Raw genomic sequence first — 70,585 nt, 5'->3', positions numbered from 1 at the left:
TTATCTCGAACTTCAAAAGACACCAACTGTGTCCAGTCTGTCCACTGTACAAAAAAGAAATCAAACTCTCCCGGATACGGCCGCCGCCATCTTGTGCTGGTGACGTCATTTTGGAGCCAGGGCCGAGGTCCCGCCCATACACCCATCCAACCCAATCATGAGCACACCACAATCAATCACAGCTGTCAATCATGACGTTCCACGCCCTTTTTTAGAAAGAAAAACAAACACTTGAACAAACATCAGCGTGATAAGAACTACCTAAAATGACAGAAACCATCTTTGGGAAAAATTTATTTGAAGCATCCGCTAACACGGAGGGGGCGGGGCTTATGGCCTACACTACAGCCAGCCAACCTTCATTACGATACTGCCATTTATTTAATGGCAATAATAAATTACAGGATTTCCTTAAAGTCAGACAGATATATGTGTGTGTGTGTCTGTGTGTGAGATACACTTGACAGTCCACTGACACACATCATCATTGACACGACCTAGGATCAGTCCAGCTAAGGTTGATCAGACCCCAATTTGTGTCCAAACAGCACTACCCTACAGCTCACTCCCTCTGGTCCACTGCCATCTGGAAGCTCTTTGAGCCGCCTTCCATGTGGTTCCGGTGGGTCTGCTCTGATGGATCTGCAGCGTGAATGCTCTGTAGAGAGAACGGCCAGCATACAGGTATGATCCGGTCTTCCCAGGACACAGTCACCTGCTTTTGGTCTTCTGAAAGTAGGACCATGTCGCCTCAGAGATGTTGGTGTAATGGTGTCACGGAGCCTGCTTGCATGAACACCTTATGCTTCCTGGGTGGGCGGAGGTGCTCGCTGTGGTTGATGGCTGATACGATGTGCTCTGCCACTTCCTTCAGCACCTGGGCGGCATGGTGGCGCAGTGGTTAGCACTGTCGCACGGGATGTAAAGCTAGTTAGAGCGGGTTGGGAGTTCGATCCCTGTCATGTCGAAGTGTCCTTGAGCAAGACACTGAGCGCTAAGTTGCTCCCAGCACCTTGCCATCGGTGTGTGAATGGGTGAATGACACTTAGCTGTAAAGCGCTTTGGGAACCGTGAAGGTTGAAAAGCGCTATATAAGTGAGATCATTTACCATTTACCTGGTCATGGTGCCACCAGCGGCTTTTTCCCAAGGCCTTTGGGCAGCTGCTAAGGATGCCGTCCAAGGTTCCTCAACCAGGGCAAAGAGGACTCACCGATGCCTAAATGTTGCCCCAGGCATGGAGGCCTGGTACAATGAAGTAATCACTGTACCACCTAGTCCATGCCCCCCTGCTTCCCCTGCTTTCTTTAATCCTCTTAGATTGAAGAAATACACCTGACACTGCACCTGAGAGCTGGTGCAAAGGGGAAAAAGACAAATATCAAAAAGGCTGTCAGGAACCTTTCGGGGTTATGGCTGAGGAAGTGCTTACCTGTGGCTATATTTCACAGGAACATGCAGGGTAATCCATCCAATGTGTGGACTTAGAAACATTTGTTGGATTTGGAGAAATGAAGCAATTCCGTGGCAGCCCCGGTCCTAGATGGCATTTGACGTGACTAAAGGAACCATTTCTTTTGTTGCTGTTGCATCGCCGGCGCGAGGGGGGCAATGAGCCGGGCCGGGCTACGGAAAATGTTCCATTATGATTCAATTACCTTGAGAGGCCAACAGTGAGTGAGCCACAGTATGTGAGTCCTTCCTGCCAATCAGGTGTGGAGGTCATCAGACAAGGAAAAGGACGTTACGTCCATCAGCTCTCCATCTCCAAGGACGTTCATGTCCCTACACGCTGTAAGACCTTGAAGGAAAAGCGAAGAGAGGGGCAGAATTACTCCGTTATAGTGAAGCTGCCAGCAAAGTAGAGGGCTTAGACTCTTGGTTAGAATATTGAGTAAATGTTAGTTGACCAGACACAGAGCCTATTTTCACAATGGTACATTATGAAAAGAAAACTCCAGGAACTTAATATAGCACGACAAAGTTGGGTGACTCACAAGAGACAGATTTTTATAGGATGGTCAAAATAACTGTACTTCCACAGTGCTCTTCATTTCTCGTTTTAGGCTGATCTACTCGGGCAATGTGTCGCCGCAGGCTCTCTTTGCAATTAGTGAGTGAAATTCTCCTCTGTGGTACTGGCAATCGAGTTTGGCAGCTAGCTGGGTAAAATAAGCGTAGCCATAGCAATGGCGGACAGCGAGAGTCAACCAAAGAACTGCAATACAATTACTGACGTCACAGATTGCACGCTACCACCAGTGTGCAGAGTTGATGCGAAACCAAACGTAGATTTTTACTCGCATTTGGCGAGAGGCGGGTGCCAATTCCGGACCCTGCTTCCCACAATGCAATGCAAACCTTTTATTGTACACTGACTGGCTGATAAACATCCACTTCTTTCAAACTCCGGGCCTCCAGCTTGTAACGTGGGCTGTCTGTGAGCCACGATGACATTAAATACATTTTAGAGAGCAGTCTCACCACAAAGGTCCATTTAGTAGCTGTTCTGGGACAGCTACCATTCTGGCTTACATTCTGCTGAGGAGCTTGGCGCTATATGATAGTTGTTTCCAAGGTCAAGAAGGAACTCTGAACTTCAGGTATGCACACGAATAAATAAACAATAAACAATATTCTATAATATAATGTAGCAGGACTCCCCTCTACAAGTGCATTGACTCTCACATGTGCCCATTGAAATGCAAATCCACGCCATTGATGTGCACTGTATTGCATTCAACAATAGACGCAGTTCTGTTCCACTTTGGTCCAGACCTGAAATTATCTCGACAACACCCACGTCCCCCACAGGATCCCAGTCATTTTGGTGATGTCCTGACTTTTTTTATTAATTTTTTTTAATCTAGCACCATCACTAGGTCAAAACCAAACCAAACTAACGACATACGCACTTTGTGTTTATTGCTAAGTAGCCCACGTTAGCGTGCTAAGACGCTAAGCTGAGATGGCGACAATGATACCATCGAATCATGTTACCGTTGCCTCTGTCACTTACAGGACGCCAGTAACGGTCAGAAACGAAGGTAAAGGAGCATCTCACGTACGCGAACAGCCCTGGAACTGTCGGGGAAAGTCGTCCACCCTGAGGTTAAAAGTCTCACAGGGGCACGCCAAATGATTTCACACGTCAGGATGAGTCGACTAGTCATTGGTAGCCTCTGGAAAAACAGTTGTATAACATCTTCTCTGAGACTCTGGGGGAGCTTGGTGAAGTCTGAGAAAATAGCCCTGATGGTTGTTGTACCAGACATGGTATAAAATCATTTATCCCATTGCATTACGGGAAGTGTTGGATGCAATCTTTTAGTCCTTGGCCCACGCCAGGGACTAAAAGTCAGGATACTCCTGCTTCACTTTTGGCCATTCTTTTTTTTGTTGTTGATTATTTTTAATCTATCGCTCTAAATATATAACATAAAAAATATGCTCTCTTCTACCACTGAAACCAGGGATGAGAGAGAGAGAGAGACAAAAAAGTAAAAGAGTGAGTGTAAAACAGTGATAAGGCGTCAGGGGAAGAGTGCAGATGATGCTCAGTGTTCCTGCAAGAATCCAATTGCACAGCAGGCTTTTTCACATTTGCTGTTTAGTTCAGCTTGGTGTATTTGTCTGTGTGGGGTTCTGTCAGCTTTGTCCCTCAAAGAGCTTTTTTTTTTTTCTTTTTTTTTTTTCCCCTCTCGCTTTTCTTTTCCTAGAGAGACAGAGAGAGAGAGAGAGAGAGAGAGAGAGAGGCTGGAGCCAGCAGTCTGGAACAAGCATGACAGAATTTGAATTATAGAAGCAGCACAGCAAAGAGAAGAGGGGGTGGGGGAGGGAGGGGGGGGGGTGGGTTGTGTTTCAGTGTGTGTGTGTGTGTGTGTGTGTGTGTGTGAGAGAGAGAGCCTGTTTCTGTGTGGCAGGGAAACAGAGAAAGAGAAAGCGAGAGAGGATTGTTTCAGCAGTGGAGGCTGTAATTTTTGAAGGCATTGTTGAAAAGCAGGCTTGGAACAACGTTTCATAGCTAATTTGTCGTTTAGATGCGTCCTCTCCTCGCTGTGAATACATGAGGAGTGCAATGTGCAGGACCTGAATCGCGTGACGCTGCGAAACGAACCTACATGTCGTCCAAACGTCAAAAAACGCGAGTTATTATTTAACTCAAAGTGGATCTGTGAGCTAACTAGCTTACCCGTAGCGTGCTAACATTCGCTAACTAGCGCTAAACACGTTGTGCAGCTGAGGCTGATGGGAATGTCATTAGTTTTGCAGGTATTTGGTCATCAACCAAATTACTGGACAAAAAGACCTGATGATGATTTTTACCTGATGATGGCGCTAGATGCTGCAAGTATTCTATAGCGCATATGTGCCATCGATAGCCGCGGGGGGGGGGGGGGGGGGGGGCTATGTAATGATTGGTCAGATTGGCATCAAAGGGCCCATACTGTAGAAAGTAAGATTTCCATGTCTTTTTGAAATGACGCATAATGTGGGACCTTTAAGTTATTCAACCGCTCTGCTCAGGATTACTCTTAAGGTTTTTGGAGGTGGTTCAGTATGTCTCACAGAAAGTGCGTTTTCGGTTGCGGCAAGTTAGTCAGTTTCTCAGTTAGCGGTCCTATTAGCTAGCTGACTCTGCCCGGACTAGGAGCTTGGAGCTCCTGTGCTAGCGGTGTAAACACCAACACTCCCCCGGTGCTCCGAGCTCCCAGTCCGGCCAGAGTCAGCGAAGCCAATAGGACCACTAGCTGCACGGCTAAATAGCTAACAGTTAGCAGCAGTTAGCGGTTACTTTAAAGCTATCTGTCGATCAGGAAATAACGATCTAGTTTCACCAAAATCAGTGAATAAAGTTGTAAAAGTTGTGTGCTTTTGTACAGTAATCAGTGAGGCCTGGCCTCCAGAAACACTCTGGCGGCATTTCTTGTCTCATTTGTGGTCTGATGAACAGTAAGTTCATCAAATGGCTAAGTTAAGCTAAGTTACTGTAGCTCTACATGTGCCATCGAGCACAATGGCAAGAGGATGAGGCGGTGCGGGCTGTGCTCAGGGCTCAGAGGCTTTATTCCTGCTCTTCTCTTCCGGAAGTTGGCCAATCAGAAGAAAGTGGGCTTTTAGGGAGGGAGGGGGCCTTAAAGAGACAGGAGCTAAAACGGCTTGTTTCAGACAGAGGGTGAACTAAGGGGCTGCATGAAGGGCCAGTATAAATTGAATAAAAACTTTTTAAACTGTGAATCATCCTAAACTACTCCAGTGGTGTCCCAGAAGAAAAACATAGACCTGGAAATGGACATTATATGGGACCTTTAAATGAAACAGCACGGTGCTGACATCCTCATTAGTGTTCTACAAAGACTTTCACTTTATTTCATTCAATTTGGTTGTTATTTTTGTAGTTCCAGCCCTGGAATAAGAGGGGTGTCTGACAATTTCTATAACATGACCATTGGCCAGGTGTGCGGAGGTGAGAGAGTAGGCAGGGTTTTCACACAGCTGTTTGTTTGGACTCACTTTTTGTGTGTACAAGTGCAACACTTCGAATGCCGTCCAAGAGAGACTTGTCTTCTTTTCTAGCACAACCTGGCCCTTACTGTAAGACAACTAGATACCGCGTTCCAAGATTTGCTGCAGATTTATTCCAATGTGAGCTGCTCACCACGCACAAGTTGGAAGTTGGAGCGACGAGACGAGGCAACCCTTCTGATGTCGGGCCCCATTGTTCTGTTGTGGCAATCCCGAGGCACTGGCCAAGATGTGCATTGGACAGTCCGTTTCTTTCCTGGTTCTTAATGGGGTTCATTGAAGAAAATGACGACTCCCACATGTGCGTGGAGGGGAACACTGTGGGCGTTGCAATAGCTTTCGTGTTTCTGAATAGAGCTTGGGGGACCACACTGATCCAAAAGACACTCACCCTAACGTCCTTGCGAAAATCAGATGTGTCCAAGACCTCCATTTGCCATCCAGTAGCCTCATCTATGGAAGGCACCGGCCTTTTTCATCAGACATGGAAAATGCCACTTTCTTCTGTGAATGTCTCGCTACAAAAGGTTCAGCTTTGACCGGAAAGCTTCGACCGATTCGTACATATCTGCAACAGTGTGGTTTATTAAGGTGAATTAGAACAAAGAACATATGCCTTCACCTTGTTGTCACTTCAAAACCTCTGAAATTCTTGGGCCTTTCGGCTCTGCAGAGGCTGCAAGAAACGAACGAAATTTACCAGTCTCATCCCAGCGTCCGTTGCCTCTTTCATTTCCCCAGACAGTTTAGCACACAACACTGATTTGTGAATAATGCAATGACATGTCAGGAGTGCTGGGTCTGCTCACCAAGTCCTCGGGTTGTCCCACTATTGATGGAGCCCCATCGGTGACAACGGACACAACTTTGCTCACATCCAAGCTTTTTCGTCTTGAAGAATTGTGTCAATTTGTTAAACAAAAAAAAACAGAGCCTTCGGCACGGCGCGATGAGCTCTCTACAGGGGAAGGTCAAGTGTAGGTACGTTCATGCAAGTGCCAATGGGTCAGCGTGGGCCCAACATCTGGCTCTCGCGGGCCGGACCTGGTCTTGCCGCCCGCCTATTGTAGGTTCGGTACTACCCATGATGATGTTTTTGCTGGTGTAATGTTTACCCCTGTTCCCCGTCTTAGTTTAGTGTGTTAGCATGCTAACACGCACTAACTGGCACACACAATTAGAAAACACAAAGCACAGCCGAAGGCGACGTGAACGCCATTAGCTCTGGAGGTATTTGGTCGTGAAAAAGCCGGAAAGTTACGGGATCACCAAATCCATCCGTCCTGGACCGAAGCGGCGGACAGACCTGACCTGGCTAGAAATTGTCTGATAATGACGATACAGATAGAGGGGGAAGCACCCCCCGGGAAGAAGACGACGAGATGGACGGAACCTCTTCACCACTTTACAGCTAAGTCTCATTCACCCATTCACTCACACATTCACACGAGCGACCGAGCTGCCATGCAAGGTGCTGGTCTCCATCGGGAGCAACTTAGGGTTCAGTGTCTTGCTCAAGGACACTTCGACATGACGGGGGCAGCCGGGGATCGAACCCTGAGCCGGAGAATCGGAGTGCTTCTGTAAACTGGGGGGGCGATGGTCCAGATGACTGCTTGTGCTTCATGCACCCCCCCCCCCCCCCCCCGAACTACTTCTTTTTAGTGATGTCCCCAGCACCCTAAGGTCTCAGAACCAACTTGGGTGAGTACAATGTTATAATTACCGTTAGGGAAGACGGTCAAAACTATGACAACACGCCTCAACCTGTGAATGTTATTTGGTTTTACCAAGTCAAGATTCCTCCGGCACTCCTGTATGTCTACGTTGTCGACCCTTTCTCCTTGGCTTGCTCCATGGAGACGGATGTGGATGGAGAAGTGGAGTGTAGAGGTAAACAGCTGAATTTTTCTTCCCCCCCCCCACCTTCACTGTTTAACCCTCCCTCTGTCTCACACTGTCTACCCGCATTCAGTCAATGCGGACAGCACAGCAGGACAGAGCACACAGTTGTTCCGTGGTGGATATTTGTTGGTATATAATCACACACACACACACACACACACACAGAAACCCGTCAAACGGTGATGATTCGACCGGCTCCCCCATCCCGAAGCTATCGCCTCAAAGAACGCTTTCACACAGACAGAGGGAAGGTGAGGTAGGTGTGTGTGTTGGAGGGGAGGGAACATTCCAGAGAAGGGAGACAAAAAGAGAAACAGAGAGGGACAGACATCATTGTAGTGACTGCATGCAACTCGATACTCTTGCATACTGAATATTCCCCCAGAGGGCTTTTTCCATTACCCCACGTCGTTTAGCTGATCCAGCCCAGCTTTTCCACTCTTTCTTTCTGTCTTTCCTTTTTTTCTTTTTTTTCTTTTCATAGACACATTGTGCAAATGTAACCTTTCGCAAGCCCCCACCCCGCCCCGCCCCTTCTCTCCCCATCCCCAGGAAGTTGGCTAGCCACTTTGCTGCCAAGAAATATGAAAAACTGGCAGGCTGCCCGTTTCATCTGCAAACACACAGCGGAGGGGAGGGAGGGGGAGGGGGGGGGGGGGATGGAAGCAGCGGGAGATGGAGGGAGGGAGGGGAGGTGACACAGAGGAGAAGGAAACGCTGCTGCTGCTGCTGCTGCTGTGCCACGAGGAAGACGAAGAGAAAAAAAAAAAAAAAAAAAAAAGAGAATCAAAAGCAGAGCAGAGAGAAAGAGCGCTGCGGAGAGATAAGGGTGGATTCTGCTTGCACGAAAAAGGGGCCCACATTACTGACTGAAGGCAAATCACGTGGAACGCTTCCTCGGCTGCGGCGGCGGCACACGCTACTGATGAGCAGTGGCGTGTGCTGGGTTAACACGTTAGCATGCACACACACACACACACACAAGCGCACGCGACCGAATCCTGCTCTACATGCCATGTGTATATAACGGCAGATACATAATAATAATAATAATCATAATAAAACTTTTCTTGAGCAACTTCTCCGGGAGTGCAGCTTTTTGTGCTGAACACGTCATACTCTATACACATTGTGTCCAAAAAAAAGTTTTGGCTCCTCAAAACTAGCTTGTTTTCAGGGGTCGAAGGGTCAGTAAAAGGGGACCTATTGTGCTTTTTTTTATGTAACAATAGCAAAATAGTTATATTAAACGTTGCATAAATAATGAGGTAATCCAATTTAAAAGGCTCAGGGGATCTGTGTCTATCTGATGTCAGATAGGTACGGATTTCCTTATATGGTCACCTGCCCCTGGCACAGCAGTGACAGCGAGCCCACGAAGTAGAGGGGACGCCACCGCCCTCGGGCTCAGTCCGTTATTCGAGTTATTAGAGTTATTCGAGCGCTCTGCTCAGGACCACTCTTCAGGTTTTTAAAAACTGCTCGGTGTGTCGCGCAGAAAGTGAATTGATGGACGGGTGGCTTTAGCTTGTTTGCTAAAGTAATCGCTGACTACTGCTAACTGTAGCTGTCGTTTGCTAGTTAGCTGTGCAGCTAGCGGCCCTCTTAGCCATAGATATATATTTATGCTCTTAGCTAGCTGACTCTAACCACGTGACTGAAAACCTCCACTTCCCGGCGGTCCAAAGCTCCTGCGCTGGAGGCGGAAACACCAACACTCCCCTGGTGCTCTAAGCTAACTGAGCTAACGGCAGCCACAGCTAGTAAGCGGATACTTTATAACGCTATAGCCCAGTCCCCAGATGCATTTCCATTTTTCCAACCTACTTCTTTGTGTCTCATTTGTGGTCTGATAAAAAAGGAAGTTCATCAAAATTCGGTGCCCCGTATCTCTACTTTCCAAGCGAAGTCACTGTAGCTGCCATGTGCCGTCGAGCACAGCGGCAAGAGGACGGCACCCGCCGCCCGTGCCAAGCTGGCCAATCAGAAGAAAGTGGGCTTTTAGGGAGGGTGGGCCTTAAAGAGACAGGCGCTCAAACGGCTTGTCCAGTAGAAGATAATTAAGGACTTTTTTTGAACTGTTAATCCTGCAAAGCTGCTCTAGTGGTGTCCCAGAATAAAACTAAAGAGCTGGAAATTAGCATAATAAGTCCCCTTTAAAAGGGGACCTATAATTTTGCGGCTACTCCACAACCATGATGAAATAGCCAAGACTCTGAAAATGGCCGTAAGTGACTACTCAGTCTATCATCACCTAAGTTAAGGAGAACCACTAGCTTTGTACCATTCCCTGACATCTCCTGTTCCCTCTTGGACCTCCATGGACGCCCCCGTCCCATCTTTCTCCACCCAACACAGCACAATGCAGAGTCAAGGGGTTTGCTTAACTAGCCAGTTTCAGCAGTGACTGGCTCCGCGCAGTTACAGTACACCAAGTTGCACTTTTAAACATTGTTAGCGAGCAAGTGCGCTCGGTCAGATGGCGACACTGTCCGCCTCCACCACCGCCTCTTGGGTTTTAGGATGCACCCCTTTCTTCTTTCCTTCAGCGTAGTTTGGGCTGCGCCAGAGACTGCGTCACGGTCCCACAGGCCGGTCCCAACTTTATCCCGTTCAAACCCCGGCAGGTCATAACAGCACCCTGGAGCGTCCCATTTTCTTTACATGTCTACCGTCACCACACTTCTGTCGGGAGCTCCATGCCCGCGGGCGCCTACACGGCGCAATTACCAGCGATTGATGCGTCGTTAACAGATCAGCCGGCGCATATATATCGTAATCACTGACATAGGAGAATCTGTCTTGGAATTTTCCACAAATGCGAAACGTGCGATGAGGTACGACACAGTTTTACTCGCCAGCTTAATTGCGCAGATTAAAAGGTAGTCCCCAATTTAAAGTCTATTTACATTAGTATGTATTTTGCAGAATCGAGTAGAATTTCAGATTTTGGCAGTAATCAAGACATATGAGCGACGATTCAATAATTGGGGGGGGGGGGGGTGCTTATTTTGCACAGACACACATTTTGGGTGGACCGCTGAGGTGAAATAAGTGAACGTTTGCGTAGTGTTTATTGGCAAACCTCCGCAAGCGCTTTGCACTGTGGGACGCAGTGTGCGAGGTAGACCGGTCCGATGCACGCTGGGGGATCTCAGATTCAGATTTTCAGAATCAGTACGACATCCGGGTGTTTCTGACACACTGCATGTTTTGCTTTTGTTTGACATGCTGCACGCTACATGCTACGCTTTGGCCAAATCAGGACGTACTGCCAGTGTAGTGGGAGGCTTCCATTAAAGCCTATGGCAATAAAGGCCTGAGTATGCTTGAAACAAACCAGTTGAAGCAAAGTGTCATCCAACCATGCCTAAAGGCAAAAAAAAAAAAATATATATATATATATATATATATATATATATATATGTGTGTGGTTGTAGCTGTTACAGATGGCCCCACTTGTAGGAGCAACCAACGAGCGCGACCAATCCGCTTAAAAAGGTGACAACATGTGCCTCCAGGATGACATCAGCGCGGACGCTTCGATGGGGTTCCTTCGACTGATCGTGCTCGAAACATTTCGTTGAATGGGCCAGAATACCTCGATCCAGACCTCACAGCGCACGGTGTGTGGACATTCTCAACGTCTGATATGAAGAACTTTGGGATCATTTTGGTTGCATTTATCAAAGTTTGCCCAACTGCTCAGGCATTCCCTCCTGGACATCTTCCCCCGGACCTCGCGACGCTCCCTATCGAGGACCAGCGCAGAGACTGAGGGCTGGACTGTTCGGGACGGAACCCGGTTCCTTCCTGTGTGTGTGTTTTGGTTTTTTTGTGTGTGTGTTTTTGACGTCTCCAAGTGATGCTCTTCCTGTCTGTTGCCAGGCAACAGACGGGGGAAAAAATAGATGAGGTGATGAGTGAAGGTGAGCCTGAGGGAGATAGGAGGAGAGGAAAGAGAAAGAGATGATGGGCGGGGGGGGGGGGAGTGAAGCGCTGGTTGTTATTTTCTTCTTGGCAAGCTTTTGCAGATTGTTCCACTTCTGTTTTCGAACATTCGCTCTTACATAAAAAAACAAAAACAAAACCTAAGCGGTGATGGTGGCGTACTGCCGAGTGCATGGCGATTACGTCAGTGGTGAGTACGAGTGGCTCTCGACAATAAAAGTTTGACGGCAGATTCGCGTCGGTTTCTCGGGGGCCTTCTCACACGACTCTCCTCAGGCTCCACGCCCGTTCCCCATTGGCTCACGTGCTTTTTCAATAGAGCGGATTTCATTCAATGCAATGTTTCAAGTCGCCGCTGTTGTCGCGTGACGTTATTTTGGTTACGGCATGGGATTATTAGAACGTGAGGAGCCTCTGCTCTGAAGAGTGATGTCGCTCGGGGTGGCGAGAGGGCGTGACCAGCCCCACCCTGCCTCCGATTGGTGGCCAGCGCTCGTCGTCTGCGCTGGTCGCCGGTGTACCAAGGTAAGCCAATCAGAGGCTGAGCGGGGGCTTCGCATCGGTGATTCCGGTGGCAGGCGTTAGCGAGCGAAATATCGGACCCGTAGATGCCATTGTTGCCAAGATGGCTTATGTTCATGCATTCGGCCTCTACAGCACCAGTAACATCTGCAAACTGCCTCCCTTGACAAATAATGTTCGTTTTAAAAATGGCGGCCCGCGCTATCTGTTGCAAATCAGCTTTTCCGAGCTTTACAAAATAACCTAAGAGAGAGAACAGTTGCTGCTTAAAAACAATTTGGACCACTACCCAGCCGCCTACGAGCCCTTTGTTGATTGGCTCACTACATTCATAACTTGACAGCTGATTAGAAAGTTTGCGTGAGTCTATCAGGCATCAATAAACGATATTCTTTATCATAGTTACAATTTGTAGCCGAAGCCTCATATTAACTTCAGCAGCATTTTGACCAGTTTAGACAGCTACAGTGCCTCAATACCCTTTGTGATTTAAATGGGGGGGGGGCATATGAATTGTCCAAGCAGTGTAGACAGGGACTCATGGATAACTTTGCGAGGTTAAGCCTTTATTTGGCCAAAAATTGCAAGAAAAACATAGTTGGTAAGAAAAATGGTATCAAAAAAAAATAATACTACTACATCTGGGGCCAAGGTCAATAGAACAATAGTCCAAGAGAGAAGTCTGAACTTAACAAACCAAACCCAACAAATGACACCAAAAAGAGGGGTATATATATATATATAAACCCACAGGCTAGCCTACACAAACACAAGAGGGCGGGGGGGGGGGGGGGGGGCAAAATGAAAAAGAGCCAAAATAAACCCAACAACCACTAATGGCAAAGCACCAATAGAGCTGACAGTGATTGTAAATACTGAAAATACTAATGCTATAACAAAACCCAAAAGAAACATGCTGCCTCCCCCAGCCCCGCCCAGGCTTTATGCTAAGCTACGCTAATTGCCACCTTCGCACTCGACGCGCCGATATCGCAGGTCGGCGTCGACCGTCTCAGCGAACTCTCCCAACTTGTTGTTGTTTTTTTCTCTGTTCGGCTCAGCTCACAACATTTTTTTTTTTCCGCTTTTCGTGATTCTAAATCACCACGAGTAGAATGCTGCGGGACACAATTGTGTCAGGGTTTTTTTTTTAAAAAGGTTTTCTTAACCGGTGGGCTTGCTGCTGTAACACTCCTATCACTTCCAATTCAGACTCACTTCTCAAAATGCAGATTTTCGTTATGTAACACATTTTGTTTTCGTTATTTTGGCAAATAAAGTGAATTGTAAAATAACTGGTTTTATCGTGGTGACATAATACGTACACCACAGGCGGTGTATGGCATACTGGAACAGAGGCCTACGTTTCAAAATGAAAATTGACATTTGGACCTGCAATTACCATGAAAACTGAAAGTCGAATTTTGTATGTATTTACTTTGTTTCAGATACCTGCTCATTTCCTTTTCAGGACAGGGGGGGCGACAGGTGGAGGTCTCAGCGCGCACTGGACTGAGGGCAGAGCTTTTGGTGTCTCGGACTGTCTCTTACTTAACATCCACTGCTCCACACACACACACACACACACACACACACACACTCACCGCAGTGCTGTAGTGTCAGTGAGTCACCACAGTGACACATTCTGATGGAACAGTTGGTCGCTGCGAGCGTGTGTGTGTGTGTGTGTGTGTGTGTGTGGAGTTCCTGCATTTCCTGTTCATATGCGACCGCGTACCCCAACCCTTTTACCTGAATGACAGCCATTAACACATCAACCTAAATTAAGCTGTTGCCTCAACCAGGGGAGGGCAATAACCAAATAACGTCCTTAAAGCCGCAGTAGGCAATATTATTGAATTCTAATTTTGGTTGAAATAACTCATTTTGACCACTGCATGTCACTAACAATATCTAACTGAAGGGCTCCTTTAAATAAATGTGTGTCTGTGAGCACCCGCCCCCTTTGTATTTAGTCTTTTAAAAAAACTGGACCAGGCCTGAATCAAACAACCAATCAGGGGTTAGCTAGCAGGGGGTTCTTGTGTTTTGATGCCGCTCTGATTCACACTCCAATCCAGAAGGTGGAACCTTCCGTAGAACGCCCTAGGTTTCGTACGAGAGTCGATGTGATTGGCCAGCTCCGCCAAGCTAGCTAACCCTGATTGGTTGTTTGATTCAGACCTGGTCCAGTTTTTTTTTCCTTAAATCCAAAGGGGGGCGGGTGCTCACACACACACACACACACACATTTATTTAAAGAAGCCCTTCAATTAAATATTATTAGTGGCATGCAGCAGTCAAAATGAGTTATTTCAAGCGAAATTATAATTCAATAATATTGCCGACTGCGGCTTTAATAAAAAGCAATACGGTTTATTTTCAAGGTCAAGAAAGACATTTGACACTCAATATACGTATATATGTTTATATGTGTCATACGTTTCCCGGACATCCTGGACATGTAGGTGTTGCACCGTTACTTCCATTCTCCCGTCTCATCCTCAGACCTCCTCCCCGTGTCCTACGTGGGAGGTGGCGAGTGATGGAGGCGAGGATGCATGAATGACAAGAATCCCAAGAGTGACCGAGATAAAGAGGAAGAGAGAGAGGGAGGAAGAGAGGAGTGAATGAAAAAGAAGGAATCACCAGAAGGGAAAAATGTGCAGTCCCAAAGCTCAAGAGGGGCCAGATGAAGAGAGGGGGGGTTTGCGGAGGGCTGGAAGGATCAATATCTAATTTCAACGCTGAGTTCACTGTGGACGGTTTTCCAATAAGACTGGGATAAGAACACCAAAGTTTGAATAGACGTGGATCTCTGTCTGTCTCACGCCGCATCTTTCTCTTTGTCTGCCCCCCCCCCCCACCACCTGTCTCCCCCTCTCTGCAGCCTCGTGGAGGTGGACGGACCGGCACCTCCGCCGCCTGTCTCCGCGTCGGCCTGGACTGACTGACTTACACCAGCTATTAGGGTCCCCTCTTGAGCCGAGACGCGAAGTCCGTCCTGGAGAATGAGTCGGTGCGAGCAGCGTCCACCAGCAGAGGGCCGGAGAGACCCTTCCATTAAAAAAAAAAAAAAGGCCCGGGTTGCTAACCGCTGCTCACCCAAAGCACGCGTCAATTCAGTTTTTATTCATATGGCGCCAAATCACGACAAACGCCATCTCGTGACGCTTATAGAGCCGGTCTAGTCCGGACTCTTTGTAAACGTTATTACGGAGACCCAGCAGTTCCCACCATGAGCGAGACGGCGGCAAGGGATCCTCGAGCAGGACCCGGGACTCAATGGGCTTCCTTGGCGTGACTTTTGACACGAGTTGACAAAAAGAATGTGAATAATAATGTTAATTAATAGAGTAGAACAGATAATGAAATAAACCAATAATATATATATATGTATACAGTTAAGTATAGTCAGTATAAGTACAATAGACGAGAAAATAAAATGAGATAAGAGATGTTAAAATTGAATAAATAATCTGCTTTGACCAGTTGGGTTGGAGGGAGAGACAGACAGACAGATAGACGGGCAGCACTAGTAGTAGCCATAGCAACTACAATAATAATAATGGAAATATGACTAATAATAGTAGTTACAGCTGTAATAACAACTGAAATATGAGCAAGAATATAATTAGAATATAATAAGAAGAATAATAGCGATCCGACATGATCAGGACCTTAAAGGGGCACGAGCGCGATTCAGTGGCCTCACCGCGGCTGTCAGCGGAGCGGCCTTCAAGGCGGGGCCTGCCTTGAGGAGGGGTCCCCTGTGTCAAACACACACACACACACACACACACTGTAGTTTATTTTGACACACACACACACACACACACACACAGTCCTGCTGCCCCCAAATACCCACTAGAGCCACCAAATGTGGATCAATCCGCCGCTGAAAATAGTCCCCAACCGATGCACAATTTTCTCCTGTAACGTTTTCTTACAGTGAGCAGCTGTTTTAAAAGAAATTATATATATACATATATTCGTGAGCACTTTTTTAAAGATTCGCGTCTTCAGTAGGAACCAATGGGCCTGGAGCCGCGTGCCACAGACAGGGTGGGGTTACAATGAGAAAACAAGTAGAATAACGCGCCCAGTTGCGTAGCCTGAACGTAGAGTCGTCAAGCGCCATGGATCAGTCCGCCGTGCCGCGAGAAGTGGAAAAACTTTTTCCTTTCCACTCGCTGCTCCACAGAAGCAGTGGTTCAAATCATGCCAGAGCCGAGGTAATGTTAAGGTCAATTTGTTCTCTCTGTCTCTCTCTGCAGTGAGTGCAGGACGGAGGTGTTGAGGGGGACTCTACCTCCCTGAAATATTTATGAGAAAATGCACCAATGCAACTGTGCAGCAAGCCACAGCTGAGGGGGAGGGGGGGGGGGGCCTTTAGTCCTCTCCCTCTGTCCCTCTTCCCTCCGTGAATCGTGACTCTCAAATCTCCCCATCCTTTTGTCTTATCGTTTCCGCTTAAAAAAACGCGGATCACCTTGGTAAACAACGACAGGATACCCCCCCCCCCCACTGCTTCTCTTTACCCTTTGTCTCACACTCTCACACCCCATCGGAGAGAGGCAGTGTAGAGAGTCCTGAAACCCGGGAAATGGGTTCGTGTTTTTACACTTCCGGATCCCTCGTCTGGAAGTCAGTGGGTTTTTGGTTGGATGCCTGAATTAAGGTCTGCGGTTACACACAAGAGGTTTTCACGCTTTGTTCTCACGACATGAAATACATCAGCAGATACCCCCCCCCCCACTCGTGAATTTTGAAGCTTTCACGTGTCTTAAAAAAGGCGGTTGCTAACAAGCGGCTAAATGAGACGATTACATTAAACGTCTTCACGCCGAACTCAGAAAGTCATCTACTCACTAGTTGTGTTTATACTCTACATCTATCTGTCTATATATCTATATCTATCTATAGTCTCTTAAAAGTGAAGCTTGGCGGTGGTGACGCTGAAGTCATGCGACCATGCTATAGCCTAACGTTAGCTTTTTTTTTTCTTTTTTTTTTACTTCTGGCGATTCCGTTTTACGCTCGGTGGCGTCCATTTGTGAGGATTGTCTTGCTGAACAAAATCAGGACTGTAAGTATCTTTCTCAAAAGTTGCTTTTGTTTTTTCTTCTTCTGCAATAATCCCCCCCCAAAAAAAACCCATTGGCCTTTTCGTTGAGGGATCCGGGGGCGACGCTAACTTCCGGGTTGGCCTGCACTAATGCGTCATCACCAACTGCAGCGGTGAAACAGCATTTGTCAGAAAGGACTTACTTATTACGCGTAACGTCACATCGCTAACGGAGAACTTTGGCTCCTCTCGTAGGCTTCACAAATACAACCTGCCATGAAAAGGGTTCGGCTCCTGGAACACCCCGCCCTTTCCTGGGACACCATTGAAGCCCCCTGTTTCTACAGCTAAAAGGTGGCTAGCGTACCGGGACATAACCGGACATTCAGCTTCACGCAAGGTGGGATCAAATTAGGTTCGGGCCACGTGACATCACCAGACCATGTTCATACATAAGGAAGGATTTGCAGTCAGCGTCACGATTGTGAAAGCTACGAATCCCCCCTCTTTAAGAAGATCTTTCTTGTAAGATGTTCCTACATGAGAGACTAAATGCTGTTTCAAAATCTCCTCTGGACTGCCAGGGTGTAAGCTACTACAGTCAGTGTGTTTACATTAACAATGGATCGCGTGACGTCTTGAATGTGAAAGGGTTTGCTCATGGTGACGAACCCTAGAGGTGTATCACCGGACTCTGCAGCCCCCCCCCCCCCCCACAGAGTTTCGTAGCGTCTTCCAGTTCGTTGTTTCGACGTTCCGGCCCACAACTTCAATGTTTTTGGTTCACTCTCAGCGCTTCCGTGGCGTCGTTTTTTTTCTCCTGGCGGTCTATTCCAAAGCCAGATCTTGTATCTTGTATCTTGTTCCGGCATCCAGCGTGACGCGTCCCACCTCGATAGTGCACGATCACGGCAGCTCACGGTGCGTCACTGCGCTCGAACCAAACCAGAGGCGGTGTCGAGAGAGGACTCTGGAGTCATTTCCCGTGTCGGTGTCACGTGGGTTCCCGCAGCTGCCCCGCCCCTCTCAGGAGGCGGGACCTGAGTCTATTCCCTGAACGTGAGCACCGAGCGTGACCGAAGCAAACATTGGACCAATTTTTCACAAGCCACATATATCGTCCGAACATTCTGACACTCAGATGGCATTTTTCAGATGGACAAATCGGGAGAAAATGAACTTCTCTCCGCAACACACTCTTGTGTAAAAAGGTTCTGGTTCAGGTTTAGACAGTTTTGGTTTGATTTCACGGGGGGCGGGGTTCCATATTTGTATTTTTGTCTGATTCTCGCAACTTTGAAGTGGCCGGGGGCAATGGTGAAGTTGCGTACATCTGTACACCAATGGACAGCTGGTGGGTTGTCTGGTCACTGTCAATCAAGCTAATCAAACCACACCCACACAGTCCTGATAAGGCAGATTAGTTTTTGAGTGATATAAATGATAACTAAGGGTTTTTTCCCCCCCTAAACTTTACCTTTAATTACTGATATTTAGTCATTAATATGACTTTTCTTTTTACACAAATACAAAGATTTAGTTCTAGGGGGCTTTAACTGTTTTTGGCAAAATAAGGCGGCAGAGGAGGCGACCACGCCCCACTTAGGAGGCAGGAAGTGTGCACCATTTCATACCAGCGCTTCAGCTTTGTAATGCGTCACCTTCTGTTACAGAGCATCTTTGCTCAAAACCAAGCCTACTCGCCAAAACAAAGTACAAGGCGTCCATTTTTTTGTTGTTGCTACAGCTACCCAAGCATATGCGTTCACGCTGGGAAAGCGAGAAACCCCAAGATGTCCCTGTTTGCATGCTAACTCCAGTATATCTTGGAGTGTTTCGCCGTTGACGTCCCACAGCGCAAGGCGCAAAGGACGGGGGGGAATCAGCAGCTACGTCTTTGGCAAGCAATGCTGCCGCCCCTTCGTGAGGTGAAACTGACGGTGGCATTTCGCAGTCTCTGCGCGACGTCCGTTGGGGGGAGCGTGTGTTGCATCACCACCGGCAAAATACAGGGAGAGTTCGACTCCTGTGTACTAACTGCAAAAACACTCTTCTTTGTTATCTACAGTATACCTCTACTCCTACCTTCTTTCACAAGGACCCTACAAATGCATCTTCATTCATTACTGCACATGCCAACGTGAACAGTATTCTCATTTAGCCAGTATACACCAGGGTTGTTGAGTTCATACTGTGTGTGTGTGTGTGTGTGTGTGTGTTCGGTACAGGAATGGACAAATCCTCAACACCAGATCCTCGAGCTTTACTGAGTGTACTAGATCACTAGTGACACCAGCAAAAAAAAAAACTGTAGCTTTTTTTTTTTGCACTAGAGCTCCCCTCAGTGGTGACTGAAGGCAATGACATTCAGACAGCTCAGCCCTGATAAGTGTGCGTTCCCCCCCTGGTTTCGAAGCTTAATGATAGATAGCAACAACAACAAAAAAATCTACAGACAACAATTATGTCTGTTGCTGAGTTCTGAACTTTGGAAAGGAGGGGGGGGGGGCTTGTGCAGACTTACAGACCAAACGTAGTCAGAATCCAAGACTTGAACTGAGGACTTAGCAGAGGCAGCACCTTAAGGCCCCCGGTATGTTTTTCAACAAAGGGCTCGGGCTTGGATCGTCTTAACAGCATCTTGAACCCCCCCCCCCCCCCCCCCCCCCTGGACTGGCGGAATCAGGAGGGACTGCAAACCGACGGTTTTTCAAAGTTGTCGTTGACGTGCAAGACTCACAGTGAGCACCTAGACTAGACAAATTCAGACATCCCTTATGGAAGACGGATGAGGACTGATTGCTGCTGACCGAAGAGTTCAACACAGTTAATCCAACGCAGTTTGGGGTCTTTCTATGAGATCCACGTCAGCTGCTCTGGAAAACGTGTGAAACCAATGGCAAGAACAAGGTCATGATGACGATGGTCGAGCGGATCCCAGTTTCATTAGTCAATCGAGAACAACTGTAGCGCGATCAACTACTGTAATGACTTAAATAGTTGTACAGATGGGTCAAAACAAGCAAATAATGAGCATGTAGGAGTGGGCACATACTTTCCAGAGTTTGACGAAGGAATCAGGACAAACAGTTCAAGAGGATCCTTTTAACTGAGGCACGTATGGTCCTATTGAATGTACAGCAGTTAGGAATAGGTGTTCATTTCTGTTGGATACCAGCACATGTTGCTAAAAATGCATTAAACAAACCAAAAAAAAAAAAAAAAAAAAAGATCATGAGATTTTAGGAATTTGTTTCAGGAGATGAGAGGCAAAATCAGTCATTCGTCAAATCTGGAATAATAAGAATTTAAGAATTTATTATAAAATGTTAAAGTCAGTCAGAGTAACAAAGGTAAATGCAGGAAAGGAGGTGTTATTTTTTTTCTTCTAGGTTAAGATTAGGACAAACATTACAGTATTTTAATTTATTTAATATTAATATTTAAATTACTTTTTTTCCCCTTTTTTTTTTAAGTGTGTTTGAAAGTTTAGTTTAAAGTTTTTAAGTCGTGACGTTACACACTCCGCTACGGTAGGCGGCGGGCGTGCACCTTGTCGTTGGTTTGTAAGTCCGCCATTAAAATCGAAGCAGAAGAAGAAGAAGCGCTGAAGTGAAGTCAGTAGCCGGCAGGGGGCGCTGTTGTCACTCCGCCTCCCGGGAACCAAATAAGGAAATGACGTGGGTGCATGTGCAGAGATGGTCCCAAATAGAAAACGGAGACACTGACACCACCGGGACCGGGCTTGCGAGAGCTAGAGGAAGGGTCGTGGGACCTGGCGCGGACACGACACGAGGTTAGTGTTATTGTGAAGAATCGACTTTTTAAATGACGTTTTAGAAATACCAGAGACTGCCGGCTAACTACCTAGCTGGTTGGCTAAACTTGGCACGTTATAGCGAACAGCGTTTGTTGACGGCGTCGTAAATCAAGTCAGTACTCAAAACAGTGCGGTGGGAAACGGCACCATGTGTGAGGTTTCGTGTTGAAAATAAAATGGACTGCTAGCCGCTAAGTCTGTCGGTATTAGCTTGTATCGTCCACACGTCAGTTAAATGCCGCACACCGCACGAGTCCCGGCCCTCCTGACGGCCGTCCGCGTCCACCTCCCACGCGCAAGTGGTCGTGACGTCGCTACTATCAGTGTGCAGTCAACTTGCCTCTTAACGGCGAACGTATTTAACGGAACGGCCACGTTGACGTTCTGCGGCGTAACTTTTTAAAACACAACAAGCATGACTTTTAACGAAGTGCGTACCCTCCGGCCCCCAGTCTCATTCAGTCCTGGTCAGAGCCCTCTTGTCCTGGTCACAAGATGGGGGCTGACAGCTGAACCGCTGCCAAGTGTAGCCAGATTTGGCTGCTGTGTGTGTGTGTGTGTGTGTGTGTGTGTGTGTGTGTGTGTGTGTGTGTGTGTGTGTGTGTGTTACATGCTGAACAGGTGATAGACCCCCGTGCACTTCAAACATTGCTGGACCACCTCCACAGAGCTGTATGAGTATGGATGAATGCCCCTCTCTTAACAGCATGTAATGAATGGAGCTTGCAATAAGTAGCCCAGAAACTACAGAGACAACGCTGAATACTATACAACCTGACAGGCCGTACATTTGAAATGGTACTTTTGGTAATAAGGAAAGACACAAAGCGCGCACTCTCCCGACTGGAATATAGGTATGTCCCAGTCAAAACTAACAGTTATGAGGAGAGACCAGACGGAAAGAGACAGACGAGTCAGTCTGTATAAATATGTCATGATGCGTTGTAACATGTAACTCACCAGCTTCTTCCGGTAATCACTTATTCCGGTCCTTGTTAACAATTTCTTCTCACAATGAACACACGTGCCATCTCCGTGGTGTCGAATGGACGACTGAATATAGAATACAGATTTTTTTATTTAAAAGGAGCCGCGCATACTGAACTGTTTGTAATTCGCGTTACATGTCAGAGCTCCATAAATCGCGACGCACAAACGTTGCCAACGACACGGTAGAAATGTTTTATTCTCGGCCAACATCTGGCGGGAGGGTATTTCCCAGCAGCCCGTGTGCATTTTACCTGTGAGTGAACCGTGTTTATCTGTGGCCTGACGACAGGATGGGTGACAAAGCGGTAGTTGAGGCGAGCTTCTACTCCAACGCAGAGGACTACTGGAAGGAGGTCCCCCCCACGGTGGACGGCATGCTGGGAGGCTACGGCAGCATCTCCAGCATCGATATCAACGGATCCAAGGCGTTCCTGCAGAAGTTCCTCGGTGTAAGAAGCTCTCTTAGCACATTTGTTTTACATATTCAAATGTGAATGGCCCACAAACTGACTTCAGACGATGTCTTGTGACTTCACTCGGACTTGAGCCTGGAGTGACATGATACCCCCCAGGTTTAAAATAAAGGTGTGCAGCAAGTGAACTCTTCATGTTCCAAACAAAACAAAAATGGACAACATGCAAAACATTCAACTGAGAAATGGCATTAAATTTGGTGAAGGGCTTATAACGACTTGTTTTAGGACTTGCAAAACAAGTTTAGGACTTGGGTCTTGACTTGGAACTTATTGGACTTGATTTGGGACTTGTTGATCTTGACTTGGGACTTGTTGGACTTGGCTTGGAACTTGTGGGAGTTATCTTTGATCAGGACATGTTCTTTTAACTCCCGCGTAAGACGAACTTCAAGGGCCGCCTTTTTTCACCCACGTAACATTGCAAAAATCAGGAAGATCCTGTCTCAAACAGAAAAACTAGTCCGTGCATTTGTTACGTCTCGGCTGGATTATTATAGTTCCTTATTATCAGGCTGCCCCAATAAGTCCCTGAGGACTCTCCAGCTGATCTAGAATGCTGCGGCACGTGTACTGACAGGAACCAGGAAAAGAGATCATATTTCTCCTGTGTTAGCTTCGCTGCACTGGCTCCCTGTAAAATCTAGAATAGAGTTTAAAATCCTTCTCCTGACTTACAAAGCTCTTACTGGTCAGGCACCATCATATCTTAAAGAGCTCATAGTACCCTATCACCCCACTAGAGCACTCCGCTCCCAGAATGCAGGGTTGCTTGTGGTTCCTAGAGTCTCCAAAAGCCGAACAGGAGCCAGAGCCTTCAGCTATCAAGCTCCTCTCCTGTGGAATCGGCTCCCAGTTTGGGTCCGGGAGGCAGACACACACTCTACTTTTGAGAGTAGGCTTAAAACTTTGCTCTTTCATAACGCTCATAGTTAGGGGCTGGCTCAGGTCCTGCCTGGACATCTCTGATGGTGTCACAGCTTTTATTCACTAGTGGCCCCTTGTTTTTTTTTTTTCTCAATCCATTGAAGGACGGGGAGGGGAAGACGGGCACGGGCTGCGCTCTGGACTGCGGAGCGGGCATCGGGAGGATCACCAAGCGCTTACTGCTGCCCCTGTTCAACACTGTGGACCTGGTGGACGTGACGCAGGAGTTCCTGGACAAAGCCAAGTCGTACCTGGGAGAGGAGGGCAAGAGAGTGGGGAACTACCTCTGCAGCGGCCTGCAGGACTTCGTGCCAGAGAGCGGACGCTACGATGTCATCTGGATCCAATGGGTCATCGGTGAGTCTGCATCAATAGTTCAGTGGTTGTTGTACAGCTCCTTCTGTCCTCTTGCAAATAAAATGTCCCCCTCTGTCTTCCCCCCCCGTCAGGCCACCTGACAGACGATCACCTGGTGGAGTTCCTGCGACGCTGCCAGAAAGCCCTGCGGCCCAATGGCCTCATCGTCATCAAGGACAATGTGTCGTACGAGGGCGTGGTTCCCGACGAGGTGGACAGCAGCGTCTGCCGCGACCTGGAAATAGTCCGCAGTCTGGTGGGCAGAGCGGGCCTCCGCATCATCCACGAGGAGCAGCAAATTAACTTCCCAAAGGAGATCTACCAAGTCCACACGCTGGCTCTCAGATAGAGGACTCCCAGAAGAGGGGGGGGGGGGGGGGGGGGGGGCCTTGTATACAAAGTATTTCTAATGTGGAAAATGATGGTTTTTTTTCTAGTCAGCAGTCCCTTTGTTATCTGTGCTTACTGCTTATTGGTACAGTCACATTACACTCCTGTCTCCCGTTCCAGATGGACATACCCTAGCATGCCTTTCTGTTCAACTTGCGGCTGCGCGGATATGCAGTCGACCAATAGAAACTGTGACCATCGTGTCCTTTTTTTTTCAGAGCCAAGTGCGGGGGCAGTTCGTGACCGAACTCTTACCTCAGATGTCCACTGGAAGCATCTCCAAGCGGTCTGTTCTTAAGCAGACGCGTCTCTAAGTTGTTTTATGGACATTTTTTTTGATGTTTTACAGCTTACGGAAAAACATGTTTGCGGGACATTTATGATCAATGTGGCCCCAGAGACTTTGTGGCTGTATTTTACTGGTTTTTAATTAGGGAGGTGTGTTTTGGCCCCTGATCCGTTACTTACATTTACCGAAGTGTTGATTAAATGTATCTGACACATTGGAATAACAGCTGAAAACCAACTAAACCTCATTTTTTCCACAAGCTTCTTGATCCAAATACTGGACGGTCCTGGTTCCAAACTTCAATTATTGACTGTGTTTGAATGCTTTAACGGGCGAATGCGACTCCCGCAACGGATGTGGCGCGGTCCGCCGCGGAGTTGTCGGAACTACAGACGCACTCCTCATTTTATAGCTAGAAAAGAAAATGGGCAGGCAGTGAGTGACGGAGTTGATCAGCTACAACCGAACACATCCCGCATCTCCGTCTCTTTCACATCTCCACACCGAGCATCCTGCCTCGAGAGCCGTATTCTGACTTTTTTTTTGTGTCTATACTCTATATCTATATTCTCTTATAAATTCATTTTAGTGGTGGTGACGTTGAAGTCATGCGACCGTGGTGTAGTTCCTTTATAGCTTTATATAGAACGTTAGCTTTTTACTTCTGGAGATTCCATTTACGCTTCAAACATCCTAAAAGTGGTGTCCATTAGTGAAGATTATCTTGCTTTTGTTTTGCCACGGAGCTTATTTTCTGCAATAATCCAAAACCCCGTGGAAAAATCCCATCGGCTTTTAGTCGAGGGGAACCAGGGCGACGCTAACGTCCGGGTTGGCCTCCAAAAATACGTCATCCCTGCGACAACTCCAATTCTTGGCCATTTTCAGTGAACTACAACTGAAACACAAAAAAAAAAAATCCCAAACAACAAAAAGTGAACTAAGGATTAAGATGGTTTTAATTAAGGCATACTTAATACAATCAGTAAGTGCAATACATATGGTTCTGTAATGCCCTCCTTGTCTGGTCAGGTTAACCCTTTTAAATTGTACATGAAAATGAAACAAATCCGTTTCATCATACAAACAATATACAATCCATTGCAAGTGGGTTATTTATATGGGGTTTTAAGGGTCAAAATCAATTAACCCTCACTTGCTGCATTGTATTTAAGTGAAAAAAATGTTTTATACTTTAAGTTCATAATATATTATTCATGTAAATGTTTTTCTTAGCTGGTGTTGCGGGACGTCGTGCTCCACCTCAGGAAATACCTGACGCCTCTACCAAAACGGGCTAAAGCTGCTTCATTCATAATCCACACCTTAAATGACAACAGTCTCGCTCGCTCAGCCTCTGCTGGCTTTCCGAAATGCCCCCATTTGGACACATCAACGGATCTTGAGAATCAAACGGATTTTTTTATTATTATTTTATTTTGAAACTTTAAAGTGAGACTATGTGGACTTTTGACAGAAGACGTAACACATAACGTCCTCTTACAGGTGAAATGTGTGAATTTATGAGCAATACTCTGTTCAATACACTCAGGGGCTTTTGCTGCTACGGCCTTACTTGTTCTGGTTACGACCAGTAGCTTAAGGTGGCTAACATTAGCGACCTGCTACTGTACACTATGATTTAGCACGTCGCAGATAAATGTCCAAATGGTTTTGTGAAACACGTTGTACTTTGTCAATGTCGGCGTTGTGTGTAACAAAATAATCTCCGCTCAAAAAGGTTCGTCGACTAGCCGGTGACATAACCAGGAGGTGGATCTGTTGCCATGACAACCGCAAGTTTAAAAACAGTAGAAATACCCAGGAATGCCTTGGATGATGAGCGTGTGACGTGAGATTGCGTCATGTGGTCAACGTGGCAGCTAAAGCAGATAAATGTCACCTCGGCGAAAGCAGCGGGTCGAGGTGATGTGGTCAGGACCAGGTCTCACTCTGAAACTGGCCCGACCTCTCCATGGCCGCCAGCACCTGCTCCGCGTCCCCCGCGGACAGGCCTCCCTCCTGCTGGAACACCTCCTTCAGAGCGTCGCACACACTGGTCGGCATCTGTTTAGCATTGCTGCATAGACGAAGAAGAAAAAAAACCAGTGTATTCAGCCACTCCGTGTTTGTACTGTCCCTTTAAACACAGCTAACACGCTAACATAATCCCACATCCATGTTTAGGATTCTGGGGCCCGTGTGACTAGGTGAGTCTAACTCAACCGGGTTCTCATTGAGTTCTCCAGCTTCAGTGAGTCGGTGACGTGGTTCCTTCATCACCATGAACACACACACGCTGTAGTTTATTTCGACTCAAATCCCCCACAGACACACACATTGCCCTGCTGCCCCCAAATACTCACGAGAGCACCAAACGTGGATTCATCCGCCATGGAAAATAGTCCCCAACAAATGCACTATTTCCTCCTTTGCTAAAAACTACAGGGAGCAGCTGTTTTTAGGAAATTACTGAGCCTTTTTTCTGTTTAAATGAAACTATATTTGTGGGATGTACGTCTTCACTAGGGACCAATGGGCTCGGAGCTGAGTGCCACCGACACTGTAAATGCTCAATTAAATTAAAGGCTCCAAGAAAAGAATTGTAGTCTGAAAGGTGAAGTTCTGCATGACTGAAATTGTCACTTGGGGCGAATTTTTTATTCATACCCTGATGAGAAGTGAGCCAGCTTCATGAGGTCCTGGACCAAGCTCAACTGTTAGCGGCACTCCCCCTCACTTCTTACTGGCTATCCCAATTGCCAGCTAAACCAAATATCTCAAATAAATGCTTTCAAAAAGTCTTCCATCACGTGACGTCAAATGGGCCTTGTGTCCCTGCAGAATCAGGATCTCGGTGGGTGGTTTAGTGGATGTCTTCCTGTACGTTTGGAGGATGTCCACGGGTCAACAAAATGAAGTTTTAGTTTTGGCGGACTCCTGGGACTCACCCGGCTATGTAAAAGCAGGCCCTTTTATTGGCGATCAGGTCCCACAGGAGCTCGGCGTTCTCCCTCACGCGGTGCTGCACGTACACCTTTTCCTCCTGAAAATACAAAGAACATTGGGTTCCATCGGTCAGCCGCACACAACCGGGCCATTGGAATCATTTGACGCTACAAATCACGTCGTTCGTAGTTCCTGTCTTGCTTCTAAGTTAATGTTAAAGTACGAACGGTCGAGGGTGTCTGACCTGGTCTCGCGAGAAGGCGGTGAAGAGGGTCAGGTGTCCGGCCTTAGTCATCTCCTCCCACTCCGAGCTGAAGTAGAAGTCTTTGGATTCGGAGCGGCAGCCGAAGAACAGGACGTTGGCTGGACGGCGGGCAGATGACAAGGAGGAGGAGGTGTGTCATGTCAGTCAGTCGTGAAATGATGTCAAGTGAGAGAGACAAAGTGGAGGTGGGGTTTAAGGATCTCACCGGTTTTCCCCACGGCAATCCTCTCTTGTAAAGCCGACCTGAAGGGCGCCACTCCTGTTCCGGGTCCAACCATGATCACTGGGGTGTCCTTCTCTTTGGGGAACTTCAGACTTCCCTTCTTCACCCACAGAGGCACATACACCTCCTCTGCAAAAAACGTTCAGTACAAAACAAAGTTACTGGAGCGCTCTGCTCAGGACTACTCTTCAAAGTTTTTGGAGGTTGTTTAGTTTGTCTGTTATGGTTTTTCTTTATTTTCTGTCAAGTTGCCAAATAATGAGGTAAACGTATGTAAAAGTAATGCATGAAGGGCCAGTAGAAGATAAATCAGGACTTTTTGGAACCGGGAATCACGCAAAGCTACTACTACTAGTATAAAAACATAGAGCTGGAATGAGCATAATATGGGACCTTTAAAATGGCCTTTGCATGTAATGCAACAGATACTCTTACTATACTATTTTTTGCAACAGGAGGTACTTAAGTTATGTTATTTTTGAATGAAACTGCAGGATTAAGGAGCATCCTTTAGGACCTAAAACGTTTGATTTTGTCTGGGACTGAGGAAAATAAATTTCCCAGTTTTGTGAATATACCTGACCGTATTTCAGCAAGACGTCTCCCCGTTTTTCTGACCTTGTTGCCGCCGTTTGCCCGTTGTCTTGACTCATTCAGCATAATGTACGTTTCCACAGCACATGTTCAGCAGTACAGTACAGTACTGCTCTCGGGTTCTCTACTGAAAAGAAAACCGCTCGTACTCACTAAATGACTGCGGTTGGTTTTTACTTTGCATTTGTTTGTGCTAAGCTATCGACAATGAAACGCTTTCCTGGTTAGATTGGCCTTTATTAGTTTGCTATTAATTAAGACTCTGCAACCGTTGTTGTTTTGTAGTCATATATTTTGCTTTAGTTCATTTCAGTGCCACAGCTAAAAGCCAAATTCATTCAGACTGGGTTGTGTTCTTTCTATCTGCGACTTGCCAGAAAATTGTGAATGTCACAAATTCTCAAAGATCGCTTGGACGTGCCACTGAAGAACGTGCTTCTTCCATGAGGCATAATGTGTTGACACATCTATATCAACCACAGACTGTATATAAAGATGGGCGACATGACAGCTCCCCAAAAGTGAAGTCAAAATGTCTCGATAGCCCCCCCCCCCGGCCCGCTGCAGTATCATAAGGCCATTAGCCCCGCCCCCTTCCATGTTAGCATATGGGACATGGGCCCAAATGAAAAATCCTTGCACAGTTTCTGTAAAGTGTGAAATGGGGTGAAACATCATGATTGACAGCTGTGATTGACTCGTGATTGCATGGTGCATGGGCGGGACCTCGACGCCGCGGCTCCACCCCCCCCACAATCACCACTACACAGACTCTGGCTCCAACTGACGTCACCAGTATCCGGGAGAGTTTGGCTTCATTTTTGTACAGCAGGGAGGAAGTGGAGACGCGTCAGCCATCTTTGTACATACTATACTAACAGGAACACAACGTACATATGTCTGAAATTAACACACAACCTCCAGACAATCAGAATTCAGCGTGGCAAGAGACCTTGTGCAGGGTCCAGGGAGGCTAACCAGGTGGAGCAGAGGCCTCTTCGCATCTTATACATTTTGGTTTTGTAACCAACCACGGCGACCACGATTTGAAGCCTGTGTGGGTGAGCCTGTGGGGGGGAGAGAGAAGACTTTTCTAGAGACAATTTCACTTGTGATTTCTCCCGTCTTTGCTGCAAAGCATCCAGTCAAAAACACAGCGTCTTTCTATCCTGGCAGTTGAATAGCCATCGTGAAGGATGAGCTACCTGGAGGGAGGAGGCGATGGAGAACGAGCGAGGCTGGATCTCAGGGAATAGATCCAGCAGGTAGTCTACCTTGAGTTCTGCTGTGGTATGGGGGAAATCTGCCAGTACCTGCAGCAGCAAGAGCACAACACACTCAATAAGCAAATCAAAAGGACAGTTTTATGTATTTAAAGCCTCTAGCAAAAAGGACAGTGAGGCAGGCAGCAATAATCGGTGATTTTTCTACAAACACAAATGTATGCTGTCAAAATATTTAAAAAGATGCTACAGACCCCTTTTCTGTTAGTAAAGATTGGGAAGATTTTTTTGTGGGCGGAGCTTAGGTGGAGGCAGAATAATCCCCTGAACGCGTTAGCTAACGCCTGCTAGCAAGTTTTGTTGGCTTGTTTTTTTAACTATGGCTGAAGAAAAAAAGGAGTTCCTCTGCATATGTGCGGTCACTCGGTTAAAGTTAACATGAACCAATGGGGCCAGATTAGCTAACCTGTACACGCCAGGATTAGCGCCGGTGGAATGGCCAGACATTTAGCGTTGCACCTACCTGATAGAGAAACCAAGCGTGTAAACCTTTAGATGCCTATAACTACGTCCTGAATGGTCATGTAGACCTAGAAGACTTGAAATGCAAAAGATTTAACAGATGAGTTTTGTCTCTGGTCACACAACTAGCTAACAAAGTTGGCTAATGCGCTAACAGAGTTAGCGTAACGAGAGAAATCACCTATTCCTTAGAGTTCCCCGATTTCTGATGAGGTGGGCATGACAAACCTTTAGACACGGTAATGTTATCCATACCTACAGCAGACAAGACTTTATTTAACCTTACGTGACACGAAGTGTGAGCTACAAACACGAGCAGTTTTGTCGATCATTTCAGTCTTATCGCATTTAACCATACTTTTATGTGATAAAATTTCAATTTGGAGCCATGACTCCTTCGATTCTGGCACCCAGCGACGAAGCAAGATGATGTTTTCGGGAAGTTATGTAGCCTGCTACTCTGAGGTGATACGTGTTTGCCCTCCGGTGTTTTGCCTCCAGCTAACACGGTGACGTAATCACGACATCCCGCACTCAAAGGGTCTACAATCACTTAACCCCTATAGAGCCGTCACCTCCAGTGCGGTGCGTCGGGGCCGGTTGCAGTAGCTATGCAGCTCGTCCTGGCCCGCTGCTGAGCTGAACTCGACCAGCTTCTCCCGCTCCAGCTCGTCGGTGGCGAAGGCAGACAGCAGCTCGAAGAAGGAGCGGCGAGGCACGGCGGCGATGTCCAGGTAGCTCTCCACCAGGTGGCGCGCAGTGCAGGGCTGAGGAAGCTGGGCTGGGACTGAGGAGACAAAGAAAAAACGGTCATTTTCACCACCAAGAGTCTATTAAGAGGCCAGACAATTCTGCTTTAAAAGGTGCACTAATGAGTATTTTTAACAGTGGATCAACTGACTGTGACCAAAAAAAAACCCCACTGTGAATTAATACCCGACTCTGCGGTTCCCTCCAGCTCTGCGGCCCCTTTTAGCTCACTGTTTTGGTTTTATGAACAACTTTACTGTTTGGTCGGGTGTCACCACACTCGTCCACTGCAGCAGACAAGACAAAGCTAGCGGCTAGCCGGTGAACACCGTGGAGCTATTTAGCTGCTTAACGGCCAGATGTTTCCCCCCAGGGGTCGGTAGAGACCAAAGACGGAGCTAAAAAGAGAGTGAATATTGGGACTTCCATTCACCAGGTGGACACAAACAGAGCTAGAGAGGCTGCTAGCTACCTGACAGTTAAGTGAGCTTGCTGGGCAAACGTGTGATTGGCTAAAAGCTGGGATTGAAATAAAATGTGACCATATGAAAATGAAACGAATGAACATGAAATAAAAGTGTCATTGGAAAAAAGTGCGTTTTGAAATAAATCTAACATACTTTTACGTCTAAAGCCAATCATAGGCTTACTTGTTAACCGTTTTCAATGCACATAGTGAAACACACACACACACACACACACACACACACACACACACACACACACACACACACACACACACCTACCTGCGGCATTGTCTGTGGCCCTGAGAGTGAACCGGGCGTCTGGATCCAATCTCAGCAGTTGACAGAATTGCTGCACGTCCTCCGGCGCGTTGCGGGGACGCATCATCACCACGTCACCGGCAGCAAACCTACACAAGCGACGCCGCAACGAATGGTGGGTAAAGTTCGAGAAGGCACGCCGCTTTCATGTAGCACGCACCAATCAGGGTAATCAGGGGGTTCTGTGTCTTGATCCTCTCTTCCAACCGTTCTGATTCACACACTCAATTACAGGGTCGATGTGATTGGCCAGTTACGTGCTAGCTAACACCTGATTGGTTGTTTGAGTCAGACCTGGTCCAGTTTTATACAAAGGGGCCAAATACAAAGGGGACGGGTGCTCATAGACACACATTTTTTTTTTTTAAAGGAGCCCTTCATTTAAATATTGTCAGTGGCATGCAATGGTCAAAGTTAGTTATTTCAACCGAAATTATGATTCAATAATATTGCCTACTGTAGCTTTAACGTAAAAGACCAGGGTGCTTATTCAGACAGGAGACATGTTCAATTGTTGTCAGATGAAATGAATTACATGTCTGAAAGGGGCTAAAGATGACTTACTCAATGTTGGATCCGGCGATGTCAAACTCGATGTGCCTCACGTCCTGAAAGTGTGACACGTCCGTCACCCTCCTGTTGGACACTAATCTGGAAGGAAAGGGCCGGGACTGGGAGGGGACGGTTTTCTCCGTGGGAGTCCTCGGCCTGTCGTCCGTCGTCTCGTTCACGTCATCCAGGAAGTGGAAAGTGTACGTTGGAGGGAGTCTGCAAGCAAAAAAACCCCCAAAACAAACAAAAACGGACTAGGATTCAACACAGGACCCATAACCCATAAGGACACATAACAAACTTCCTATGAAAAATATATACGAATGGCAAATCAAGTGATCAAGCGGATACTCACGGTTCATCGTCCCTCAGTGGAACCGCGTTGGCCAAAGACGGGTAAAGAGCAAATGCTTTCTCCCAAAATGATGTGAGCCACGGATCAATCACAGCGTCTGACCTGGTTCAAGCACATACCACGCCATCGCCAACGTCCACAGTTCAGATTCTGGACAATGTACATTTCCAACAGCACTAATTCCATCAGTAAAACAACAAGTCAGAGTTTCAGGTGTTAATTCACTCACTCCCCCCCCCCCCCATATCTTCCTTTTGTACTTTGTGTTCATTCACTTTTTTTTTCCAAGACTGCCTTTAATAAAACTCAACACTTCCTGCGCAAATGTTTCACATTAAAAGCCCTTCAGTGACTTAAAAAAAAAAAGGGCATAATCGCTCATAACGTAACATTCGAAATCTGTGACAGAGGTTTGACATAGAAAGTTAGAACTAAAGAGGCATAGCAGTCTCATTCATGTATTATTGCTTAAAGAGCTCAGATAAGAGAAAAATAATATAGGAACCAAAACTAACATTGTCTTTTTTTCCCCAAATTGTATAAAAAATAAAAAGAAACATGCAAAATCTGTAAAAACGTAAATATGATGCATAGAATTGTTAATGAAGCGCGCCATGATTCTTACCCCAGGTCGTGTTGGTCATCTGCCAGCCCAGCAGGCAGCAGCATACTGGCACCCAACTGCAGAAGGCGCTTATAAAGCTTCTTCGCCACAAAATTGAACCTACGTGCAAAAGAGTGGTTGATGCTTTTATGAAAAGACGTACGGTGAGAACTGCAAAACAGAAAGAACAAAAACAAAACAGAAAAAAAAGACTGACTTTGGATAGGAGGAGTCCCCCAAGCCCAGTATGGCACAGTCCAGCCGACTCAGAGAGCCGACGGGTAAGGTCTTCTTGAAGAGAAACCTCCAGAAGTTCTATGACGAAAGCAGACGTGGACAGACGTAAGGGGTTTGCATTTTGACAAATCTAATAAATAAGAAAATCATAAGAAAACTATTGATTTGAAACATTTTAAGTTGAAAACATTACATCACTGTCTTCAACTTTTTTTTTTTGGCTGTATTTGTTTGACGGTTGCCCTAGACACAAATGGTATTTCATGCAGGATAATATCCAAAACGAACTAACGTAGGCACTCATCAAGTCAAAACTGAAGCACCTCCATATTCACATGCCTCTGAACGCTCCGTTTCACTTTTTTCAACCGCCGGGTCTATCTGATGTCAGAGAGGCGCGGATGTCCTTATATGGTATCTCTGCTCCAGGCTCAGACAAGATGTTTATGTTTACATCAACGTTGCTCAGTAACGTTAGGTTTACAGTTTGCCTTTGGAAATTCTTCTTCTCTGTTATCTTACCTTCATATTGTCCGGAGGGTCTCCTTGACCAGTGGTGGAGCACACAAAAACAACCAGAGACTCTGAGATCAAGTCGGCCTGTTCGATGAGAGGAAACACTTTATGTAGGCTTTTAAAAAAAAAAAAAAAAAATGGGGTAGAGGGGTAAAAAGGCAGTCACCCACCATTGCAGGGAGTTCAATCCCTGGATCTGGTGCTGTAACTCTAAAAAAACCAGAGCCATGACAGCTCCCCCTCCCTTGATATACTTAACAGCACCACACTCACCACGTCGTAGCTATCCAGAGGCAACACCTGGACCCGCAGCTGCCGTCTCTGCGCCTGCCGCGCAACCCTCTGGGCCGTGTCCTGGGCAGTGCCCGTCTGGCTCCCATACAGGATGCGCAAGGTGGGATTTGACATTATGACTGAGAGAGAGGAAAGTCCCCCAAAATGCTCTGTTACTTTAGAAGGACCTAGATTTGGAATAGTAACAGTAAATAATAATGGAGAGGGGCATGACGTCCCTCACCCAAAAGTAACGTTTGGCCTAGACCAAAAAAATATTCCAGTTACAGGACAGGTAACATTAAAATGACATTACTAACTCTGAAAACGCAGTTACACTCTCGCCACTTGACATTACATGACTGTGGCTAGCTGCTAGTGGGCTAGTTACCTCAATTATTTTTGTTCGTGTTTATATCCCCCCGCCATAAATCACACTTATCAACAAATGCCAAGGACTCGGGATACTTGCCGCTGCTGTCTTCGCCGAGAAAAGCCTCAAACGATGGTAAAAGTGATAAATAACTCCGTTAAAGGAAGGCAGCCGGGTCCTCACTGTGAACGTCAACCGCCACACTTTGCGGCAAATCCGTCTTCACGCTGTGATTGGCTCGCGTGTTTGATGCTGCATTCACGGTCACGCAAGGAAAATCAGAGACTCGGGCGTTTTTAAATGGAAAATGCGTCCAACGTCTGTGGAAAAAAAAAATCTGAAATACAGTATAGCATCAAATATTTAATAGTTTTCATCAGAGGAGTACTGCAGTGAGTGTGTATTGGAGCCCACTAGTCATTTTCCGGGTCTAAAAGGAGGTTGTACTGGTGACTGTTCATGTCTGTTTTGTTCGTGTTATTGGTGAACACACCGCCTACCGTGTAAGTTGTACTACTGGACCATGATTGGCTCCCAAACTTGTGATGTAACAATGTCATGGTCATGCATGCACTTCAAGTTAAGGAACAAGAATCAAATAATTGTTTTAGACTAAAGAACAGCAGTGTCTAGTTGGGGCCTCTTGTCACATTTCAAGTTTTTTTGAGTTGTCAACAGCTCCATCCCCCATTACGGTTTGAGGCTCAAATAGGTAAAAAATATCCGAACAATTTCACAAAAAGCATCAGTGAAAAAATCCCAAAACTTAATACAAATTTGTGTTGCAGAAAGAAGACGTTTTTTTCTTCTTTCCAATCCTCATAAATCTTTTCACGACCCCTCAGACTTATCTTATGAGCCTTCGGAACCTTCTGTAGAAGCCCTTGTTTTGTGCAGAGCCGATGTGATTGGCCAGTTACGTGCTAGCTAACCCCCGATTGGTTGTTTGATTCAGACCTGGTCCAGTTTAAAAAAAAAAAAGACTAAATACAAAGGGGAGCAGGTGCTCACAGACACATTTTTTAAAAGGAACCCTTCAATTAGATATCGTTAGTGACATGCAATGGTCAAAATGTGTTATTTCAACCAAAATCATGATTCAATAATATTGCCTGCTGTAGCTATAAGTACATTTTGATAATACTAATGTAAGATTTTGGATGTGGGAGCTTTACTTGTAATGGGAGTATTTTTTTTCCCACAGTAGTATCGCTGCTTTTACTTGATCTGTGTATTTATCTGAACAAGGTGGCATTACTAAGGTTCTGAGATCACTCCCTACACAAGCAAGTAGAAGATGTCACATGACAGCAGTTGTCCAGCTACATAAAAACATAATCTATGTGAATGTATACAACATATTTAGATATTACAGAGACCCAACAACATCACTCTTGTTTGTCTACTGTATTTCAGTACATTTCCAAACGTTGCTGCCTGTGTAGGAGCAGTGCGTCGAGCTTTAACATTGACCACACGGTGAGCACGGGAAAATGACACACGTACACTTTTATATTTCATATCACATTGTCTGCTGACATTTTAGATAGTGGAATCTCTTACAAGCTACATTTTACAGACTCACATACAGGAAGTGAAGATGTTTCCTGAAACATGCTAACATGTCAAAGTTAAGAGCACTTGAGTATAATAGCATTAGTGATGGCTACTAACAGGTGATGTGTTGTTAGTCCATAGACACAGTATGTACCAAATATAGCAATTCAAATAAGAGTGGGATCAAACGCGTGTCCGAGGCAAAAGTGAAAAAAGGAAACTTATGTGGGGGTCCAAGACAAAGTAAGCTGGAAACTGCCCAGGGAACTCAGACCACCACGGGTCCCCAAAAAAGGCCCAGATTGCAAACGGTTTGTGTTCACTTGATTCAACCGTAACTTTGTTTGGAGAAATAGGAACATATGCACCACTAAAGCACGGGATCAACTGGCATGATAAAGGGGAGTCACGCTTTATTATCCGACCTTAAAAGAGGGTCCCCTGGTAGTTTTAAATGGGTACTTTACACCTATTTAGTATTGCACTTCATTCATAAAGCCGGGGGGAGTGGGTGAGACAGGTTAAAAAAAAAATTTTAAAAAAAGTTAGCAGAGGCTGAGAAATACTGACTTTTTGGTCCTCGGTATGGGTCAAAAAACACTGGGTCCTACATTTCCCACAATGCAGCTCAATTCGATCTTTAATTAGCTGCAGACATCGCCAGGCTCCTTTTCTCAAGACGCCATAAAAAGAAGTACTGTTTGACAGGAGTAGCACTCACAGCTAAAACTGACCTGGACATAGAACGGAGTTCCCTTTGGGATCGGCATTATTTCAGCTGTGCTTACATGGTGCATGCGTACACATTTCTTTGTTTTTCCAGCGAACCAGGGGCCACCATGCAACACAGTATTAGAATTACAGCACTATAATGTAGAGAGCGGGAGCGGAGGGACTGGGGGTGGTATCAGGGGTCCGAGCAGCTCACTTTTGACCCAGGCAGAAATGAGTTTCTCCTCAAATTTGTCTTGATATGCACTGATATACATATATTTATATACCAGATAAATGATTCCAGCTGGCACAGAGGGACCTGGATCTGGCAGTGAGGACGAGACAAGTCGTGCAATGGATGAAGAGCAACAACGTGGGGCATGGGGGTTCCCAGAAAAAGGCACACATCAATTGAGAAGGTATAATAATAAGGCAAAGAACAGTCAGTCTTCAACCAGTTAGGTGGTGTAGCCCCACTTGGCTCTTAGGATATAATACAAAAAAACCAAAACAAAAAAACCCAATATTTATAGAACAACGAAATACAACAGGCTTGGGTGCCAGTGACAACCAAAAACACAACACCATTAAAATAACTCATAACTATTAAAAACCTGTTTCTGCATATACATCACAAAAGTACTGTTGGGTTAACACGGGAGACTGGCTCAGTTCTTTGAAAACCTGCTGCATTTCGATAAGTGACAAGCATTTCTACAAGTGACACGATTTAGCTCACAGCAGCTGCATGATCATGCATAAATTAAAAAAATTAAAATTAAAATTAAAAATACAGCTACGGTCAGTTCCGGTCATTTCATTTGGAGCGGCGAAGGAGCGGCGTGGCGGCTGGGTTCTAGCCGTGGTAGAGGCGAACGCGCTGGCCTATGTTGCCGCGACACAGGGGGCAGGTCAGCAGGGCGTCGCTGCAGATCTGGCAGCAGCATACGTGGCCACAGGGGAGGAAGATGACCTGAGACTGGAGAGACGGACGGACATGACAGACAAAGGACACACAAGTCAGCGGGTCTGGAGGAGTGCGTACATGCGTGCTAAGGTTTAACGTTTGCGCCCCCGTCGTTGCTACAAAGATTTTGTCCTGAAGTCCATTTTCTGGAGATTTTCTTTTTTAGCCTTCTAAAAATACAAAAACAAAAGTGGAAGTGTGATAGTTTGCTCGAACAAGTCTGACACTGTGGGCCCAAATGCGCTTTGCGCGTGACGTCACGACTCCCTATGTAATGGACACTCTCGTTTACCCTGTAGTGAGCAGCAAATTGAGATTTCAGACGCTTATCAAATCATTATAATATTGCGTCGTCAATGGCGCTGTGCAGAGCTGCCCAAAACAGACATATGTAAAATGCGGAGCATTGCATTGTGGGATTGTTACAGAAAGTATTGCACACGGCATGGGCACTACCTTTTTTCGTTCCAATGTGGAATTTCTAAGGGCACTGCAGGGTGGACAAATTCACAAAAAATGGACACTAAGTAAAAAGGGAGTGATTTCAGAATGAGTTAGCTGTGAGCACTTTGGCACCGTTAAAAAGTATGCTGAATTAGCTATTAGCGGCTCCCGTTTGCAGTGTACCCATGGATGTGCAGACATCCATCACTAGATTACTTTGATACTGAAGAAAACTTAAAAATGGATTAAAATGGGTTCTGGAGTTATAAAGAGGCGTATCTTTTTTTTGCTATAGCAAAGCGGCATGTTGGGCTAACTAGCTTACTACCTACAGTAATAACTAGCTATCTGCTTCTTGGCCAGCTGCTGCCTGTGCAGCTGGAAGTTTCTATAGTCACATAGCGTACAAACAAAATAGGACCCAGGACAGAACCTTGAGGGACACCACAAGAATGGATTGTGGTTAGTTAACTTTGTTGTTAAGCGCCAGTGACGTCCCACTCTTGGTGTAAAGTTCAGGTACTGCATTCACGTACTAGACATGTTAGCGTCCCATCTAAATATGAGGACTTAAAGACATTTTGAGGAATGAATACTTTAAGCCTGATCCTAGTTTTGAGAAAAGCAGCGTTTCACTGGCAAACAATGCTGATATGAAACAACAGTAACAAGTGTAGTTATGATTATTACTGAGATTGAAGGTATCTTACCCCGGTCTCCATGCAGACCACACACTCGGAGCTCCCCGGTCCCTCCACGGGGCTGGGGGCTGAGGGAGTGACGGGGGTCCCCGGGGTGAGTGGCGGGCTGGGGATCTGGACGGTGGAGGTGCTGGGAAAGGACGGAGGAGGGGAGAGGGACGGAGCCGTGGGGGCGACCTCCTCCTCCTCCTCCCGCTGGGCGGCCTTACACGCTCCTGGTGGAGGAAGGGACAGCAAATCGTGAGTTTCCCATGAGTTTCAATGCTCTGCCATAAAGTCTACTTTTACGGCTATATTTCTATATATTTTTATCTATATATAAATATAAATGTAGGATGCAGGTAATGTACCTTCAAGACGGGGTTCCCGAGCCCAGTGCAGAAGAGCTTTCTGGATTCCTACTTCATTAATGCCGAGCTGAAATCAGAGAAATGAATAACGCTGATCATTCTGCACATTCATTAATAGTTAATGGGGGGGCGGGGCACAACAAGCTGTAAACACCACACTCGCTCACTTTAGTTGATTTTACAGTTGCTGGTCTACACGTGCAGCAGACGCGGCGCAACGTTAGCATTCATTTAGAGTCGCGTTTGTCCAATATTCGCTCTCCTTTTTAGCTCGGTTTTTGGTCTCGCTGGCTCTTTAGCAGCCAAATGTTCCACTGTGTTCACCCGGCTAGTCTCTAACGTGGGAGCGCTCAGCTCAGTTGGGCGCAGGGCAGTTAGCATGCAGCATGCGCTGCTTCATCATCAACGCTGGAGGCGGAGTGAGTGAACCAAAAACCAATGAGCTGAAAGAGCCTATAAAATATCAATCTATCCACACATTGGATAGATGGTCAAAATGAGTTATTTCAATCAAAATTATAATTCAATAATATTGCCTGCTGTAGCTTTAAGTGCTCCTGGCTAAATAATAATGACTAAATAAATCATGGGACTCTATACAGATGCTGGTGCAGCAGACACCACTTGTGGTCACTGTCAAAAGTGACAGGACCGTGTCGGCGAGGATGTTGCGGACAGACCTTCTTGAGGTCAGAGGAGTTCATGTGGCGAAGGGCCTCTGTGGTCACTCGGTGATGAGCCAGGATGGGCAGGTAGTGCTGGCCGGACAGTTTGCACAGCAGGTTGACCAACTCTTTCTCCACTCCCGCTTCCTGTGTAGAGATCACAGCTTAGTGACAGCACAAGTAGTTTTTTTTTTTGGGGGGGGGGGGGGGGGGGGGGGGGGTTCCCAGATGTTTTCCGTGTGTGTCCTCCCTGCTCCGTTACTGTTACCTGCATGCGCAGTGACAGTGGCTTGGCGTCCAACAGTCTCTGGTACTGGATCATCCAGTAGTTCTGCTGGTTGGCCTCAGACTTCCGCTCAATCTCCGCCTGGGGGGGGGGAGGAAACACAACGCCATTGCCCCATCTCTCCTTTAAAACCACTTAACGAGTGAGTGAGAGAACAGAGGAGGACGTTTCCTCACCAGAACCTGCCGCAGCTCCTTCTCTCTCTGGTCTCTCTGCTTCAGCAGCTGTTGCAGCAAATCACTGAGAGCTGTGCGCTGCTCCACCAGAACCTCCTGCGCGCACACACACACACACACACACACACACACACACACACACACACACACACACACACACACACTGTGAATAAAACACTAACTCTGGCTCTGATGTGATTAATATAACGACAGTATATATCCCCTTTTCACGTTGGATTATTCTCCGGACCCCTCCCTGTGTACAATGATAAAACTGTTGCCATGGAGCGATGACATGGAAATAGTCAAAAAGAAATGATACGGGGTAATCAACGGGAGGAAGGAGAAAAAAGAAGGAAAAACAAAAAAAGTTCATGTGGGGAGGCAAAGAAAAGAAGGCGGTGACACCCACCTGCAGGTTCTCGGCATCCAGATTGCGTCTTTTAATCTCCAATTTAGTCAGCTGCATTAATTCGCCCTCTATGAGCTTGATCTGGGGACAGTGGAGAAGCAAACGTGAAGCTAGCAGGCAGAAGGGACATGGGTGGATGGAAACACTGATGACATCATTTTCCGCCTGCCTGTACCCGACTGGTAACCCCATAAAAAAAATAATTAAAAAAAACAAACAAAATTGAGTTAGCGAGTATGAGTAATAATGAAGTAGCTAATGGACGGGGCTGCATGTGGGGGGGGGGGGGAAACAAACAAAACAAATGACAATGTGTCCGCAAGTCTTTATCTTCATCTTTGACAGCCGGTTCCCTGCGTCGGTGTCCTCCCAGGATCATTTCTTCTGGGGACGATCCTCATGTAGCCGTCTGAACAGTGTCCTCTTACAGCCCAACCGCCGAAAAGTCAAGGTGGGAAAACTACTGTAAGATCGTCACAAACCAACATGGCTGCACTCTGCACTAGAGCTTGTTGTCGCTGAGGAAGAACGTGTCCGTTTTTATCCATTAAATGCGGCGGGGGTCTCTCTCTATGAGTTCAGAATCGTGTGGCTGCTGTCTCTTGAAATGACGTACCGGCTCGGCCTAGTCTAGTTTCACAGGCGTCCGTGTTGAAATGTCGCGTCACCTAGTTAGAAAAATTCAGAGGTGGGCGGCCACGCACCGCGACAGCTTTGGCGTTGGCGCGAGGACGTCATTTTGGGGGCGGCCTACGCGTCAGAGACACCACCATGGATCCAGCTTAACAGGCTGAGGGGTGTTTTGATTTGATTTTTAGCACTCCGTACGTTACTCTGGAGTCATGGGGGTTAACGTACGAGATGCTGAGGTTGTGGGATGCGCACGTCCGTCATTTGCCATCGCCACCAAGTGGACCCACGGAGGGGAGACTAAGCTAGGCCGCACGCCTTTTTCCGCAAATGAAGCAGGACTGCAGGAGCCGCAAATGAGCCGGCAGGTATTAAAACGGCGCGCGGGAAAAGCACCATCGGACGGGAATCGCCGCTAACGTTAGCAAGCCGCACGACCTCTGTATCGCGAGCCATCCGACTAGATCATTTCTTTTCGTTTTGTTTTTGGAAAAATAAACATGATTTTGTTCATTTGAAATATGATTTTGAACAAAAGCTGGAGCTGGGATGTCGTGCAAACTATGGGAGCTTGCTGAGGTTCCATCTACATCCTTTACTGTACAGCTTTTCATGCCATGGTGAGCTCCATTCTATCAGGGTCATGAAGAAGAGAAAAAAAACACAAACAAACACAGTTTGACCCTCACCCCCACCCAAGCTCCACCCCGTTCTCACACACACACACACACACACACACACACAGACACACACACACACACACACACAGACCTGGTTGCGGATGTAGCCGTGCACGGCATCTTTCTGCAGCTGCAGCGCCTGGAACGCCGCTTTCTGCATCTCCTCCTGCGGAGGGCAAACAGGAGGGCGGGTTGCTTAAACTTTGGCGCGACTGTGATTTCGGATTTCTCCATATCAAGCTCTCGTGACACGGGTGGCGACTACGGAACACATACCTCCTGCAAGATGTGGCCGATGGCTTTGGATTTGTCCAAAACTTGGAGGGAAAGCATCTTGTCAAACTTCCTGTCCAAATTCTCCAAACTGTCACAAAAAAGACGAAGAGGGACGAGAAAACCACACGACGAGTTTTGCAACGTTAACACCCATCTGCTCGGATCTTTGTGTCTTTCTGTGTGTGTGTGTGTGTGTGTGTGTGTGTGTGTGCTTGTTTAACCTTCTGCAGGCCTCAGACGCCAGGCTCCGTCTGCGAAAGTCGCTGGCCTCCTGGAGGAGGCTCATAGCGCAGCTGTCTGACAGCATCTTCTGCATGGCCGCTGAAAGACAATACGACAATACAAAAAGTGCCATGACCAATCTGCTCTTGAGATATCTATCTGTGTGCACGGCTGATGTTAGTTCAACATCTGGGGAGCGCGAATCTACTGAAATTGCCCAATTTCTCGAGTGAAAATGAAACACCAACTGCGCGCGGGGGGCCAATGATCGAGATTTTACTCCAAACGGGCTGGATGCAAATTTGAAAGCATGGCGGGAGCGAGGGGTTGAATATTTATTTGGTTTTCTTTGAGAAATCCTCACTTAAAAGCTTCCGAGATTTGAGGGGGCAATATGGCTTGGCCAGTCGGGATCTCCTTAGATTCTTCCAGCTGAGACATCACGTTGATGAAATACTTAAAGGGGACCTATTCTGCGCATTTCCAGCTCTATATTTGTATTCTGGGACTCCACTAGAGCAGCTTTGCATGATTCACAGTTCAAAAAAGTCCTGATTTTTCTTCTCCTGGCCCTTCATGCAGCCCCCTCAGTTCCCCCCTCTGTCTGAAACAAGCCGTTTGAGCTCCTGTCTCTTTAAGGCCTAACCTAACCTAACGTTACTAAGCAACGCTGACATGAATATAAACATCTGGTCTGTGCCTGGAGCAGAGATACCATATAAGGACATCCATACCTATCTGACATCAGATAGACCCGGCGGTTGATAAAACTGAAGCAGTCTGAAGACTGAGCTTTTGGCTCACAGGGATTACTGTTACATACGTTTACCTCATTATTTGGCAACTTTGGCAACGTTTAGTGTGAATATCCAACATTGTAACATTATATATATATGACAGAAAATAATGAAAGGTCAGGGGTTCACAAAAATCACTGGGAATCATCGTCTGGGGACATACTTGGAATATTTACGTTATTGTTTTGCCAGCTTTATTAAATTTACAACACCTCACTAGCAAAAGTGAGGGGGGGGGGGGGGGCATGGTTTGTGAAGGATGGGGGCACTCTGACTCTACATACGGAACTCAGCCTGTAGAGTTGCTTACCTGCCACGTCCCTCTTCCTCAGTGAGTCGGCTTCTTCCTGCGTGATGGCAGCAAGATGCTCCATGCGAATCCTGACAGGGGAAGTCAGTGTCAACGTTATTTATTTTTTATTTTTTCAACAATAACCGTGGGGGCCAGACAGCTAGAAATCCACCTTTGGGCAGTGGCTGTGTAGCCCCTGCCAATAACAGGCAACCTCTGTGCTATACTGTATGTTTTCAAAGCCTAATGTGTCCTGTCATTATCTTTTTATTTTCCCAGAAAGCACTTTGTGCATCTTACTCGGAAAGTGCCCTATAAATAGGCCCAGTCTGGTAAGTGGAAAACAATTGGATGAGTGCTGCTATTTGCTGGAGTGCCTCATATCTCTTTGCTGTAATAGATTTGGACGTTACGGACCAGGAGCCTGTCCACTCACCGATCTTCCTCCATGGACTGAAGAAACTCTGCACTTTTTTTCTGCCTGGAGAGACGGAAACAATAACCTGTGAACGCTGCACGCATGAAGCATCTATTATGTGACAAAGACACACACACACACACACACACACACTCTTCAGCGACACCACAAACAGCGCACAACATAGCCAGCTCCTTCGGGTCCAAAACCTGTTTTTGTCCATCAGCATGTTGCTGATGCGACTGCTGATGCCGTCTTCAGCCTGCCGGATCTTCCCCAGAACCAGAACCCTCTCCGCCTCCTGGGCCCTCTGCTGCTGGCTGACCCCCAGATCCACGCGCTCCTGCTCCTAAACATCATACACAGATCATACGTGCACATAACGCGGCTGAGATCGACACGAAGCAGGAAGTTGGTGCGAGTGAGCGCGTCGCGTACCTGTCGGACTGAGTTGAGCATGTTTTCCTTGCGGGAGGTGTTCATGAGTATGAGCTGGGTGTGCTCCTTCTGCTTCTCCTCCAGGTGCCGCTCGAAGGCCAGCTTCTCTTGCTGCTTCTGCTCCTGAAGGACGGGAGGGACGAGTCATGAGTGTCTTCACGCTGTATCCCCGTATGTGTACGTGTGTGTGTGTGTGTGTGTGTGTGTGTGTGTGTGTGTGTGTGTGACGACTAAAGCGTCGCTACAAGCCCGCACTGCAGCAGCCACGACGAAAGGTTTTTAAAATATATATATAAATAAAAATGAAGGAATTAGAAGCTCAACGGAGCCATCTTTATGGGAATTTGAGGCAGGGACTAAAATTACCAATGAATGATGTCATGTGGTTGGGAATTTGTAAGAATCGTAATATTCAAATTCCAGCATGTCGCACAATCGCTGACGTCACAGCAGGCGTCCTCAAATCAGCTGTGAAAGGCAGAAATACCTGCTTGGACGCCTGAAATGCAACATCCTTAAAACAAAATTAAAAAAAAAGACCCAAATGACAAGAGAGCAGCGCAGCAATAGCTTTACTTTTTGCAGTTAGCGTAACGTTAGCCACTGAAGCGACATTAATAGAGGGGGAAATTAGGGGAGTGTGTCATCTAAGCCGTCTTAAGTGGACAGGGTAGGACAAGCTGCCGATGTGCAGGGGTTAGTTGTGTTGCTGGAGTCACTCACCTTTCTCTTCTCGTAGTCACTGAATTTATTCTGCAACGGAAAGTGAGGAGAGACTGAATGAGACTTCCCGTTTCATCAACAGGAACCAGAAGCCATGAATGAGGTCCAAGTCAGCAGAACGGCACATGACTCGCGTACAGGGCCATGTGTGTCAAGTTTAACGTGTCACCTACTGTACCTTCCAGGCCTCCTCCAAGCCATCCACACAGTCAGAGTTGTGTTTGCCACAGTCGCTCTCCAGCACCGGCAGGAGATACTGGGATGGGGGGCAGTACTCCTCTCCCAGCTCTGAAAACCACGACAAACAAGAGAACATTCTCTTATACGGTCTCATAAAATGACACTTGAATACCGTTTAACCTGATTTTTTTTGTGGTTTTCATCCTCTTACTTCCACTGAAGGATTACATGCCCCCCTTCGGTTTAAAAAAAAAAAAAGGTGGAACCTTCTGTAGAAGTCGATGTGATTGGCCAGTTACGTGCTAGCTAACCCTGATTGGTCGTGGGACAATATCAGCATGTGGTTTTCAATATTGCGCGAAACAGATGGTGAATTTTGAATTTTAAAAACACCCAAACCATAACAACGTGAAAGCACATTTCTATTAACTCCAACCTGCACACATTTGATAACGAGGTCCCTATTTAACACGGCGAAAAATGCAACCTTAATTATGAATTAAACAAATAATTCAGCAGCAGCGTCTTCAGAGCTCCATCTGTGTCAATACAAGATGCCTTCAGGGGCAGCACTGAGCGTCCAAAGACTAATCAAACAGGGGTGTTTTGATGAAAAACTAAACAAAGGCATCTAACGAGGACAGCTACGTGTTATCTTGCCGTTTCCGACAGCTGTTGTAACCACGACCACAACACATTCGGCTGAGAGCCGCCAGTTAACGGGGTCACCCGTCACACCGAAACACCCGCATAGGTTTCACCGTGCCGTCTCACCGGTTGACAACGAGTAACCCTCACAAATGGCCGGACTTTGGTCCAGTTGTCGTTACTTCTTATGAAATACAAACGTCTTCTACAAACTGCAGATTTGATGGTGCACTGTAAACCGCTTCGGACATGTTTTTTACGCTAACGCTCTCATGAGGCGAGAGTCTCGCGTTGACCTTTGACCTTTCAGAGTGGAGACGCCATGCAGAATTAGCATCAAAGCTTCAGTCAACCGGTTTGTAACTTTAGAATCGAGCCGTCGACCGGTTCACAGTACGTTTAGATCGATCCAGGGGGTCCGCGTATATATCTATATATCTCCATGGTAGTCGTGTGTGTGTGTTTGTGGGTGTGTGTGTGTCATAGAGTAAACCCTCACCGGTGCATAGGAAGCGTTGGATGCTCTCTGTGCCCTCTGCACACACAGACGCAGGTGGGTGGGACATCATGGCAGCATCGAGTGTCAAGCTCTGTTACAACACACACACACACACAGGGTCTGTATAAAATCATATCCAAGTGTTTAGCCTTAGCAGTACTCCAGTGAACTTGCATCAAAAGACACACACCTCCAGGGTGCGGATGAAGGCCAGAGCGTTGGGGAGCTGGACAATGTTGTTGTCACTCAGGTCCAGGGTCCGCAGACTGCTCAAGGACCCAAACGAGGACGGCAGCTCACTCAGACAGTTACCTGTACAGATACACAGTTGACGGGGAACAGCGTAAACGACGTCATTTGACTCCCGCTCGTAGGAGTAAGACAGGGAATAGCATCGTACCCTTCAAGTTGAGCGTCTGCAGAAGCCGCAGATCCCCGATGGATTCCGGCAGGGCCTTCAAACGGTTCTTCTCTACGTTCAAAATCTGGACAGGGACACAAAAAAAAATGACATAAAAAAAAATGGGACACGCACGGGTCACGCTCATTTCCTCCGTGCCACGGATGTCGAGTTCAGAGCGGCCTTACCTGCAGCAACGCCAGCTTCCCGATGTCCTCCGGGAGTGAGGCGAGCTTGTTCTCATGCAAATCCAGAACCTTCGGAAGCAGACAGATTCAGTCACGCTCTTGATTCTACGGGCATTTAAATGTCCCATCATGCTTGTGTCTCGTTTTACGTCACCTTTAAAGTGGAAAGGGTGCCGATGTCACATCCTTTGGGCAGCAATGACTTCAGCTCATTGTTATGGAGAATAAAGACCTGAAGGAGAGCGACAGAGGACATGTCCGGCTGAACAGAAAATAAATGTCTTATAACTTTACATGAAATACATTGGATCTCTCCACGGGCCAATACATTTTAAAGGGGACCTGTTATGCTTTTCCTTATTTTCTGTCATATATATATATAATGTTGCAACGTCGGATATTCTCACTAAACGTTGCTAAAGTTGCCAAATAATGAGGTAAATATATGTAAAAGTAATCCCTGTGAGCCAAAAGCTCAGGCTTCAGACTGCTCTGAACGCTGCGTTTCAGTTTTTTCAACCACCGGGTCTATCTGATGTCAGAGAGGCACGGATGTCCTTATATGGTATCTCTGCTCCAGGCACAGACCAGATGTTTATGTTTATGTCAGCTATGCTCAGTAACGTTAGGTTTACAGTTTGCCTTCAGAGATTCTTCCAAAGACTTCCAGAACTTGGCCGGCCAATCAGAAAAAAAGTGGGCTTTTAGGGAGGGGAGGCCCTTAAAGAGACAGGAGCTCAAACGGCTTGTTTCAGACAGAGGGTGAACTGAGGGGCTGCATGAAGGGCCAGGAGAAGATAAATCAGGACTTTTTTTTTTTTAACTGTGAATCCTGCAAAGCTGCTCTAGTGGAGTCACAAAATGAAAATATAGAGCTGGAAATGAGCACAGTAGGTCCCCTTTAATCTGGAATAGAAAACTACTCATCTCCACGTTGCGTTCTTACCTTCTTCTGTAGCACCTTGCAGATGGAAAAGGCACTGGAGGGAACCTGTGGCAGAACAGACCATAGATGTTCTCATCATCTGCAGTACTGACCATCGTTTCACTTGTGCAGGTGCAGCAGTGATGTACAAAAAGGCGGGTAAACAAGGGTTAAAACCTGGAAGTTGACACCCATACACAAGAGCATTACCCAAGTCACTGTCAGTCCAACTAAGCTTCCGCCGACATAAAAAAATAACAACAGAAAAAGAACAGGAGGGGTACTGCGGTAGCCTGGGAACCAGACAATCACAAGTGTTCTTGTCTAATCTAATATGGGGCGTTTTAAAGCGCCAATTGACGCATTTCCGTAAACAACCAAGATGACGTGGAACGCTCTGAATCCGCTGTTGCGTCAGTATTACACGAACTGGACGTTACTCACAGATGTGTGAGTGTTTGCTTCTAAATCGTGTCACGTGTGTTATGTTGAACTAGAAGCCATAGGAATTGGATGTCGAAACTAGCTACCTAGCCTAGCAGCCTACCGCTATGTCACACGTTTCGTCGCTCCGATTGGTCGTAGCGTCCAGAGGCATTTCGTGCTGCGCCTACTGATAAAACTCCCCTTGGAATTTGCAAATAGGTCTGGCGATGCCAGGCCAGTACATCCGACCAACAAAACATTAATACTTGTGCGTCGTTGTGTCAGTCAACCCTCCTTCCCGACCACGAGCTTGTTAAGAAAGTAATGCAATAAACACCACAGAGAAAACGACCACTGCCTCCTCTCCCGTTTCTAATTCATAATGAATCAGTGATTATGATATACTCCTAAAAAGTAATATTCCTGAAGTTTGGACAGAGCCAGGCTAGCCCCTGCTTCCAGTCTTTATGCTAAGCTAGGCTAACAGATATCCTGACTTCAACTACTGTACTCGACACACAGACATGACTGATGTTGATCCTCCCACCTCGCTCTCAGAAGGAAAGAGGATAAATGGGGGGGAAACGACATAAATGAAGGAACCAAAATGTTGAACTTTTCCTTCAAGGTAACTTAATAATATCTTCTGTTACAGTGACATACTCACCTCTGACAGCTCACAAGCTGATAAGTCCAGGATGTCATCGGCACCTGCCTCCTTAGCCTGAAGGACAAGGAATGACAGTTATTGTTTGTTTGGAAAAGATATTCTTTCCTTTGGACAGCAAAGACACATTCATTTTATGTCAACAAAGTAAAATACTTTGCACTTTTTTGTGAAATAAAAAAAAAAAAAATCAGATCAGGCTTCAGGGTTGTCTCAGTAATGTCATGCAGGAGGTTAGCTGGCACACACTGTAGCATAAAACACACTTCTTCTTACTCGGCACAGCTGATATTCCAGCCTCTTCTGGGAGTCCTCGCTGGGTTTCCTCTTTCTGAAGAACAGGGGCATCCTGAGTCCCGCCTGTCCCGCTGTCTCTCTGCCTGCTGGGTTTCCCCCGCCCCCCCCCTGCCCCTCCACTACAACAAGAGCTGCCCCTGAGGACCGACGGGTGGACAGGTTGGGAAACACGGCACTGCCCGCACACTGAAAAGTAAGGAAACTGTGATATTGAGGACTTAACAGATGAGGCAATATGGCTTGGGCCCTTTTGAAGTTCCACAAATATGATGACTCAAAACTATAATCAAATGCGGAAATTATACAGGTTAAAGCTGATTTCATTCTTCTTTTTTTTTTTGAGCCACTTGGGGGCGGCAGAACAAGCAGAAAACACAACACTGACCTAAAAAGTTGTTATGGTAAATGCAGAGCAACATTAGCATTCGTTTGGAGTCCTATTTCTGGCCACCTAATAAACGCAAAAGTCCGATATCTAATCGGTTTTCGGCCTCCACCCAACTCCTGAGAAAAATATCTGGCTCTTTAGTGGCCGAATGCTCCGCCACGTTCACCGGCTAGTCGCTAACTCTGTTGGTTTATCAGCGCTTCTTAGCTGAAAACGGCTGCCTGCTGCCTCTGGAAACATCCAGGGGAAAAAAAAACATGACAATTAGCTAAAAGCGGCTAAAACAATCTGCAGAGTTTGGTGATAACGTATGTGGGTCTGTAACACCTTTATCAGACATTTGATCCATTGCTAAAATAAAAATATTGATTAGTCCAGGTTTAAATTATTTAAATGTGTTATTAAAAAAAAAACTGTTGATAGCGTACATTAAAAAAACATTTTATTTACTTGTACTTTCTCTATCATTTCATTGCTGTGTTCTCCGTGTTCATGTTGTTTTGTGGTGGAGGTGGGGCATCTTGCCTGACCAAATCTGCTATCATCATTAAAAAAATGAACATAATTTAATCAAATGAAACATGAACACCCGGGGGTGGGGGGTGGGGACAAATTAGGGCTGCAACTGACAATTCTTTTCATGTTCATGCAATTGTGAAAAATGCTCATCACTATTTCCCAGAGACCAAAGCCATCAAAACAGTCCAAACCCCCACGAAAACTCATTTCCTGTCGTACAGTCGTTAACTGTCATAAACGACAGAAGGAGAAAGCAAGCAGATTCTCTCATTTAAGAAGTTAGCAAACGATTTGTGGATTATCAAAATAATTGGCAGCTCATTTTCTTCCGATGGAACAATCGGCTAATCGTTGCAGCTCTCTCTACGGCAAAAGCCATATACTGTGGTTAATAAGGGTTTAGGGTACCACTACCATACTAACTCAACTTATCATGGGGCAAGATGTCGGGATCATCATGGCTTTCCACTTCTGACACAGCTTCCCGGAGGAAACCCAGTGCTCTTGTTCATTCCTCCTGGTCAGCGCCCATTTGATGTTCCAACCTGCCCTAGGGGTGGTAATAAATAGGCAAACCCTACCATGGTGGGCCAGCTTTTTAAATTGAGCGCTGAGTTAGCTTAGCTCAGCTCCTCCGTGGCTGTGCTTGGTGCATATTGCCAGTCAACGCTTCCCGTTTTGTTTGCCCTGATTGGCAGCAGCCCTTGTCCAAGATTTGATGTCTCAAATGACAAAAAGTGTAAAGTGAGTACACAGATAAGTAATGACACAACCCAGAACCACGACACATGAACTTGAAAAGGCTGGGGGGGTCAAACGAACGGAAAGGTTGTGTTTTCTCTTTGACAGGTTGGAGGCTGTACGCTTAAACCTATTCCTGCTGCTCATTCATCCAACGCCATCTTATAAATTATACTTTGGATCCCTTGTCGCGTTACTCAATTGAACCATTCCATTTATTTCCAGCTTACAGATATTTGAGTGTAACGACCACGGGCCCAGTGGGTGTGGATGTGGGCAGGAGTTGGGACGGGTTACCGTTAGTTGCGTAGCGTTAGCGAACTGACGTAACACATTTTTAAGAGCGTAACTAGCACAAATGTTGCCAGCCTAGCTACCCTTTGCTTCCCTGTCACAACCGCCGTAAAGCTACTTGAGCTAATCTTAATAGCAACAAAGTGAACGTTAGCTCGCCGTATGTGACCGAGCTCGCTTCACACCTAGCTAGCATCAGTGCTTCCTACCGATAAAGGCTTATCGTCAAGGTTGGATATGGTTAGCTCCCCAACTCGCGTTAATGTTACACCAAGAGAACATGAGCTAACAAAGCTAGCACGTAGCTAAACAATAAGCCACAAACTATAAAAAAAAAGTCACACTCACAGGCTGTGTCGGTGCTGTTTCACTGCTCCTCACTCTTCGGAGTAGCTTAAGATAGCTGGAAAAAAAGAAGATAAAAGTGGGAGTTCCGATGTTCGCTAACGTTGAACGTTAGCATTTAACGTTGGTTTGACGTTAGCCACTTGTCAAAAGCAGAACGGAGTATCCTACGTTAACTTCCCTTCCTAGTCCATAACGATACGACAAACGCAGCTACGTTCCCGATATGCGCTCTGCCCAGCTGATTCCTCATCCCATACGAACGCTGCTCAATGTAATCACAACAAACAGCGAACTGCGTCCCATCTTCTTTTAGTTACTAGGGTTACAAGCGGATTGCTGCTAACGCCCACTACAGCGTGCTTATCGCCCTCTACAGAGCGGAGTGTGTAGTGTCACGACCTAAAGGTGTCGGTATTGGTTGACGTGATGGCGTTTTCTACAATAACACTTTATTTTACGGCTCTCACAGACTCCGGTAAGTAAATGTGAATTCGTAGGAAACTTTCTGGAAAACACCATGCTAATTTGGTGCTGGTTAATGGGAACGAGGAGCCTCTGTAGGCACCCACAGTGTTACTTCCTGGAAAACGGAAATTAAAGGCCCCTTGTTATGCTCAATTCAGCTCTGTATTTTTGTTCTGGGACTCCACTAGAGCAGCTCTGCATGATTCACAGTTGAAAAAAGTCCTTATTTATCTTCCTCTGGCCCTTCATGCAGCCTCTCAGTTCCCCCCCCCCCCCTGTCTGAAACAAGCCGTTTTAGACAAACTGAACCACCTCCAAAAACTTGAAGAGTAGTGTTGAGCAGAGCGCTCCAATAACTTAAACAGACTGAGCGGGTGGATGAGCGTCCCTGTACTTGGTGGTTGGTGCTGTGCCTGGGGCAGATGACCTGCTGGGGGGTGGCTGAGTGTGGTGACTGTATAGTTAGTGACATCACAACCTTACAGAAGTTTTTATGGCTCGTTTAAAGGAACAGTTTTCCGAATATGGGCTGTGTTTTGATACTTTCCCAGTATTTATACAGCACCTAGACCTGCTTTATAATCAAACAAGACACGGAGATCTCACGTTTTACAATATGGGACCTTTAAAACTTTGGTCACAGAGGTGCAAATGAAAAATTCCAGAGACCACTATAATATAATGCATTAAAGTAAACATACACTGTACATTTGTCTGGCCTTCAACCTTGCATGTTGGCAGTCTGTCCACCAGAGGTCACACTCAACCCATTTTTCTTTTTTGTTGGTGCTGGAATCGAGGAAGGAAACATACTACATGCCCACAGATATTTAGCCGATTCATGTATATATCTATCCAGTATGCCTGTACGTGGTAATGATCACAATCTCAGTTGTCCTTTTTCTTTACTGACTGAGCTCCTACGTGTCAAATTAACAAGAAACATAAGTAGCCTCCGCCATTTTATACCTAAGTGAACTACTACGGGCAAATGTGGTTTAAACCCACACCACCGTCTCAGTGGCTTTATGTTCATGCTCAGCTGTCAGTTTCGCATGTGCTTTATTGTTCCTGGCCGTCAACTAAACAGATTGCCTCCCCCGACGTCTTCCCGTGTAAGCCCATTCTGGTTAATAAGACTATTAACATAACCAGATAACCTCTGAGACTCTGGATCCCTGAGCAGCACTATCCCGGACAGTAAAACTCTGCTGTGCTTATTACAGACCTCAGCAGGTGCGACGCATGACTGTGGTTCGGGCCATAGGCTTAGTTAGACCACAAGAGGCAAGGGACTATAAATAACCATGTAATTAAAGGCGTTGACAGGGAACTGACATTGTGGTTAGAGCAGTTTTCCCCTGAGCCCCCTGCCCCCCCCCCCCCCCCCCCCCCCCCAATAGAAAATCTGGAGTGGCATCACAGAGTAATCTTTAGTTGTTAGACCCACAGTAAACAGAGCACAGAACTTGGGGGCAGCACAACACAACATCCTGTGAAGTCAACATCTGCCTGTTGCACCCAGCAGACACAGAGCGGCATTAGCATTCGTCAGGGGTCAGGGGTCAGGGGTTTCTGGCCCCCTGATGATTAAAAGCGCGAAGAGATGACACGAAAACTGCCTGACTCAGAGGACACGTTCCGGCTCAGGTGAGCTCCTGCGACCTACGGGTAGAACTGCTGTCACGTCAGAACAGGTGGTCGTACAGTATGTGGGGGGGGGGGGGGGGTCTGTTCAAGGATGGTCTTTGGATGTCCTACTTGATCTGACTCCTGGTCGATGACCTCTGGCCCCTATCATCCCAGTGGATGCGGTGAGTGGTTTTGGTCTGGTGGTCTAAGCTGTGCTGGGATTCACGTGAGGTCAGATAAAGTTGTAACTTGTCTTGCAACGAAACTAAGAGGAGAGCCCTTGAAGTCTGCAAAATTATATATACAGGTATATATATGTTTTTTATTTTGTTGCACAAGATTATTGTGCAGACAAATTATTATCTTGTGTAGAACATGGGGGGGGGGGGGGGCTCTTTTACTTTTTATATTCTATGTACATCTAGCTGGTAATACGTGTGTACATTTACTCAAGTAGACTTCAAGAAGGCTTTGGTGGTCAGAGTTCTTCACTATTCTAATGCCAGGGAAACAAATCATCGCTGTGGTTGCAGGTTTTTTTAATTAATTAATTTATTTATTTTTATTGAACAATTTCTCATTTACAAAACATCATGGCTTTAAGAACTTTAAGAAAGACGGATCAAGACAAACAAAAATAATATTAAAATACCAACAACAACAAAAAAAGTATTTTAAAGGGTTCAAGTTCACGTTCAAGTTTCATTGCATTTCTGATGATTTGATTAAAGGTTTAATAACGTGCGTATTAATTACTGACGGTTGCTGATCAGGCTAATTATCGGGTAATTGTACTCAGTTTCTCTCTATATATATATATATATATATATATTTTTTTTTTTTAATACAAGTGTAATATGAGTACAATTAGCCGATAATTAGCCTGATCAGTAACCGTATATATGTATATGTTTGAACATCCCGAAAGGAAGCAGGAGCCACGCCCCCTTTACGACGTCAGAGGAGGAGTGCGTTAGAAGTGGGTTTAAATGACGGAGGGCACCTCTGCTCTGTCCTCCGTCCGCGAGAGCACAGCCCCGCACCGGAAGAAAGAGCCCACCGCACGCGGGGACCGTGGCGAGAGGAGCGACTGGCCGTCAAGTGAGCTGCCGGTGTCCGTCCACGGCCGCAAGCCGGACCGCTTTGTGAATGGGTGGGGGGCGAGGAGGAGGAGCTGCCTAAACGGTGCTCGGGGGGGTGGGGGTGCGGGTGGGGGGTGGGGGTGCTCGCCACACAGACAGACAGACAGACAGACGTGGCGCGTGGAGGATACAGCGGCTGAAAAGTTGACGGGTCTCTTCCTGCGACGCCGGACCGCCGAGCTGCGCAGTTTCCGACGACTTCCCAAGTTCACCGCAGCAAGGTGGGTGGAATCGCGTTACCACGTCATTTACGGCGCAGGTTACCCTCAGTCAAGCATGCTTCTTCTTCCAGTCTTTTCCAGTTCTTAAGTGCCCCCCCCCCCACCCCCTCACACACGCACACACACACACACACATTTTCACGTTAAGTTAAACCGTTAACAGTTAGCCACACCGGTGGTCCCCAACCTGGGGGTCCCGACCCCCATCCCGGGTCGTCAAAGCTCCATGTGGGGTCGTGAAGCCCTCTTGATTTTAAGGTTATAAGAATATATAACCCTAATACTGTGAAGAAGGGTTACTTGTTTATTTATTATCAAGCCGGGCTGCTTGGACATAGAATTGTGTTCCTAAAAATATATGGGGGGTGGTGTCTGATACGTTGTAACATCCACAGGAAATAGTCTGTTCCGAACTGTATACACATTGCTGGTTTTACACAGACTTCCTGCAGGTGTTAAGGTCACTATTTAGGTTCACAGTACAGTTGATTGTTCTGTGCTGTTATTGTTTTGTTTTTTGCAAGCAATGGATATAATGAAATATACGTAAAGATATTTCAAAAGAAGTAGGGTACTTTCCCCCCCTTTTTTTGTTATTTCATGTGGGCGGGGGTCGTCAATGTATATACAACGGTGAAATAGGGGTCCCTTAAGAAAAGACGAAATACTAAGACTTCGGCTAGCTAACGCGCGAGTAAAAAAAATACCGCCACAAAATGTTTTTTTGTTTTTGTTTGTTTTTTTTGTTCACGATATTCTTGTCATGGTTATTTGTTTATTTGTCTGCTTTTTTTCTGTTAAGCTAACGGTAAGCTAGTTTTATTAATGCTACTGTGCTGATTGAGTCCACATGGTCCTCTCCTTACATAGAGGTATTTTCCTTATTAAACAAATGATATTATTATTATTATAACAACAACAACAACAACAACAACATCAACAGCAATAATAATAATGTAACACCTATGGTTTTTAATAATATTATTATCATTATTATTAGAGGAGGAGTACATTGTTCCTCAATGTTTGTGCCGATTTGCAAGCTTATTGACTTCCCTTTTTTTTTTGCCTGCTTTGCTCTGCATGAGTACACTGCTCTGAAAAACGGCGTCTTTATAAATTTGACTGCAACTGGAGTATGCAAGAGAACACTTCCGCCACGGGGAACTCGTGCCCTTGGCGTTAATTAAAAAAAAAAAAGTGTCCCGTTTTTGTTTTGTTTGTTTGTTTTTTAATGAGACAGCAGGTCTCTCTCAAGCGAAGGCAACTGAACCCGCCTCAGTGCGGCGGCCAATCTGACCATCAGCTCCCCAGCACTGGAGGCTGTGGTGTGGCTGCCCGCCTTCGGTCACTTGCTCACTAAGTAGCCCCCCCCCCCCCCCCTGCGGACTTTTTATGAGCCGGGCTTTATTTGTTAATTACATCAGATGGAGGAGTGTGTCTTGGGTTGGAGATCCACGATTTAATGAGTGTATTTGTATGAAAGAAGACGGGGGGGGGGGGGGGGGTAAATAACCTCTGGATGAAACCACTGGCCTAACGAAGTGGTATGTATAATGGGCTGTGAATCGGGTTGTAAATTGCAAATCTTGCCTAAATTCCGGGCCGAGATATTGCAATTATTTACTCAACGTGATAAATTATAGGATAGAGCACTTCTGCAGGACCACTCGTGCTAAAACGTGCAGAGTGTTCCACAGTGCCGTGGCCTGGTGCGACCTCCGATCCGACAAGAAGACTCTGTCTAGAAATAAGGCTTGTAAATGGAAACAGACAGCATATCCTCAAAACCTCGCCATTTCATACAAATTAAGGATATAAATAAAAGACAGTGGGGGTTAGAGTAGGGCGGTTTACCGGATCTGTGATGAAAAAAGCCGCAAACAAGTCAAACACAAAGCATTTGTTAGATCCTAACTGAATGAAATGGTATTTAGTGATGTATCCAGCCTTTACGTAGTCAGTAATAACTGTTGTAATGTACATAAATCATTTTTTAGGTGTTCAAAAGCGGGTATTTTAATGTAGCAGGATGGCAAAAGTGAATACGGTGAATTGTACAAACTTTTAGGCAGTCTCTGTGTGTGTGTGGCGCTCGGTTTGTACGGACAGGAAGTGACAGAATTAGTTGTGTTAAAAATGCAGGGGGGGGCGTGGGGGGGGTGTCCCTTTTAGATGCAAGCGATGACTGCGAGGGAATGACAAAAAAAGGAGAGACAAGCGGCGAGGTAGCATGAGCTGTCTGACCCATCCACCAGTCCAGCTGGAGCTGTTGCATCACGCAGACTCGGCCCACTAATTGATTTCACGGCTGGTGATGTGCCGCCCAAAGGAATTTGGCACTGAAGACAGGAAATAGATGGGGGGGGGGCAGAAAGACCATTGAGGCACCGGGTGATACAAGACATCCTGTGTTCTCAGTGTAAATGTATTACACGCGTTTTACATAATAACCACCCACATTTAGTCAGAGTCAGAGTAGTATTTCAGGTAGGAACTTTCTGGGGGAAATGTGTATCCCGAAGCAGCACCTCTGCCCACTTTGCCCCCCTATTTTTTTTGATTATGCATATTCTTTGTTGGTACAGTACACCATCCGTTAAAGGAATAGTTTGCTATTTTTTGGAAGGACACTTATTTGCTTACTTGCCGAGAGTAGGACGAGAGGATTGATGCCACTCTCACGTGTATGGCCAATATGAAGCTACAGCTAGCATCCGGTTAGCTTGGGACTGTAAACAGGAGGAAGCAGTTAGCCCGGCGCTGTGTTTTTGCACGGATTTAAGAGGCAAGATAAAACGTGGTAAGCTAGCCGTTGCCCTCTGCTTTCCGATGCTAAGCTAAGCTCACCGACTGCCGGCTGCTAGCTTCACATTTATCGCGCAGACACGAGGGTGGTGTCAATCTTCTCATCTCACTCCAGGCAAGAAAGCAAAAAACGCGAATTGCCAAAAATATGGAACTCTTCATTTAAGTCTACTGGATGACGATACTAATACACTGAGTCTAAAGTGTCACTTATGCTTTACCAATCACGAACTTATGTAATAAAGCGCGATTAATGCCAGTTGTAGAATTTGAGATACGTGGTGTGTATGGTGAAAGTATTGCCGTTCCTCTGGTGTGAAGGTCTCACTGAGATGGCCAGCTACTGTAGCTGGTATCCGAGCCGCCCTCCTCAAGGAATGTAGTCGTGATCCCCCAGGAAGGCCTTGTGTCACAGTTCCTGCCTTTCGACGTCACAAACCCTCATGGCCCTCACGCACCCCGGATGCATTTCAGAATTGTTTGGTAAGGCCAAAACACGTAATAACTGACAGTCCAGCGGTCCATCACTGATGCGCCAAGCAAGTCCCCAATCCATGAGGGTTGGGACTGATTCAACTTTTTTCTCTCCAAGACTTGAGATGCAGAAGATTTAACAGACGAGTTTTGTCTCTGGCCACACGACTAGCTAACAAAGTCAGCTAATGCGCTAAAAGAGTCGAGTTAGCGTACCAAGAGAAATCACCTATTCCTCAGAGTTCCCCGATCTGATTAGGTTCTCATGACAAACCTTTAGACACGGTAACGTTATCCATACCTACAACAGGCAAGACTTTATTTAACCTTACGTGGTACGAAGTGTGAGCTACAAACACGAGTGTTTTTAACGATGGCCTCAGTCCAATCCTTTCGTCCATGACTCCTTCGATTCTGGCACCCAACAACACAGCAAGATGATATTTTCGGGAGGTTATGTAGCCTGCTTTTGGTGTTTTCCTCCGGTGTTTTGCCTCCAGCGGACACCGTGACGTAATCATGACGTCCGCACTAAAAGGGTCTATTGACTTTTAAACTATTTGTTACATTTATTTTTTGTTGTGTGTGTGTGTGTGTGTGTGTATATATATGCACCGTAAAAGTTGGAAAAGGGGGCAGCCTCTAAAAAGAAGAATTTAATGCTAATATTGGGAACATTGGAACATTCAAGTGGTTTTGATTTGAGAATTAAACCGTTGTCATTCAAAAGGTCAGCTCGTTCACGAATAAGCCTTCCCTCATAGGAAGGCTTGGTCCTGGTGCACGAGGCTGGTTTTAATGCAGCGCTGGGCTTCTTAACATTGTGTTCCTGTGGCTGATTAGAGCCAGGTGTCTACTCCAGAAAATGAGGGTATTGAGGGCAGCCTGCTCCGCTGCGGAGGACCAGCTGCTGCAATCCCCCAAATAATCTTGTGGGAAGGCTCGTCGTAAAGCTAAACATGCCCCCGCTGAAATGAGACGCTCTGGAGGACAAATTGTGCTGCTGTTGCTCATTTGGCAAATGAAATCTAGTCACTGCAATTATTTCATGTTGTTGTTGGCGCTAATTATAAATCATGGAAGCGGCGCTGAAGGGGCAGCGCTGCTGACTCACTGCTGAGTAGCACACACTGCCACGGCTGTACTCGGTGTGATTCAAAAGCAGTATTATTCCCAGCTGTGCATGAAATCAGTTCAGCTTTGTAATGGAAAAATTGAAGAAAGGAGGAAACACAGTAAACTCTGCCTGATGGCACACGTGTAACGCTGTTTCCACAGACAGCTATGGCAGCTCACCTTACGCCCGCTTCACGTCGAAAACTGGTTTTTGCACCAAGTTCGTTTCCATGACGCGTGAAAGAGATGATGGCGTTTGGTCGAACAGCAAAGCCTCTTGACACTTCGTTTTCCTGTCCGGGTTTCACCTTCCCATAACCCCCACGAGTGAACAGCCCCCAGGCTTTTTAACCAGGACGCTCCAAAACCGATTTTTTTTTGCGTCCCCCCCCCCCCGTCTCTTGCACCTCTCTTGTGCATTCCCGGTTGCAATAAAAACACACAGCTTGGAATGGGATTTACCGAGGATCCGATGTGATAACTTGAGTTAACTGTTGGCGTCATAAACCTCTTCCCGTGGGTGTAGTCCCACTGAGGAACATTCTCTGAGTTCAGCTTCTCCAATGTGAAAACCTTTTTTGTTTTGTTTCTATACAATTGTAAACTGAATATCTTTTGGTTTGTCCAGACCAAACAAGACATTCGAAAGACGTCAACTTGGGCTCTGGGAACGTGTGACTCTCAATGAATCGACTAATCAAGGCTGTACCCTGATCAGGATATGAATCAGTCGATGTGTCGGCACTTCAGGCACATGCACACACCTTACCTACAATAATGAGACATAAATATATTATTTATGGCCTACCTCCAGTTACTGCACAGCCCAGCGTACCTGCACCACATAAACCCTCATAAACAGCCCACAGGAGTCTCGAAGTGCGAGTTTGGGGGGGGGGGGGGCTCCTTGACTGATAATTGACGTTTGGGGGCAGCCCTATTATTTAATAGAAAGAAATAATGAACGAACGAATAAAGGAAATGACCGAGGGCTTTAGCAGAGAGGCTTGGCATGACAAGTTACAGTTTTAAGTTTACTTCACTGATCCCAATAACAACAGTTTAGTCACCTAACCTTTTCTTTTTGTAATGATTTTTAAATAATATGATATACATGTACTGTACATATGTATGTGTAATCATTTATTAGCTTATTCGTCAATACTGTGTATACAGAATATTAAATAAATACACACCTTTTTCATTAAAGCTACAACAGGCAGCATAATTGTATTATAATTTCAGTTGAAATAACTAATTTTGACCGTCGCATGTCACTAATCGAAGGGCTCCTTTTTAAAAAAAATAAAAAATAAAATGTGTGTCTGTGAGCACCCGCCCACTTTTGTGTTTAGTCTTTTGAGAAACTGGACCAGGTCTGAATCAAACAACCAATCAGGGTTAGCTAGCACGTAACTGGCCAATCACCTGGACTCTGTACAAACAAGGGCTTCTACAGAAGCTTTCCACCTTCTGTAATTGAGATATATATGTATATATATATATATATATATATATATGTGTGTGTGTGTGTGTGTGTGTGTGTGTGTGTATATGTATATTTAAGTTGTTAGGAAATATGGCATCCTTTAAATGAAAAGCTCCTAACTGCTCTTTCCGCATTTTTCTTTACATTTCCACTTTACCTGCCCCTAACTGCTTGTCCTCCCTCTCTCCACCCCCTCGCCCTTGTCTTCAGGTTGCTACAGCATGGTGAACAGCAGGGTGGAGGCGCCCGCAGTGGCAGTGATGGGCGGTGGCGGGGGGACAGCCAGCAGGTCGTGTGCGGGATGCGGAGGTCGAATCGCAGACCGCTTCCTGCTCTTCTCCATGGAGCGGTACTGGCACACGCAGTGCCTCAAGTGCTCCTGCTGCCACGCTCAGCTGGGCGAGTACAGCAGCACCTGCTACAGCAAAGGAGGCATGATCCTCTGCAAGAACGACTACATCAGGTGAGCCCCGATGTTGCTTGTACACTATAAAAATTGGAAATTAGCAGAAAGTCCAAGGTGATGTCTTCTCATTGCTTGTTCCGTCTGACCAACAGTCCAAAAACACAGATACTCAGTTAGATATTCAGTTTATTATTATTATTATTATTATTCAGGAGCGTATCCTCATAAGTGAGAAGCTGGAACTAGGTAATGGTAGGTGATTCAGCTTGGAAAAAGTGCAGAAACAATGAATCGGTTATCAAATTAGTTCTGTCAGTTGACTAATTGAATGATCGGATGCCGGCATGGTTAGCTAGTTACGTTTGTCACATGCAATGTCAATGTCAGATGTTGATCAAATGGTAGCCTCGCATAGCCCAGACCTGTCTCCACGCTCTGGAGAAAAATCGGGCGTCTTGTCCAGGATGCAGCGACGGTGCCATTGCAAAAAAGACCTAAGGGAAGAGAGCGCTACAGCATCACCACTATGCACCACCACACTGCAGGATATGAATCTAGAGAAAAAAAAGTTTACATGGTGTTTATGTCATTCTCAATAACAAGGAAAGCGGTTCACTATGTTAGTATGTGGGTGTGGTCCAACCCATGAGTACCGAGTACTCATGTAATAATATAGGAATGACCACTAAGTATTTATGTAATAATGTAGGAATGACTACTGAGTACTGATGTAATAATGTAGTTATGACCACTGAGTACTCATGTAATAATGTAGTAAGGACTACTAAGTACTGATGTAATAATGTAGGAATGACTACTAAGTACTGATGTAATAATGTATTAATGACCACTGAGCACTGATGTAATAATGTACTCATGAGTACTGATGTAATAATGTAGGAATGACCACTGACTACTCCTGTAATAACGTAGTAATGACTCCTGAGTACTGATGTATGTATGATAATGTAGGATATGAATCTAGAGAAAAATGTTTAAACGTTGTTCATGCCGTTCTCAAAAACAAGGAACCCCCCCGTTTAGCTTTTTCTCATTTACCGCTGTTTCCACATCAAAACGTCTCCTCAGGAAAGTCATTATTCTGCCTGTGGTCATTTAACCTACTCACACTGTACCGTGCAAATTCCCAATCTAAATAGAGTATGGGTTCCGACATGAAAGCAAACATCCAAGGTTGTGTTAAGAATGGCGTGATATGGCAGTGTTAATGGTAAACGGGTGTGTGCGAGCTTGTGCCTGCGTTTTTTTTGTCGACGGCGTGGCATTTTAGTGCCTATGATGCAGACTGGTGAAACACAGATGGGGATTTTTGTGGGTGCCCAATGTCTCCGGGGGCAAACACAGGCCTGGATGTGTAAAAAGCCGCAGCTCCGGGCCGGCTGAGGAGGAACTGAGACACAGCAGAGACTTTGTGTATCAGGCCAGTAATGATACAGTGGCTTTCCGGACCTCTCTCTCTCTCTCTCTCTCTCTCTCATGAAATACATAAAGCTCTTACTGTTCACTAGAATGACACCGCAATCTGCAACATAGTGCATAGTCATACTGCAACATACTGCATAGTCATGAGAGGCCGGCTGTGTTTTGAATAAAATTCCACATTTAGTCCACCAGTAAAAATGGCTCAGCAACACACGACGTTTATTCAGGTGCATATCCAAATGCTCCGGATTAATATTCACGTGGCATTACAGTGGCCTTCTTCCAAATTCCAAAAGTTGTTCGATGTTTCCAAATTCCAAAAGTTGTTCGATGTCGATAAGTTGCTGTTGTATTTGCGACGAGCCCAAGGTTGAGCTTTTTCAAACGCATCTATACCGATAAAGTCTGTCTTGCGTGATACAAATCTGGCTCTGAAGGGACCCTAAGGGAATTCTCAAGAAACCCAAAAAAGTGGTTAAGCCCCAATAACCACTGGATGTGGCTTTGTGATGGTCCGGCTCTGACACTTGCTGCCGGAGACGATCAGCTACCAGTCGAGGCAGTATGCCGATGTCCGACTAATGTTCCACTCCGCCTTCTTTACCCCCTCATGTCCACTGGGACATAAAAATGATATCGACTTTGTCTTTACATATATATGTGCAGTATATCCGCACGTCCTGGGTCGGGTTCGCAGTTGGAAAAGACTAATCAAGGTAGTCTGAACGTCACTCCTCCAAAAAAGTGAAGCAGAAGAAGAAATGCTACGAATTTCCCCCTGCTTTTCCAGTTTTATTCTATGCTGTGGAGACCACAGGCTGTATACAAAGATGGCCGACGCGTCTCCACTTCCTCCCCACTGTACAAAAACGAAGCCAAACTCTCCCGGATACGGCCGCTGCCATCTTGCGCTGGTGACGTCGTTTGGAGCCAGAGTCTGAGCAGTGGTGACAGGCAGGTAGAGCCGCGGGATCGAGGTCCCGCCCGACCCAATCGCGAGCACACCACAGTCAATAGCAGCTGACGTTTCACCCTGTTTTTACGGCATCAAATAACTAATTAAAACCAAACTTATCAGAAAAATGAACTACCTTTAGTTTGGCCCATGTCCCACCCACTAACATGGAGGGGGCGGGGCTTATGACCTATACTGCAACCAGCCACCAGGGGTCAATTGAGGTGTTTTGGCTTCACTTCTGGGGAGCGGTCATGTCCATCTTTATATACAGTCTATGGGTAAGACATACTAATGGTACCGCCAACAATTTCCAATACCGTCACTACTGCGACAATGAAGCACTGTGAACACAGCACAGGGTGACCCTCTATCAGTATTTGCTGATACACTGCTTCCAACTTGTTTTGAGCCCACAGAGGTCTTACAGAGGTTTCCTTATTCAGCCCCAAACCAGCTGAAAAACTCTCTGAACTGGTACATTCTGAACTTCCAATGGCCGGCTCACTTCTGCATCAGGCCTCTGAACTTATGGAGGGTCAGGATTCCTAGATTTCACCTGAAGTAGACTTCAGAAATGAAGGCCGAGTTCAAAGATGGGTGTGAGCAAAGCAAGGGTACTGGAAGTAGGGAAGGGGCCGTTGGCCGCCGCACTTTACGCCCCCTGGCCCACATTCATTTTAAGACACGGTTCACTGTATCCCAGTATGTTACTATGTGGGTGTGGTCAGACCCATGAGTACTCATGTAATAATGTAGTAATGACTGAGTACTCATGCAGCAATGTAGTAGATGTAGATATCAGGTCCATCTGTCAGGTCCATTCGAGCCTTTTTGAGACCACCAGACCCATAGCAATGTTCCTGGGACCCAACCCTGAGCTGAAGTGGACTAGAAAGTGCTGACCTAAAGGCCTGGTTCAGGCCAGGTCCTCAGATTCGTAGCCTTCATGCCAGTAAAGCAGGACGAGATGTAACTGATCCTGGAGAGGAGTGCGTGTGTGTGTGTGTGTGTGTGTGGGGGGGGGTAATTAAGGAGAATAGGAATCCTCTCAGGCTTACTCATTAAAGGACTGTTTGGATTAAGATTAAAGATTCATTACTCTGCAGCCATTGAAGGAGAGAGAGCGAGCACCCGAACTGGTCTAGTAGGTATCACAGGGCATCGGCTTCACAGGAGGTCGTAAGGACGACAGGCTTCCTGTTAAAACTTCAACCTGCTGCAGTTCAGGTGCCCCGGATAGATACAGAGCTGACTTCTTCCGTTAGGGTTTTATGTGTCCTCATTTGATGAACGAGCTCTTTTGTTCTGTTGCTGAAAGCTGCAGGATCTAGAGTTGTCCCTTTCTTCACGTGCACACACCGCGCATACTCTATATATGTGATGTACTGCGCAAAACATCAAATAAATGTTCGACGTCATCAGTTTATCCTGACTTTTCTGATCCGGGTCCAGATGCCAGAATGTGCCGTGGTGGTTTCTGTTAGATGCAAATGAAATCCAGATGATCCCTGTAAATAATGCACACGACCCCAAGGTTGCTACGGCAGCACGTGAACCATGGCATACAGCAGGGAAGGTGACAAACGCATCCCACACACACGTTAACCGTGATCTAGCTTTTACAACACTCAACAACAAAGCGGCTCCAGAAATGAGACCGGCTTCATGCAACCTGCACCAATGTTAAGGGGGTGCAACAGCTCACCAAACTCACGGTTTCGGATCGTATCGCGGTTTTGAGTCAGCGTCAGTCAGTGTCCCGCCCACAGCGCTATCTGATTGGTTGCACGTCACGAGCCTATCAACACCGAATTGCTAATGCGCCGCAGACAGGCGAAGAGGCTGGAGCTGCTCCGGCGAGCGAGCGGAAGGCAGCAAATATTGCAGAAGTCGCATCTATTTCTATGGTGACAAGCGTGCCCAGTTTCCCAGTGACACCACTGAACGTCCTCCAAGTCCTAGCCTACGGGATTTCACTCAACGGAGCGGCAGAGAGTAGTGTGTTGTTGTAATACGATCATTAGGATGAAAACAGCACTGCTGCTTAAACAACACAAAAAAGTCTGTGCTGACGTTTTTGTTCCAGGTACCGGTGAGACGATGGAATATCCAGGGAAGCTGGTTTGAATAATGGATCCATGGGTTTGAAGGCAAATCGGATGCCAAACCACTGCACAGCAGTTTATAATTCAATAAGGCAGAACTCTGGAAAGGTACAATGGCGGCAGTCACCCAGGAGCACGTCTGCACCTGCAGGGTTCCAGAAACGGCAGCATAAAATTTGCGGTCATATGCACAATGAACTAAAACAGGCAACGCAGCAGGGACACGGAATGTAACTGGCATTACCCGTGATGACTGCACTTAAATGGTTTCATTAAAGTCCAGTTTAGTCAGTTCAGATTCAGGGGAAGCATGAAGAAAGTTCAGTCTGTGCCAGTGTGTCACCACTGACGCTCTGATTCCAGGTTTTATCAGATTGACAACTGAGAAAAGTGATGGGACTGTCCAGCTTTGTCATGCGGGTGAGGGCCTGCAGGACGCTAGGGGTGGGAATCACCAGAGGCCCCACGATATGATATTATCACAATACAATTTTACCGCATTACAATATTATTATGATACTTAAAGTGGTTGAAATAACTCATTTTGACCATTGCATGTCACTAACAACATCTAATCGAAGGGATCCTTTAAATACATGTGTGTCTGGGGGCACCGGTCCCCTTTGTATTTAGTCTTTTGAAAAACTGGACCAGGTCTGAGACGTTTTTGGCTCCACTTTTGGGGAGCTGCCATGTCGTCCATCTTTATATACGCGTCTATGATCCATATCCTCAATATGTTCCAGTCGTAGTTTCACCAAAGTAGGGCTGAATACTTCCCTTTTGCAGTTTGGGAACTCGACAAGCGTGACGGACATCGACACTGACATCTGAACCCAAAAATAAATGATCGTCATGACGCTCAGTCCCTTGTCAAATACGTTAGGCAAATTTCCAGCGGAGGTTGAAATTTGGGAACAAAAGATCGATAGTTCCGAGTCTGTTGGCTGCTGATTGTGACGGACTTGTGCCGTGGTTTCATTCGCAGGCTGTTTGGACACAGTGGAGCCTGCAGCGCCTGTGGACAGTCTATACCCGCAAGTGAGATGGTGATGCGAGCTCAAGGCAACGTTTACCACCTGAAGGTGAGCGCGATCACGCAGTCACCCGGCCGTTGTACCAATGAGCTCATCTCGGACAGTAACTTCATAATTGATGAATTGATGAATGAATGAAACCGTCGCCCTCTTTCCTCCTCTAGTGTTTTACCTGTGCGACCTGCAGGAACCGCCTGGTCCCTGGGGATCGCTTTCACTACATCAACGGGACCATCTTCTGTGAGCACGACCGGCCGGGAGGGGGTCTGCTCGGCGGGCACCCAGCTCCACTACAGGCCAACAGCATGATGTCTGACCAGAAGGTGAGAGGCCACGGGATGCTAGTAACCATTTCTTCATCTGTCCATTGTAGTTGTTTTTGGGGGGGGGGGGTAAAAACAACTGCAATGATGGAGCCGTTAGCTTGTAGACCTCAAAGCATGGGATCCAATAGCCGTATCAACACTTTGTTAGTCTGGCAATGAGGGGTGGATGTTTTTCATTAGAATTAGTAACGTAAATCAAGTCATTACAATCAATGAATGCATCCATATCTCAGGATTTACAATTAAGGTTTCCAAAACATAGGAGTTCGTATAATTTCCAGGGAGTGTCGGCCTAAGCGTAGGTCGTAGGTGTGGTAAATACAAGTAAACATCATCGACACCATACCGTCTAAGAGGTCGTGTTTGGAGGTTTTGGATTTGACACCCAGATCGAATACAATGTCGACATAGGTTAGGCAGTTTATCGCCTTTCTATAAGGGCAACTTGCCTCACAGTAACGTTTGCCACTGCAACAAATCTGAAGTGACCTGTTACGTTTGTCACTCAAACAGAGCGCTGCAGGAACGAGTCCTAAAAGCCGGAAATGAGTCAGCATGTTGACACTTCCTGTTCCCTCATCTGGAAGTCAACGGGTTTCTTTGAATGGGTTTTTGGTTAGATGCCTGAAATAAGGTCTGCGGTTACACACAAGCTTAAGAGATTTCAACGTTTTGTTCTACGACATAAAATACGTCAGCAGATACCCCCCCACTCGTGAACTTTGAAGTTTTTACGTGTCTTTAAAAAAGGCGGTTGCTAACAAGCGGCTAAATGAGACGACTACATCAACGTCTTCACGCCAAACACGTCTATCTGTCTATATATCTATCTATATTCTCTTAAAAGTGAAGCTTAGCGGTGGTGACGTTGAAGTCATGCGACCGTGCTGTAGTGCCTTTATAGCCTAACGTTAGCTTTTTCTTTACTTCTGGCGATTATCTTGAACAAAACGTGCAATAAAAGCACGAATCAATTCTTGATTCGTTTTTTCTTGACTGCTAGAAACGGTGGAAATCTAGGTATCACGTACTGTCTTTGTCCGTCATATCTGCGAAAGAAAACGCCAAGCGACGCGCATATCCACCCGCTGCTGCTGTTATCGATGGTAAACAGCCGGCGGCGCTAATTCTCCCGGCGGAGATGGCGGCGAGATCCCTCAGATGTAATTCTGATTGTGTTGCATGTATATTTGAGGAAGGTTACGGCCTCCTTCATCCCTCCACCCAGATCAGATGTTGCCGTACCTGGTGATGCAAGTCATGATTTATCCTTATGCTCACATCTACAACCTCTTCCCTCCGATGTTTACAGGTCTGCTAAGGAAGGGGATGGAAAACCAAACATGTGCCTTCTCCCCCCACCCCCCCACCTTTCTCCCCCCCGTCTCTTCCTTGCCCTCCTCCTCCGCTTCCACTGGTTGGCCGCCCTCCCTTCCTGATGGGACTGCCACTCAACAGACTCAGTCACCACTGCTTCCAGCCCAGTGCTCTGTTGGAGGGATGAGGATGCTGAGGACGGTTGGACGTTATTTATACAGCGGACCGTCGTTTATTGTGAACTGTGGCAATATTGCTGAGAAGAAGTGGCATGGCGAACTGGGGGGGGGGGGGGCTTGGAAGACTGTCATTGGAATTGTCCCATCATCCATTGCCTTTTTACCCAGCTAGCCAGTTACAGTGGGCATTGACTGTGGGAGGGAGCACTGACCGCAACGTGATTTGCGGAAAACACGTCGCGATTTCAGCAGCTGGATTCTTCCTTCCACAATCCGATGGAGAAAGCCGAACAAGAAAACATCTATATTGATGCTCGACATGTTAGTCTCTGGATTGTTTTGGGGGGGGGTTTTAACCACGGTGGGTTGGCAGAAGAACGAAACTGATATCTCAGGCTACGTTGCAGTAATAAAGGACCATACCATGTTTTTGTTTCCTGTTTCAGCCCATTACCCACAAATGGTGTACTACGTTCTCAAATAGTGGCTGGGGCCTTTGTTTACCTCCAATTAGAAAGAACCATGCCTTTGTTAGAAACAGGCCTTCATTTCTAACATGAACTCAACACTTCCTGCATGTTTACCTTTCGGTCTGATTCGGTCTGAATGCAGACTTAGTTGCCTCGCCCCCCCACCCCCAAACTATGTCAAGCTACCGTGAATGAAATTCAACTCTTCCTCCAGAATTTTTACATTAAAAGTCTTGTGGCCTTCCCATTCATAGGCAGGCTTTTAATGTGAAAACACATCAAGGTTGAGCGTTGCAGTATGGCAAAGAAGAAAGGACTGGAACTGGTATGAAAACTATATTTCTGCTAACGAATTAGTGCTGTACCTTTATTTTTATTATTCGAAACTCTGCCATTATTTGAATACCGGCTTGTATATGAGAAAGTACGGTCATCCTCGACTATCGAGTGGACTGTCATGACATTTTGTACAGACCTTCACGTTCCCCTCGGGCTGAGTTGTGATCCCCTTACTCTTCAATATTCCGGTAATTTGGCTTATGGCCAAATACCTGCAGAACTACCGACATTCCCGTCAGCCCTCAGCTGTGCTTTGCGTTTGGTGCTACAGTCGGCATGCTAACAGTCCAAACGAAAATGGTGAACATGGTAGACATTACCTGCTAAACATCAGCACTGTGGTTTATTAGAGCTTGAATTTCATTTTTCTAGCTTTGGCCATCAGTTCTGTTCGGTTATGACGACACCGCACTCACCGACAGGTCCAACGGGGCATTCACGCAGGTTGTAAACCAAACCCCCAGCTTAGCCAAACAGTTACATTTTCAGAGTGTGACTGAGATGAGTGTAATGCTCAACACAACCAATGGAGACGATGGGCGGAGCTATGACAACAAGACCTAAATTGCAATGAAGTGTATTTTTGCTGTAACGTTGTCATTGTGAGCGTGTTAGCATGCTTTATGTATTCACCTACTGCTCAGTAACCAAAACAAACTTTTTGGGAGCTTTTGGGGGGGTTTTGTCGGTCTTACAATTAGGTTGTCGTTGCAATGACCATTGCGGTCTCAGCTTCTGCTAGCATGGCAGAAGTCTCACTAACAATATTTAATTGATGGGCTCCTTTAAAAAAAAAAAAAAAAAAGTGTATTTATTTATTTTTCAAACTGGACCAGGTCTGAAACCAACAACCAATCAGGATAATCAGGGGGTTCTGTGTTTTGATTGTTTTTTTAAAAAGACTAAATACAAAGGGGGGGGGGGGGGGGCAGGAGCTCACGGACACACCTTT

The 70,585-nt window shown here is 46.3% G+C and overlaps 4 protein-coding genes across 5 annotated transcripts; 2 read left to right on the top strand and 2 right to left on the bottom strand.

Annotated features, from left to right (window-relative positions):
• The first annotated feature begins 20,640 nt into the window (after window positions 1–20,640).
• Window positions 20,641–23,893, top strand: ntmt1 (N-terminal Xaa-Pro-Lys N-methyltransferase 1). Its single transcript, XM_070925108.1, has 4 exons — window positions 20,641–20,767; window positions 22,071–22,230; window positions 23,286–23,538; window positions 23,631–23,893. Exons 2-4 carry the CDS (start codon window positions 22,072–22,074, stop codon window positions 23,885–23,887), a joined length of 669 nt encoding a protein of 222 aa, XP_070781209.1. The 5' UTR covers window positions 20,641–20,767; window position 22,071; the 3' UTR covers window positions 23,888–23,893.
• A 1,265-nt stretch (window positions 23,894–25,158) lies between these two features.
• On the bottom strand, window positions 25,159–34,200 carry ndor1 (NADPH dependent diflavin oxidoreductase 1). The gene is made up of 14 exons (XM_070924750.1): window positions 34,066–34,200; window positions 33,799–33,876; window positions 33,257–33,354; window positions 33,061–33,159; window positions 32,436–32,537; window positions 32,093–32,296; window positions 31,490–31,617; window positions 30,569–30,780; window positions 29,454–29,561; window positions 29,201–29,315; window positions 27,637–27,783; window positions 27,411–27,529; window positions 27,169–27,263; window positions 25,159–26,297 (listed from the first exon to the last, which is right to left on the bottom strand). Exons 1-14 carry the CDS (start codon window positions 34,198–34,200, stop codon window positions 26,153–26,155), a joined length of 1,785 nt encoding a protein of 594 aa, XP_070780851.1. The 3' UTR covers window positions 25,159–26,152.
• Window positions 34,201–37,185: 2,985 nt separating this feature from the next.
• On the bottom strand, window positions 37,186–49,488 carry lrsam1 (leucine rich repeat and sterile alpha motif containing 1). 2 transcript variants are annotated; one of them, XM_070924416.1, is made up of 24 exons: window positions 49,396–49,488; window positions 49,120–49,176; window positions 48,048–48,092; window positions 47,256–47,333; window positions 47,102–47,170; window positions 46,914–46,998; window positions 46,704–46,825; window positions 46,514–46,604; window positions 45,365–45,474; window positions 45,187–45,216; window positions 44,464–44,586; window positions 44,235–44,374; window positions 44,044–44,088; window positions 43,626–43,696; window positions 42,518–42,617; window positions 42,297–42,384; window positions 42,112–42,186; window positions 40,711–40,791; window positions 40,299–40,394; window positions 40,105–40,203; window positions 39,852–39,983; window positions 39,161–39,238; window positions 38,831–39,001; window positions 37,186–37,688 (listed from the first exon to the last, which is right to left on the bottom strand). In XM_070924416.1, exons 1-24 carry the CDS (start codon window positions 49,465–49,467, stop codon window positions 37,566–37,568), a joined length of 2,181 nt encoding a protein of 726 aa, XP_070780517.1. In that variant the 5' UTR covers window positions 49,468–49,488; the 3' UTR covers window positions 37,186–37,565. The 2 variants fall into 2 exon arrangements, with proteins under 2 accessions (XP_070780517.1, XP_070780516.1); XM_070924415.1 differs by having other exon boundaries at window positions 38,831–39,036; window positions 39,172–39,238.
• A 5,658-nt stretch (window positions 49,489–55,146) lies between these two features.
• On the top strand, window positions 55,147–68,912 carry lmo4a (LIM domain only 4a). The gene is made up of 5 exons (XM_070924662.1): window positions 55,147–55,166; window positions 61,264–61,516; window positions 66,954–67,050; window positions 67,167–67,325; window positions 68,641–68,912. The coding sequence occupies exons 2-5, from the start codon at window positions 61,275–61,277 to the stop codon at window positions 68,647–68,649; spliced, it is 507 nt and encodes a 168-aa protein (XP_070780763.1). The 5' UTR covers window positions 55,147–55,166; window positions 61,264–61,274; the 3' UTR covers window positions 68,650–68,912.
• Window positions 68,913–70,585: the final 1,673 nt, after the last annotated feature.

The sequence above is a fragment of the Enoplosus armatus genome, chromosome 18 (assembly GCF_043641665.1).
Source record: "Enoplosus armatus isolate fEnoArm2 chromosome 18, fEnoArm2.hap1, whole genome shotgun sequence".
Lineage (NCBI taxonomy): Eukaryota > Metazoa > Chordata > Actinopteri > Centrarchiformes > Enoplosidae > Enoplosus > Enoplosus armatus.
This window is presented reverse-complemented; position numbering and strand designations above follow the sequence as displayed.

Coding starts and splice junctions, on each gene's coding strand:
- ndor1 (XM_070924750.1), bottom strand. CDS start 34,200: ATGTCAAATCCCACCTTGCGCATCCTGTATGGGAGCCAGACGGGCACT. Junction 33,160..33,256: donor GGGGACTCCTCCTATCCAAA/GTCAGTCTTTTT, acceptor TTTTGCACGTAG/GTTCAATTTTGTGGCGAAGA. Junction 31,618..32,092: donor ATCGCCGGATCCAACATTGA/GTAAGTCATCTT, acceptor TCGCTTGTGTAG/GTTTGCTGCCGGTGACGTGG.
- lmo4a (XM_070924662.1), top strand. CDS start 61,275: ATGGTGAACAGCAGGGTGGAGGCGCCCGCAGTGGCAGTGATGGGCGGT. Junction 61,517..66,953: donor TGCAAGAACGACTACATCAG/GTGAGCCCCGAT, acceptor TTTCATTCGCAG/GCTGTTTGGACACAGTGGAG. Junction 67,051..67,166: donor GCAACGTTTACCACCTGAAG/GTGAGCGCGATC, acceptor TTCCTCCTCTAG/TGTTTTACCTGTGCGACCTG.
- lrsam1 (XM_070924415.1), bottom strand. CDS start 49,467: ATGCCCCTGTTCTTCAGAAAGAGGAAACCCAGCGAGGACTCCCAGAAG. Junction 44,375..44,463: donor TGCTCAACTCAGTCCGACAG/GTACGCGACGCG, acceptor TATGATGTTTAG/GAGCAGGAGCGCGTGGATCT. Junction 43,697..44,043: donor CAGTCCATGGAGGAAGATCG/GTGAGTGGACAG, acceptor TTCCCCTGTCAG/GATTCGCATGGAGCATCTTG.
- ntmt1 (XM_070925108.1), top strand. CDS start 22,072: ATGGGTGACAAAGCGGTAGTTGAGGCGAGCTTCTACTCCAACGCAGAG. Junction 22,231..23,285: donor TCCTGCAGAAGTTCCTCGGT/GTAAGAAGCTCT, acceptor AATCCATTGAAG/GACGGGGAGGGGAAGACGGG. Junction 23,539..23,630: donor CTGGATCCAATGGGTCATCG/GTGAGTCTGCAT, acceptor CCCCCCCGTCAG/GCCACCTGACAGACGATCAC.